The sequence below is a fragment of the Pelecanus crispus genome, chromosome 2, assembly GCF_030463565.1.
Source record: "Pelecanus crispus isolate bPelCri1 chromosome 2, bPelCri1.pri, whole genome shotgun sequence".
Taxonomy (NCBI): Eukaryota; Metazoa; Chordata; class Aves; order Pelecaniformes; family Pelecanidae; genus Pelecanus; species Pelecanus crispus.
The window spans coordinates 60344884-60416972 of NC_134644.1; the positions used below are offsets into that span (position 1 = coordinate 60344884).

At 43.5% G+C, this 72089-nt stretch overlaps 1 protein-coding gene across 2 annotated transcripts; it reads right to left on the minus strand.

The window, feature by feature from the left end:
• Window positions 1–1387: 1387 nt before the first annotated feature.
• On the minus strand, window positions 1388–45123 carry EGFR (epidermal growth factor receptor). Of its 2 annotated transcripts, XM_075706257.1 has the most exons (27): window positions 44977–45057; window positions 42942–43128; window positions 42096–42230; window positions 40274–40342; window positions 37210–37328; window positions 35649–35790; window positions 34646–34762; window positions 33952–34078; window positions 33779–33852; window positions 32486–32576; window positions 31525–31724; window positions 30354–30486; window positions 28822–28921; window positions 26809–26966; window positions 21310–21345; window positions 19897–20038; window positions 18071–18193; window positions 16735–16833; window positions 12210–12395; window positions 8702–8857; window positions 7767–7842; window positions 6416–6562; window positions 3769–3866; window positions 3145–3312; window positions 3001–3048; window positions 2794–2899; window positions 1388–1764 (listed from the first exon to the last, which is right to left on the minus strand). In XM_075706257.1, the coding sequence occupies exons 1-27, from the start codon at window positions 45055–45057 to the stop codon at window positions 1388–1390; spliced, it is 3495 nt and encodes a 1164-aa protein (XP_075562372.1). The 2 variants fall into 2 exon arrangements, with proteins under 2 accessions (XP_075562372.1, XP_075562373.1); XM_075706258.1 differs by lacking the exon at window positions 42096–42230 and having other exon boundaries at window positions 44977–45123.
• Between the last annotated feature and the right edge of the window lie 26966 nt (window positions 45124–72089).

The window sequence follows — 72089 nt, forward strand, 5'->3', positions numbered from 1 at the left end:
TAAAATCTTAGCCTTGCCTAGTCTGCCTATTCCACGCTGGTAACAGAAGATGATGCTGGGTATTTTAAAGAAGCACTAGGCAGCCCTGTGTTTCAGAAGAGGGAGATAATATTTTCCTTCACTCCAGATTATTCTTCCTTAATTAATTCTCACTGCCCCTCCTGCCTTGCCAGGATATGTAACCCCAAAGGGACAGGCAACCAACCCCAGCCTCTGCCCCTGCGTGGTACAGCAATTGGCAGTATTCTGCCTTGAAGTGAGTGAAGCGTAACACTGATATACCCCTTTTCTTTGCCAAATGTATAAGGGAAAATGATTTCTGCTCTGAGCCCCTTTAAGAAGGGAAATAAAACTGCTTGGCTAGAGCTACCTGTGTTTCTTGCCCTAGTCAAGTTTAATTTAGTATAGTTCTTCCAGGCTGTCTCATGAATGCTCCAATTTGCCACCATTTGCATTTCCTTGACATTTAATTAAAGTCTGTTAAACATTATTTGTCACTTCATTTTTCAGTTACGGCAACATCTTTAACAGTTTTGTTGAAGAAGAAAGGCATTTTGACAACTCGACAGCTGCATAAGGGATCAGAAAAAAAAAGTCTTGCATTTGACCATCAGCAAGCAGACTAGCGAGCACTTTATAACCATGTACAGATGACTTTGAGGTGAGTTCCTCCTGTCAGTTTTTAGCAGTAGTGGTCAGTAGGTGATGCGTCATGCCATTTTGCTCCTTGTGATAGTTTTCCCTGGAGTGATCCACTCCATACTGCCCTGGGCAGAATCTCCCATATGTCCCCCAGATGCATTTCTCCTCTTCGTGCCGAGAAGCAGTATATGGAGCCGATTTGTAAAATCCGGTGGTTTGGAATAACTGTTTCTGTTCCAGGAGTTTTGGAAAAGTATTTAGTAACATTTTTTTTTTCCCCTGCTGGTGATCTGAGCACCATAGCAGACCAGCAGTACGAGCATCTGATCTTGTAAAAGATCCAAAAATTCTGTTAGAAACATTTATAAAAATACAGACTGTAGAAAGGAATTTGACTGTACAATGTGTACAGTTCTCAAGTTCATCCCAGAGTGGCTTCTTACCATGCTACCATTTGAAAATGAAAGGAACGCATCCGTATTTCTTCTGTCCAGGAAGATCCTGCTCCATCCCAACACGCATCTGAGTGCAGGCTATGGGCCCCAGTCATTACATGGAAATGGGCAAGAAAAGACCCAAACCATCAGATAGGCTTCGCAGTTTCAGCCCCCATGCTGAAAAGGAAAGGTGTGCTTGTTCATGCATTGCAGTCGCCGTTCACTACGAGCAAGAGTCTGTTCTTGCAGCAGCCAGGTGGTTCACCGAGAGTCTGGCTTGCCTCACTGCAAGAAGAAATTCCCTATGGTCATGCCGAGGCTTCAATGTATTCACTTTTTGGTGCTGCTACCCTCAAGTACTCTGGGTTCTCTGCTGCGGGAACTTTCAATAGACCATTAGGTTTGGTTTCCTTCGGTAAGAAGTCCTGCTGGTAGTCAGGATTGTCCAGATTTATTTGGTGGTTGCCCGCCTGGATCCAGTAAGGAGAGCTCTCGAAGACTGTCTTGGCCAGAGGAGACTGGTTTGTGTTGAGATACTCAGGGTTGTCCACAGCTGTGCTGTGTGAATTCTGGTAGCTGGAGTCCGTGGGGACCTTTGAGTTTGGTGTGAGTGAGAAATTATTGTAGATTGGATTCTGGACCACTGAGGCAGATGTTTTCTTGGGCACCAACTGGTTTACGTACTCTGGAATGTAAAGAAAATAAAAATGAGAAGGAATGAAAAGGAAGATATATAACTAATGCAGGCATCTGCATCACTCGAGGTGTAGTTTCAATCCAGCTGCCACTTGCTCTTTGTGCACAGCATCTCACTGAACTTCCTGGAGCGGAAGAGAGCCAAAGGCAAGGACTGCTGTGCCATGGCACCAAACACAGTGCCCTGAAGTTCACCTTCAGGAATTCGGTTTGCAAAGCAGCAGAAAGATGGCTTGGACCACAAGACAGTGAGACAGCTACTGCTGACTTTAGTGACGTGGGGGTGGCTATGTCCCAGATACTGTTCTGAAATTGCAGTCAGGGAGTTTTGCTGCCAGAAGCTGTTTTCCTAGAAAAATGTTTCGAGATGAGGAAGGTGCCTAGAAAATATAGGACTGGCAGAAACAGAGGCTCCACATCTCACTTAAATGCCATCCCTTGCGGGGTCTTTCACCCTTTTTAGTTACGGTGTATTCTTGGAAGGGTTGGTTGGGTTTTTTTAAGGACACAAAGCATCATGGCTGTATAACCCAGCAGCAGCTCCCTCAGTGCTCCCTGGCTCACTCTCCAACTGCCTACGCTGTAAGTCCATGTGAAACCGTGAGCTGCCTTCTGTGTATCAACATCTGAAAGCAGTGAAACTGCCAGAAAGCAGTTTATATTGCTGGAATGGTTTAAGGGGTGAAACCCGGTTTTTAGAGGATATTTTCCAAAGTGCAGGGGTGGTAGAAAGCTTTAAAAATATAATCACACATGCGAACACCCTGGCCAGATGGCACACATGACAAGCATGAGGAACCTGGCTGAAGGAATCAAAATGAGGAATGGCCAGAAGCAGCCAGAAAAAGTCTAGGAAAAGGATATGTGCACACATTTTCACTCCCATTTACCGACCAAAACAGGTAGGAAGCATTTGGATTGTGTCCTTTCTACAGAAAAGGAAGGACAATGATTATTTTCAAACCAAATGGCTTGTGAATGAGGGGCTGTGGGATGGAAACACGGAAGAGGTACTCACCTGGGGCTGGCAGGAAGCCATCATCTATGCTGTCCTCTAAGAAAGCGCCGGTTGGGTCTGAGCTATACCTCTGGACAAAGCTGTCTTCCCTCACAGGGTGCCCCTGCTAGGTTTGAAGTAGAGAAAATCAATATTAAAGGGACTGTTTTGTAGAAGTTTGATCCACATAGGAGAAGTGGCTCCTTTTTTAAAGGTCATCCCACTTACCCCATTTCTGTCAATGCAGGTTGTAGCAGAACTGTTGCTAGTAGCACTCTTTTAAAAAGAGAGAGAAAGAAAATACAGACGTTATGAGAAACAGTGCACTCTTAAAATTGCTTCCAATGTTTCCACAGAGGAAAAGTTTCATACCAATGAACTCAAGAGAGGAGTGCGGGATGTTGAGGGGCTGTTGAAGAAGCCCTGGTGTGGCACAAGATACTCATCCGCGTCCACTATATCTTCCATGTCCTCCTCCTCCATCAGGGTGCGATAAAACTTGGAGTCTGTAGGGCTGGGCAGGTGCATCCTATCATCTCCCTGTGAGACAAATCCGTGTGAGAGAGGACTCACAGACTCCCTTCAAACCCTCATTATCCCCTTCTCTGAGAGACAAAGTAATTTAGCGAGAGGTCCAAGACGTAAAAACTCCATCTGTGTGTTTAACCAAATTTACCTAGAGGTTAGGGGAATTTGGGCCTGCAATCTCTGTCTATGCTGCTGTAAAATATCTGCATTTTGAAGAAGATCAAACTATTCTCCTCTCAGGGCTGCAGTATGGACTGCTATTGGTCCTAGATTGGGACCAGTACTAAAAAAATAGTGACTGGTCTTGAAATTCTGTTTGCAGTTCTAGCTGAATGTGTTAAGACTTGGAAAGCAATGGTAAATCTGGCCTTAAATTATCCGTATCATATGTTTTCATATGCATTACTAATCATTTTGGGCCTCATATTAAATGCTCATCAGACATCTTCCTACCATTGGGTTTAGTACCTGTATAACGAGATAACGTGGGGGGTCACGGGCCATTTTTGAGAACTCCGCTATCAGTTCGCGAAACTTGGGACGGCTGTCTGCATCAATCATCCAGCCTGGAGGGATAACAAGGAAAGCAATGAACAAATAAAGTTGTTTTAGTGATCAAACACAGAGCTTTAAATAAAAAGTAACAGTGAAAAGAACACCACCATACATGCTGCTAAGCATTTACCCATAAAGGACCACCATAAAAAATTAATTCACCAGCCACTGCTGTGAATTTCAGCATTTAAAATGCACATCTTGGCAGTTTTGGGAAGAATGAAGGAGGTAATAAAACCCCATGTTGGAAAAGCTCCAGGCTGAACCTGTCTCCTCTCCTGCTGGCCTATCTCCGGTTGGGCAGGCAGGTCCCACCTGAGTGATAATAACACATCAGTCCTGAGGATACCAAATAGGTGGCCAGACTGGATCGGTCCAAATTAGGCTGCTCTGAAAAATCTCTTGAAGGAGGGGAAGCAAACTAACTTCAGCAGGCACCTGCAGATATACGGTGATTTGACCATCTAGTCCTCACTGCACTGCTTTGTGAAATCCTGGGAAGCCTCAAGCAGAAGCTACCCTCTGTACCAGATGTCTTCTAAAATTCAAAACATCCTCGCTGGGGACATTTTGAAAGATTAGCCATCTCTAAGCTGTATTTAATTAGTCAACAGACTTTAACAAAAACAAGTCCTACAGCTTAGTATGGATCAATGCTAGAAATATAGATACTGGTAATTTAACGTGAGATTACTTAGGGAACCCATGCTTTCTGTTATCAACTAACAGATGAGCTGACGCAGAGACTCTTGCATTTAAAATTAAAAATAATAAAGGTCAAGCTTAGTGTGTCTGGAGGAACTCATAAGAAAGAAATTAAGTGATAATATGCCATCTAAAATCTGCATTAGACAAAATCTCATCATTGCCAGTGACTTTTTACCATGCTAGAAATATGATCCCCTGCTAATTCAAGAAGAAATCCTTTTTGCTTTTAGACAGAGTGGAGCATTTCGGAGTTTTCTGCTGTTGCAGAAGTAGCATCTACTATTTCTGAATTTACGTCTGAGTTGCATATGTTTAAACACTGCTTCTTAAATAAAAAAAATAAAAATTGTTGTGCAATAACTTTGAACATTTTAGTTTATACTCTCTGCTTATAAAAGAGATGACTGGGACTCCTGAATTCCTCTAGACAAAACGGCATGGCTTCAACAGAGTCTGTGCTGTAGCCTGCAAACATGGGGTGATCAGAGCAGTGAAAGATGTGCAACTGAGTCCTGTGACAGAAGCAAAGCTCAAACCCCAGATCCTCATGCTCTTGCATTTCAATTCAGTATAACAGTATGAAAGGGGATGGGGACACTCCACTAGTGGTGTTTTAAAAGCAACAGGTACCTGATCAGGTGCCTGGAAAAATGCCTGCTTTCTACATCTGGACTGAGCCAAAGGAAGGGCAATGGATGGAGCTGATAAGCTTTGTGAAGGCTCAGCCCCTGAGGACATGCTCCAGTGCAGAGCTTTTGAAGACCTGGGATATGACTGCTGCAAGAGGAAATGTTGGCAGGGCTGAGATGTCAGTAGGGTTCAGCATCACTGAGGAGGAGTTTCCAGGACACTGCTTTTGGATCTGGGCACCTCCCAGGCTAGGTGCACACATCTGGATTTGTTTCCTGCTTGCTCTGGTGAGCACAGGATCGGGCTCGCCCTATGCAGTGCCTGTCCTGACAAAGCAACACTGGGGCACTCCAGGACTCCTCAAAGGTGCTGCACTACAGGGTGTTCATGGAGTGTGGCTCCTATTTCAGGAACAAGTACATTTTGCTCCAGTGAGAAGGTCTTAAGTGCCACCTAGTGGGCTTCTTATCAGCACCCGCACAGACACTGGTAGCGAGCAGGGATGTGGCAGTCATCGTCTAGAGATGCACAGGAAGCCAGGTAATAATCTGATGTTTTAGCAGCTGATACAGATGGAAAAGGGGTTTGGGGGTTCAGAAGCCTTTTGATGTGCCCTAACAATGACCAAAAAGTGCTTCAGAGACCCCAAGCTCCTGTGCTACTTCACAGCAACAGCCGTGTGCCAAAATGGAGACATCCAAAAATAAGGAAGAAATCGGATGAGGAACTCCGGATCCTCATGTGCATCTGCCATTACGGTGGTGCCTGTGCTCACAGCACTGCTTTAGTAAAAGGAGCACATAATCTGTGTGTGTGTTTGCAGGGTGAGGCATATTACTGAACTAAGGGGGAGCTTGGAGGAGAAGGCAGTGTTAATTTTATTTTCGAGATATACAAAACCAGAGTATCAGGTAAAGTGAGTGGTGTTATGCTGATTTATACTGCCTGACAATATCAGTTTAAAATAATTGACAGTGTCAGCCAGGGGTGTGAATGGTGAAAAAACTTTAGCTGGCTGAATTAGCAATTAATGAAACCATATCCCATGCTCCTAGCTAAAGCTCAAGGTGCAGGAACACACTCTGGTGTCACCACTCTTTTCACATAACCTTATTTCTGTGCAATCATCAAGAACGCAGCATATACAAATGCGACATAACAAAGGCAATTGTGCTACTTATTTGACTTAGGTGAGCACCCACAACCCCAAATGTGAACTCACATTTGACCATGATCATGTACACATCGATGGTACAGATTGGGGGCTGGGGCAAACGCTCGCCCTTCTCCAAGACAGAGGAGATTTCACTGGCAGGGATCCCGTCGTATGGCTTGGACCCAAATGTCATCAGCTCCCAAACTGTCACACCTGCAGGGTGGGAAGAGAAGACCGTGAGAGAAGCTTTGCCAGGAGCCTGGGTGCTTGACCCGGGCGCAGAGAGGTGGTGAGTGGAGAGGGCTTTCCCAGAGGCACTGCATTGCCAGAGCCCCACCCAGGAAAAGCATTTTCTGCCATGATTTTGAAGAGAGACAAATTAATAAAAGAGGTTGAAATCATCCTGATTTCCTTTCTGGGTTTTTTGGTTGGGTTTTTTCCTTTGTTGTTGTTGGTTTTTTTTTTTCTTCTCAGCTACTATCTCAGTGTTGAACATCCCACAAACTTCCCAGCTCCACAGAAAGGAAATGCAGGTTACCGCCTCCTGACTCCAACCCAGCAAGTGGTTTTAAAAATGGAAGTTGTATCTTTGTTTCAAAACAATCTCTTTGGAGACAAGTAAAAGCAGTTTTTGAAAGATGTGTAAACCAGCTGCCTCAGTGTTGTTTGCTGACATACCACGTACACTTGTGATGTAGCTGTTGTGATTGTCTGGTAGCTTAGGATACAAAACAAGATTTTGGATGCCAAGATACATAAGTGGATTAAGAGGTCTTTTCTCTAAAAGGACACAGGATCTGACCATCTGCATTAAATATCTTCCAGGAATATAAGAGACCATGGAGCGGAAATTTTGGAATAAGTTGGTTTGAAAAGTATCCTTTCTGCTCCTCTTTCTTTCAAGCTGGTTTATGAACTATACCAAATATAAAATGAATTCTCTAAGGAGGTAAACACCTTGCTTCCCTTTTAGCATTGTCCTCTCAATACCAGGACAGCACAAACATTTTAGGCCACAGCAAGGTTACACTGATTGACACTGACTGACAGCATGGCTGATGGTTTTAAGTCCTCCCTCTAGTTATATGGCTTTATTGCCAGTCCAGTTATATTTCATGTGAAGTTGCTGAAGAAAAGCATCAGCAGAATACAGCAAATGGAGCAGAGTTTCCTACATGCGGCCCCTTTCAGGGGAGGGCTTATCATCTGAAAGCATATTCTGCAAAACATTTTATACCTCACTAGCACACAATTTCATGGGAATTTTACTTTATTGAATAAGTGATTTGGGCCCATTGTTTATGTTTAATCTCTCAGTCTTCTCATAATAGGAAGAAAAAAGGTCTGTGTAGAGTCACTAGCAAATACTGCAATTTTCCAACCCATTTGCAATAATTATAACTGGTTTTAGACTCACCGTAACTCCAGACATCACTTTGATGAGTGTAAATCCGGTGTAAAATTGACTCCAAGGCCATCCATTTAATAGGAACCTAGGAAAATTCACAAATAAGCCTTAAGAGGCTGACCCAAAATTTATCAGCGATATTTACCACCAGGTGGTGTTTAAACCAATAGTTTGGTTGCAGAAGGGGAAAAAAAAAAATCCAAGAAAACCCACAACTATCTGGGTGGTAGCACAGGCAACTTTTGAGTCCCTTATTATTATTTTCATTTATTATGTTGAACCTGGTAACTTGTGAAATATTAGACATATTAGAAATATCTCTTACTAATTGGTTTTACAATATTTTTAACAGTCACATTACTATTTTTTTTAACATTCTCCTATCATAACAGGACACAAATCCAATCTCAGGCTGTATGAAAAAGACTGATCTGTGCTCATATGGTTTCCATTTATGGTCTCCACAATATTTGCAAGCAGCTTCTCTTTAATTTCTCAGCAGGACACATTCCCTCCATCAGCACGTAGTACAACATGAAGGCGTGTTGAACCAAGTCTGACAGGTCTTTCTTCTGCTATAAATATACAGCATTCCCTTTCTTTTCATAAACTGCAGTGTTCTTGGTGTTGGCTACACTGATGAATTCAGCCATGCCTTTTTTTTTTAATGTTTTTTTAATAATCTTGCTTTTTCCCAGACATTCTGGGTGGGAATTTCAAAAGCATTTGCTGCTCTGCTACCTCCGCTCCCACTGCAGTCCCACTGGCCTGATGCTGCTTCGGCTGATTTCAGAGGACTCCCACAGGCTTCAAAGGCAGCACGCTGAGACGGCAGCTGGGCACTTTGAAAAACCCACTCTCTTTTTTTCCCCTGTGTTTAAGGCTCATGTGCAAGCACAAACACCGATGAACGCGCAGTGGTTCATTTCTCTGATGCTCTTTACCTTGCCTCCCTCGGCGTGATACTCCTTCTCGTCGGCACCGAGCAGCTTTGCCAGCCCAAAGTCCGTGATTTTCACATGTTGAGGAGTCTTAACAAGGACGTTCCTGGCAGCAAGGTCACGGTGCACCAGGCGACGCTCCTCCAAATAGTTCATTCCCTGCAATACGACAGACCATGGGTAGGCATCACAGGCTTTGGGCTTGGACATGCAAACAAATTACCAAATGTTAGCTGCTCTGTGGTAACTGTACACACACCACCATAAGCACATGGTGACCTATCCCCCACCTTCAGAAAAAGGTTTGCTGTTTCGATTTACGTGATGCTTATTGCAGGGTGAGGATGTGTGCTTGCACAGTGACAAGGAGAAGTAACTATTACCCTCCAGGAAACTTTTTGTGGGTCCATGTGCCAGTGGAGTCATGGAGAAAAAAAAGACAGTAGCTGGTATAGCAGGGGATGTGGTTCCTTTGGGATTTAGTTCAAGAAATATAAAATTGGGATAAGACTTGCAAATAAGGGGGCAAACCTTTCTTTCAGCTGCATTTGTGCAACCCCAATGACTTCAGGAGAGCACAGTGCAGAATTTAACTATCACCTTCCATACACACACAGGCCAACCCTACAGAGAGTATGTAAACACTAATGGCCTGGGAGAAGAGTCCAAGCAAAAATAAATCAATCGCTTAAAGTTGCCGATTCTGCGTCTTGTTATAGTGTACTCTGCCTTCTCCCTGCTAACAATGAGGCATCCCACCACAAAGGTGAGAAAAGGAAATAAAATAAAAAAGTTCATTTTATGGCTCAGCTCAGAGTTGCATCTATTTCCAAGTCCTCTTTGAAAAGGCAAGTTCTTCCAGTTTCACTGCCTCCCATGATTAGACTGCGTTTGCCATAGCATACGTGCTTTTTTGGTACAACTGCCTCTTGTGGAAGAATACAACTAATTGTGCCGGTTTGACTTTTAAGGTACGAATCTAACAGCTGCATTTCTGACCACAGAGATTATTCCCCTTTCCCTCAACTCCAATCTCGTAGTGTATGGAATCAAAAAGTTCATGATTTCTAAGTTTCCTGCAAGATCCTTTCTAAAAACCACAATTATTCCCAGTCGATAGGTTTCTGCTGGCAGCAGCTTATGCGTTTGTATTTTTATGAAAAGAGAATTAATAAAAAAGTACTTCTAACCTACAAAGTTAACACCAAAATGATCATGTTGATGTGATGACAGAGCACTGGAGGGAATAATTCCCTTCCAGCCTCCACCCCCTTCCTAAGCCCACTGCTAACCTGGACCACCATCGAATCCTCCACCCAAGTCCCTCAGCAGAACTTCACCCATGCGGTGCTAATGTTGCCAAAACAAACCACCCAAACAAACTGGCACAATGCCACTACAAGCGTGCATTTAATTACACAAATAGATCTTTAGCGAGCAGAGCTCTTGAAACAAAAAATCTTGAACTGCCAACAGAAAGCAGACTATCTTAAAAAAAAAAAAAAATCACATAATCTAGCCCCAGTAGGACAAAAAATTTCCTGCTAAACATGTCTTGCTGCAGGGATTTAAGACTCAAAGCTGCTGAAAGGCAGAATATCAGTTTCACACTAAGCTGTTTAGGACACTGAGAGCTAAAAGATTTGTGCATGTGCATAATGGTACACTGAAGATGTTGAACTGCTCATCCAGAAAGTTCAGCAGATCTATAATTGTGTGCAGGCCTGGGATTTAAGCCATTTTGCATCATTAAGTGTGAGACCAGTGTGTTCAAAGAGTTACTTCACAGTGTTTCTGCATGTGGTGTGTCTATGCTCTGTCATAACATCTTGTCTGAAAGACAGGACTCCATACCTCAGAGAAAGATAATGTTTATAGATGCAAAGAAAACTTAATTCAAAGCTGTGAAAACAGAAACAAAAATAAGCTTCCCAGGGAACTTGCCTCCCGCTGGTTAGTTACCAGACATAAATACATTTGTTTCAATGTTTTCCCCCTCCAAAAGTACTTTTTTAAAGAGTCAGAGAATGTCCAAAAATCTGCCATGACTTTATCAGAGTAGTAACGCCAGACAGATTGGTGGGAAAAAGCCATATGCGTGATATACAAGCACTTTGAGGAGAACTTCAGTGAGGAGCAGCACAAAGCAGTATGTTGAAGGTCAGGCATCGCTGGAGAGGGTAGAGATTGCTATGGGCAAATGTTGAACCGACATGAAACAAATCAAACAGAAGCTAACAATTGTGAATGGCAACCTTTTGGGCAAGTGATGCCCCAAGGATCAATTCGGGGATTGAGTTTGCCACCTTAAGAATTAACAAGGAAGAGGAGGAGGAGGGAAGTGTTGCCTCCAGCTCATCTTCCAAAGGGACTGAAACCAGGACAGAGCAGTAATTGATTTTAAACAAGAGAGCAAAAGAGTCAGAAAAAGGCAGTTCACATCCCGGGTGGACGCATAAATTAAAATTCACTTGCTGTGGAACGCGCTGTAAAAAAGTACACACACTGAGATGAAAAATGTGCTCTGTATACTTTTGGTGGATACATTTCTGAGGTCCTCAGCATGTTTCCTGAAAGCAAACCACAGCCGGGCAAGCCTGTGATGTATATACAAGGTCTCAAGGGACGGATAAGGCTGTAAGTGTGTGGCTAGCTTGCAGACTGTCGTTCCTGAAATAAGCAGCATTAAAGCAGCTGGACTTTGCGGATACTGCCATCTCATGCAACAAATCTCCAACAAACTGCAGCTGGTTTTTTGCTGGTTTTGCTCCATTCTTCCATGCTCGCAAATGGCTAACCAACTTCCAGGCACAGCGTATTGATGCTAAGGGCTAGAGGTTGTACTTCAGTCTCCTTTGCTGCTCTTCTCTTTGGCAAACTGTGCCAGATGCGATAATGAGTGTCTTATTTGGCACTATGGCCACTGCAATTAGATTACAGGCACCAACTCAGTGCATATAAATTACAGAACAACCCTGGGGTGCCTGAATATCTTTCGGTCACAGCCAGCCTGCACTAGAACGGAGCTGGTATTTATTAATGAGCAGTTTTGATCCCCAGGCCTCAGAGGTTTCAGCCTGAAATTCTCCGAGGCACACAAGAAGGTATATTCAACAACATCACAAGCACAGCCCAGAGAAATCCACTGACGGAAGCAGCACTTTGGTATGGCAATTGCCAAATGCTACTCCCTTCCAGGCCACAGCTTCATAGCATCACATTTATTGTTTCATTACAGAGTGTTTGGTTTGGACATAAATGTCTTGGTGATAATATCATGCTGTCTAGGAGCATTTTGAGGAATAGTTAAGGTTTGCACAGCAGCTTGAAAATGGTAAATTGTTTAAGACAAAGTAATCACTTACTGTCATGTATAAGGTACATGCTAGGAAGCATGTGGTGAAATATTAAGACTTACAGAGGCAAGTGAGTAAATAAATACATTACACGCTGTCGGATCTCCTTGTTAGAGTCTGTTTTAGCTGATCTGGCAGCATGCTGGTTCACTTACCTTTGCAATCTGCACACACCAGTTGAGAAGGTACTGGGAGCCAATGTTGTCCTTGTGCTCTCGGATGTAATCAAGGAGGCAGCCATAAGGCATCAGCTGTGTGATGAGTTGAACGGTAGAAGTGAGGCAGATTCCCAACAAGCGGCACACATGAGGATTGTCAACACTAGCCATCACGTAAGCTTCCTGAGAAGAAAGGAAAAAAAAGCAATGTGAAACACTCCCTTCGGCATGACAGGAATGTTTGGAGGCAGTATAAAATAAATAAATTGGTCATTCAAGAGGTTGCTAAAATACTGTATGCAAACTCTGTGCCCCGTACCACATACAAAATACTTGTATTTCCCACTCTGTGGATCAAGTTTTTTCCACTCGGTGGAAGGTCCATATTTTGAACACTGAAGCATCACTGAGATGTCACAGAAGAGCCAGCCTCCTACTACTGGTACACCAAGTAAACATAGGACATAAAATCCTGCGGACAAAACTTATGGACCTAGAAGGAATTAATAAATTGAACATCAACTGCAAGCTGATGGGATTTCATGATTTTGAGCACCTAACTGCAAGGGCAACGCATCTTGTGAACATGTGTCATATGGCTTTTTTTCCTCTCCACAAATCTTTTCACAAAACTGACTGGACATCACTATTTTTGAGACCTCTGCGCCTTTGTCAGGGTTAGTACTAACCTAGAAAGTCAAAAGTTGTCATCTAGGATGGGACTGACAGTTTGACTTTTTCTTCAGTCCATGTCAAACCAAACAGGTTAATAATCAGTTCACCTCTGCAGAAGTCTGAATACATGCCTTACTTTAAGCAACACTGGTGAAAATATTGTCCCCAATTAGAAAAGCTGGTTTAGACCCATATAGCAATGCAAATGATACCAGGAAGGTACTTATAATGTGGGAGCCTAAGCATAATAAACCCTTTGGTCAACTGGAATTTTGGGTTTGAGTTTCATAAATATGTGAAAAACTCTTCTTTGAAGCCTAGGTTCACCCTATGTAGCTTTAGGTACCTACCTAAGGTATCCAAGGTACCCCCTCTTCCTTTGCTCTCTGTAGGAAGGGAGAGGCCCCTTCAGAGTCTGGTGCAGTACACTCCAGACACACTGAATTCACCCTTTAACATGGCCACAGGGTAAAAACCCCCGACTTCATGTTTTTTGCATGCAAAAACTACTTACAGGTTTAAATTTGAGTCCTATATTTATACTGACATCCACTGCAAGCTCAAAGAATGGATTCCAATAGGGGAAAAAAATTAGAGCTGAAGTTGTGGTTTTTTAAATTAACTTTTGTCTGATTTACAGTATTTCACTTCTAGACAGTTTTAAAGCCATTTGATTGAAAATCAACACAATGAGAAATAAATGGGGATTTTTCCATGCAGTGAGCTTTTAGGCCAGTATCTTAACTCAGCGTCTGGAGTGTCACGAACTAATCATCCCTTGGCAATTCAACATTAGGCTAGCAGCCCCCCAAAGCCTAAAATAATAGTCAGGCCACTATTGTGGCACGCAAAGGAGCAAATCTGCACTTTCTAAGAGCTTAAGAAATGAAATACCATAGCACTTTACTCATCATCTAACAAGCTTTCCACAGATGTCACATAGCTGTGTAGCTGGTAAGAACTATTATTAAACAAAGTTATTAAAGCAATGACGTTCAAGAAATAAGCAACCCCAATTCTTAAGCAATACTTTCTGGCCTTGGTATTGTTGTTTGACGTGCCAGCCTAAGCAAAACATGATGTAATGCAGTTTTCTTCTGGGGTGCTAATTCTGCATTTGGTATCCTTGTTTTGGGGCCTCTGGGATTAAAGTGGTCTGCAGGCAGCCAGGTTAAAGATCTCCAGCAGAACTGGGCAAGGGCTCCTTAACCTACTGCAGGATGTGAGCAGGGCATTGAAAAACAACCCTCTGTCAAAGGCTAATGCTGATTCTGTAGGCTAGCCTAAAGAAAGATAAAGCAAGGATACAATGTGCTATTCAATTATGTAGATATTTATGGCAGTGTTTTTTAGAGAACCTTGCGAATCCCCTATACAATGCTCAGATGTAAGTAGGGACCAAAACATGCTCACTGCAGGGGGGCTGGGCTAGATGATCTCTCAAGGTCCCTTCCAACCCAAAGCATTCTATGATTCTATGATTCTATGCTAAATCTCCCTAGGCTTCTGAACTGAGCCGTTGTACCGACGAAGGGAGTCTTTTCCTTGCCTTGCTTCCTGTTGGGATTCAGACCCATATTGCATTCATTTTGGGGGGAGGACGGGGATGGAATCTGCAGAGTCGGAGCTGTTCTCACTGCCCATCTGCTGTGCAGCCCGCGCAGCGCTGACCTGGGGGCTGAGAACTGGGATGCTGAAAGAGCAGGGTGGGCGTACGGGCCACACAGCTTTTGGAGAGCATCCAAGCGTTGACGCTGCCTATTACTTTTGATACTGCAAAGTAAAATAGGCCACCACCTCCTTTCAGGGAGCAGAAGGGAGCTATTGTGCGGTCATGGGTCCCCCTAAGTAGCCCAAGACATTAAAGTGGGGCTTTGTTTCAACTGTTTATCTTGGAAATCTCTGCGGTACGCTCTGACCTGCTCCAAGTATGCTTGGTATTCAACAACAATCTTCTGAATTAGCCCTACCTTAATAAAGCCAGCGAGAGCTCGCCTGGATTATATGAGCTAAAGCTGCTGTGCTTGTTCTATACCTAGCGTGTTTCTGTAAGACAAATAATCTTTAATTGGACATTATTATCTCTGAGGTTTCAGTGACCTTGAAAAGTTGGTTGTGTAGCAAAAATCTGTTTTGGGAGGAGCTTTTGGAGTCATCCCTCTGACTTCTTTCACTGGTTTTGTATTTTTTAAAATTTTCCTCTGAAATATAGAATGAATTCCACCAACCAAATCATCTGAAAAATTAACAGGACTGAAAAAAGCACGAGCTTTTTATTAAGCATCCTAATTCAATGGAAAAGAAAAGATAATGCAGGGATATAATACAGAAACTTCTTTGAAAAGAGAAAGTACTTTGATACCACTGAAGAGTGCACAGTCCCTGCATCTACTGCTCCATCGTGTGAATATCTTGATCTGCTGAAGGCAGGATGCAGTACTGTAGGCTTACTCATTAACCCTTCCTTCAGTATACAGGAATTTAATGCAGTTAAGTCCAAAGCATCCTTTGCAAAGACTGTTATGCTGCTTATCACTGTGAAGAGGGAAACGAGGGGCAGAGCTCAGGGCAGGCAGACGAGCAGCACCTTTGCCAGCTCCTCAATGCAGGGAATGCCAGTGATTCACAGGCAGGTGAGGGGCAGGGACCAGGGCCTCAGGGGCTGGGGACGTGGGGAAGGGCTAAGACTGGCCTGGAGTCTAACTAAATCAAAATCAGGATGGATATTGCTTCGTGCATGGATTCTGAGATGGACCACCTATTCTTTTGCATTGCTGCAATACACGTACCAAATCATATGGTACATAACACATGATCTGCTGAAGTGATGTATTGGAATAACATTGTTTATTCAGGGTGATTGGAAAAATCCAGTGTGCTTTATTATCATCAGTAGCACAGGTAGGTTTGTTCACAGCCATTCATCCCGACACTCCTCACTATGAGACTTGGCCTTTTGTTAAGGTCTTTGCCATCTTGAAAAATTTGAGATGAGCCTTCCTACCTGAGGTGTCATTTGCTGTCCAAAGCTGGATTATTATTTCCTGCTAAAGTGGTTCAGTTCCTACCAAAATAAAAAAAATCCAGAGTTTTTGCCGTGGCTGAAGGACTGCCCCTTCCACGCAAACAGGCTGTCCCAAGCTGTGGACCTGCACTTCACAGGTCCTTTTGGGATGTACCAGGGATGTGTGCCCTGTCCCTGCAAACAAGCACTTGATAGATGAGCCCCTGCCAAATCCAGGCTTCCAACCTATGCTTTCTAGAGGCACACTCATGCAGGTATAGCAAGAAGAATCTTAAAGACCTCATCTGTACCAGATACACTGTGTTGCTTGGGGAGTCCCTGGGCTGACCAGTCCTCCAGACTGACCCAGCAGGCTCCAGCTCAGGGCTCAGAGGGCTGAACAGAACACACAAACACACAGGGAACACATTTCTTGCCGCTGAGGACTGAACCACAGCACAGGAAAGCTGAACTGAATGTATACTGAACATCTGAGTGCTCCTCTCCACACTCAGCATTTTCTTTCTTTTCCTCTTATATAAATATATATCCTTGGACATCAGAGTAAAGAAAACAGAATTAGCTGTAAATATATGGTCCTGACCTCTCCTTAGGTGCTACCCCACAAGTATAACATCAGTATTTGGACTGCGAGCAAGGAGTTCACAGGAGACTCAAAAGCACTTCACAGACTGGGCTGCAAAGCCAAGTACTTCTAGATGAAGAACGCAGTTTGGGGTGCAAAATATTTCTTCTCACCCAAAAGCCTGAAACCCCTTTAGTTGTTACAAAGGAAAATCCACAGACCACTGACAACTTGACAAAACAAACATGAAAACTTACATCAAGTATTTCCTTGTTGGCTTTTGGTGATGTAGCCTCTCTCAACTCTTTAATAGCAACAGGAATTTTAACCTTCTCCCCTTCTGGGATCCAAAGTCCCTACCAAAAAGAAGTACAAAGAGTTATTCAGTCTCATACCTACCAGGTTAATTCTCACAATTGTATATACATTTTACATCTTCTGAGTAGACTTAAATATTCTGAGCAATGGAAAGACATGGCAGGCAACAAAAATATGCAAAAAAATGTGTCTTGTGGGTGTTAACAAAATCCTGTTAATGGAGTGAGTGGTATGTCTCTTTCAGTCACCTCTACTGTATTTTTTTGAAAAAACATGCTCATTACTCTGCCTGTATAAATAGCCCAAGAGATGCATAAGGAGCAACTTTTGCAGATGGAAATCTAATTAATTAGTGCATCACAGCAACTGCATGTGCAAAACCTTGCAACGTCCAATTTTTAAATCATGGGATGATGGCATTTTCTCATGAAAACAAGATGGCATCTGTACCCTACAAATAATCCAGTCCTCAACATATGCAGTGGCAGGTAGGTTTATGTCCGACTGATTCAGTGCCCTACATCTATAGTGTCAGGAGGCCATTTAGGTGGCACTGCGAGGATACTCTGCTGAAGTACCCAGCAATGTAGGTGCACATTTTCAGAGGTCAATGGGATTTGTGCCACTGAAGTTCCTAACCATAGCTGGAAGCCTGCTTCAGAGTATAGAGCTTTATAAAGAGATATATGAATCTACAGTTTATATTTCAGTACTACTGGCAAAGCTTGAAACACATATCCTGAATAAAAGGAGGAGCAAAGAAAAGTGGTCCTTGGTGAAGAAGAAACACAGAGGGTAAACAAACACCAAGAGAAAAAATAGCTTGTGGACCTACACAACTGAAGGTGTGTAGACACTTCCACACATCTGAGTCAGTTCTAATGAAATGAGTGGTTGACAATTTTAAAAACAAGACCGGAGACCACACAGAATAACGGCTTAGCACCGAGCTGACCAAAGTGCGTTTCTTTTTTTGCTAATATTCACAACAGTTTGTATTTGGCTGTAGTAGTTTTTAAGTCGAGATCTTTGTCCTCCAGGTTCAGCAGTATAGCTTTGGCAACACCTTATGTAAAACTTCCCATGTTACCCGATTCATAACTCAACTAATGATGATTGAGTTATCTCTCTACCATTCAATATATATACATGCTATAAAATCTAGTTTAAAAAAAAATCTATGCAATGATCGCAGCTCCTATTTCATGCTTTCTTTGGGTGGTTTCTGCATGAGTGAGCAAGATGAAAAGGGGAAGAGAAACGTGGTGATCTTACCTTATAAACAGTGCCAAAAGCTCCAGAGCCTAAAACTTTGACCTTCTTAAATTCTGTTTCCTTTAAAATTCTCAGATGAGCCTGGTTCGGTGCCTCCCCACTGGGTGTCAGTGGTTCAACAAGCTGGTGCAGAGAGAAGAAGACTTTAGAAGGATATACAGTCTAGGAGGACAGCAAGCAGCATGCTTTGGGGAAGCAAATATATCCTTCTTTTAAAATAATGAACATTTTATTCCACTTGAAGTTTCTGGGAGGACAGCTCCACTCTGACTTGCAGCAATAAATATCTAGAGTTGCTCCAAATTTCAGAGGTAATATCAATCACAGAATGGCGACTGCCATTTTGAAGGAGAATGAAGGAATACTACTGTTCAAATGAAAGCTTTGACTTCAAAGCCTTAAAACACATGGCATGAAGAATAATGTAATTATCACAGATCCTAAAGAAGATTTTTTTTTCTTTGAACTTGTGAATAAATTATAAAAATGTTTTAAATAATGGGCGAGAATCACCCGCAACTTTTCAGGTCTGCTCTTGTTTAACTGGATGAAGTTCCCATGGTACCCATGGCTCCCCCAGACTGCAGGGTTTACAAGCAGCAATTGAAACTCTGAGAGTGATTCTTTTCTCAATAAAAAAGGAGATGTTGAATTCACTATCAATGTTTTCAAAATTATTGATCTAAGCCTTATTGCGAACAGCAGTAATGCCCCCCAAACAGAAATATTTAACACTTTTTTGATGCATAAGTCAGCTTTTTCCCTTAGTGCTCTTTCCTTTTCCTTTCCTTTGAATAAAACCATATTTAGCTAGATACAATCTGATTTTAGCGGCCCAGCAACCTTTCTGTTGTGATGAAATATCCTCATTTTGAGGAGTCCAGAGGGGACAATATGAGCTGAGCACAAACTGAACTCTACTATCGCAACTGTGGAATACAGTGGTATGTAAAATATTGTTAGGTAGCCCATTAAAAAGCAGGACAGCTTTTTTTTTAAAGGATTTTAGCAGATGATTCTGCAAAGCCAGTGAGCACAAAAGGAAGCTGCAAATGGGCTTTCAGCAGAATGCTAAATACAATTTGCTAATTATTTACTAGGATTGGACTAGAAAGAGAAAGGGGCTAATCATAAAAGAGTGGCTTTAATCCAGGATAATGAATTTTGCTATTTTATATGTGAGGTACCCAGAGGGTGATGCTGTAACGCACACAAAACCATGCGGAAAACAAAAAGCAGTGTAGAAACCTTGTTCGTGCCCAACAGCGTGAACCATTCACTTTGATGGCTTTGTGGTTTTTTTGTGCTAAAAAGAAACCAAAGACAAGACACAAACACTTCCTCAATTCCTTTCCCTCCTCTCCTTTCTCCCTCCTTTTTTTCCACAGGATCAGACATATGCCTGGATCAAGGGGGTAAAATTTTCAAAAGCACCCAAGGTGCCACAGCAGCATCAAGGCTTGTCTGGAGGGAAAAAACATTCGATGCGGAGGGTCTACACAGCAAGGTGGTATGGATCAGCAAACACATTGCACCTCACCCTGATGGTGTAGTTTTTTCCGAGTAGACAATCTCAATGATTTTCCTTGGGATTTAGACATCTAAATCCCCTAAAGCTTTAGAAAATTATATCCAGAGGGATCAGACTTAAGATTAAGTGAGAAGGTGTTAGGTGCACAGCACCTCTTTTCCAACTAGCATGGCAGACGCCGTATATGCCAACCCAAGGGCTTGCTGAGTTACAAGACAGATGCATGGTGCTTTAATTCACTGGTATGAGGAGGACAGCACCCACTGCCCCAAATAAAGCAGATGGTGATGCTTACCTCCCTCTCCTGCAGCAGCCGGCGCAGGGTCCGCTTTCTGACGATGTGGCGCCTCCGCAAGTAAAGGCCGATGCCCAAGCCAACCACCACCAGGCACAGGAGACCTCCAACGACACCAGCTGCGATAGATGGGATTTTGGAGCTGCAAGACAGGAGGGGATGCAGAAAGAGAAAAAAAAATGCTTAGGTGTAAGATTTTAAAAAAACCCTACAGAAGTTGCATGAAGCCTTAGGTTTTGATCAAACACACACTCTGGACATCCACTTAAGCCTATTTGACATTTCAGATACCTTGGGCATCTGTATTTTCAAGTTCCTCATCCAGTAACCTGCTCAAAGTCTTCACTCTTCTCTCAAACTCGCAATTGGAGCTGATCCTCCTAGCATAAGTGAGGGGATTTCTCCTTTGACAAACCCACCAAGCACATGAGCATCAAATCTGTGATGCCTATATATGTCCACCATGGGCAGCCCGCATGTGATCAGACACACGAAGCATGTGAAGAAAAGGAGATATCAGGAAGGCATATGCAGTTGTGATACCAGCAGTGAAGCTGACATCTCACCATTGGGGGGGGGGCATGCTGTAAGGGTCACAATGAACTTCAGATCATTGGCCCTCCTCCCCAAGTACAAATGTCTGAGGCCAGGTAATGTGTGAACCATCCACACTGTACATATGGATTGCCACCTCTGTATTAGAGCCTCGGTCATTTCAAATTTAAGTTGAAAAGAAAAACCTGTTTTCCAAGGTTGTTTTTTGGTCTGTACTTAAGGGATCCATCACAGCTCTTTCTAAGTTGCCCCAGGAATGACTATTAAATAGTCACTTTTTAACAGTATTTCTAGGCTGAATTTGTCTTGCCATAGCATACTTTGTGGCCAAAAATTAAATCCCTCTCTCTTAGAGAAGCCTGATTGCTTGTTGCATGACCTTGAGCAAGTCATGAGGCTGAACAGTGCAACGTAAGATCTAGTGTGAAGAATAAATGTCCATCTGTGCACAGAGCAGTTGGAGATGTACAGACCACAGGGCTGGAAAAGACCTCCTGGGTTTCTGAGAATCCCCTGCAATGCAGGTAACCGTATCAATCCTAAACATATCTCTCTTTGCCACTAGCCCTTAATCCTTTCTTTTTCCAGGTCCTCCTTTTGTTCTCCAGTAACAGATCCCAGGTCTCACCTTGACAAACAAGCCAAGCAGAACAAGGTTTTGGAGTCTTGTGCCAGTAGGAATATTTCTCAGTTCTTTAAATCATTTTTACAGGTCGAAGTATGCTCTAATCTGTCACTTCCCTGTACAGAGCTGAAGACTTAACTTTAGTCCCAGCCTTGCAGTGTCCAGCGTGGAAATGTAAACACACATGCATTCTTTCCAGCTCTGTCGTTAATTGTACCAGATGAAATACTTACCCGTTTGGACAGCCTTCAAGACCTGGCCCTTTGCACCTGTAAAAACAAATGAACGTTACAAACATATTAGCTCTGGCATACATACTTCTATAATTCCAACTAAGAAGAGTGCTACTGATTGAAAAATTTGTGTTTCAGAGCAGTCCAAGTATTAACATAGGAATTTATCACAGTCATACACTCTGTTAAATACCAGTCAATGGCCTTGCTCCAAAATCTTTTATCTAGAGGCATAGTTATGCTGCATACTCAGTTTAAAGAATATTTTAAAACAACTTTCTATCATGTGGTAGAAAGGTGGGAGGACATAGATACACAAAATACAAATGGAACTGGATTCCCTGGCTCTGTGTGGACATCTGTGTTAGCACAGAAGCTCAGGGCTGACTGTGGAGGAGGACAGAAGTAGCCTCTCCCCTGCACAAGGGCAGAAAGCTACATAGAAATATGTCACTGCAGACCCTCCTGCATAATCCTTGTTTCTTATAAGTAGAAGATTCCAATTTCCAGACTTCCTGTTACAATGGAAAACTTGGGTAGCAGATACACACTCCCTTCAGAAAACAGGATTTGACAGTACTCCCTTCGGCTATAGTCTGTTGGTATGTGTCCATGATATTTTTCTTTCAGAATCTGAGGTCCTATGTTACTGGTAATGCAAACAGGTATGACAGTTATCCAAAGAGCCAGGAACTCTACTAGCAAGTCATTCACCCTCCATTTGAGTTTAAAATGCCTGAAATTCATTTTGGCAGCCCAATGCAAAAAACATCACAAATGAAAACACAGTGATTGCATTCACTTGATGGTCTAACAGGCGTGAGAGGCACCGTGCATTCCCTAAAGTGCTGCTGGGCTACAAGATGTGTGCTCTTCATGGGAATTGTGGTCTTTGTGGTGTCTACCGAGGAAGGAGAGCATTACAGAGAGGGTTACATCACCTCTGAAAAACAGAGCACAGCAAGAAGAAAAGTCCAGTTTGTGGTATCCACTCCCTCCGCTGACTTAAAAAAAATGGATCATCCCAAAACAACTCCAGGGGAGGTCAAGTAGGGGGTAAGTAGTGAGCCTGCGCCAGGAAAACTGCTCAGAATTCCCTCTCGCTGAGAGGAGGAACCAGAAAAATTTCAAAATGGCAGGTGGAGTTGCAGATCTTATCTCATAACTTGATCTAGGTCTGGGGGAGGAAGAGGTGAAGCAACTACTTGTTTTATTGGGGTTTTGTTTGTTTGTTTGTTTTCATCACTCTGATCTTCCCTCGTGTATTTGCCTTGTTTCTGGACCAACGCAGTGTTCCAGGACCCAGCATCTGGAAGGTCTTGTGAGTTCACTGGGCTCCCATGCAAGAATGTGCATCCTGGTGTCCTGGACATGCTGGAAGTGCTGTGCATGCTGGTTCCCGGATCCCGGGTGCCCAGCTTTGTTAGCATTCCCTGTCTGCCTATGGCTTGGTTTGTTTGCTCAGTTGTGGAAGTAAGCACAGAGAGGCTGCACATGCAGAGCAGAACCACCAGCTTGCTCATGGTCACAGGAGACGTATCTCACTTTGCACCGGGCTTTTCTCTTCAGGCACTCAACAGAAAACGGATCTAGGACCCAAGACTTCATCCTATCATGCCCTACCACCCAGATCTTAATTTCTATATGCTAATGCAACAAAGCATGCAGGTTCTCCCAATAAAGATGTGAAATTAAAAGACCTCATATTATTTCAGAATATGAATGTGTCCCTCAAATTATGTCTTCCTAAAAATACTGATTTGCCATGCTACTTTATGATGGCAAGTCCTCAATGTGCTTCCTAACAACAAAAAGAATTGGCTGAAGGGACAGTATCTACAGTCTGAGGAATGACCAACCCGTTATTTTCCTACACCAGAAAGCAGAAGCAGGAGAGGTGTAGATTTTCATCTGTCCCCTTCTTTTTTAAAATTATTTCCCACACAAATCCATCAATATCAAGTCTAGCGGGATAAAGTAAAAAGGCGTTTGGGAAGAAAATGACAGATCAGCTTGTGCTTTTCAAATCCCACGTGATTTTCTGATTCATTTCACAAGTCAAAGGAGAAACAAAGCCTATGACAAATATCCATCCAGGACTAAATATAACCATCTTTCTTAATGTGGAATTTTATGATGACACCCAACATAAGTAACCCAGGTTTTATGGAATCTAAACAATCACTTTTTCCATTCCTGAATCGTTTTTCTTCTGCTTACAGAAACCAAAATGAGAAATGTGACCTTGTGCTATGAACTGCCTCAAGATCTTATAGATATACCAGATGGAATCTAGCAGCAGTTGTAGTCTCTGAAATATTTCTCTACTTATTGGAAAATTAGTGCTGTGTACAGTCTCTGAAAACTATTGCATTCTGAACTCAGCATTTCATGTGTCTACGTAAATATTACTCGTCCCAGTGTAGACACAGCTATTTATTTCCCAAATCCATCAAGATTTTAACAACTTTCTCCTCGACCCATAGCTCTTAATTTGATGTAATACAGCCGGGTTGCTATGATTTATGGCCTTTCAGAGGGAACTCACACTATAACACCTTAAGTTACTTCACAGTCATAAAAGAAATGGAAAACCATTGGGCTTTTTAAAGCCTTACAAGAACTTTCCTCTGCCCTTTCATTCTCACTGTGCTGCTGCAACCTTCCCTCTCAGACCCCTTGGCCACTTTCTCACACCCTGCTAAAATCCCCTGGCATTTAACATGAAGACTGGCAAGACACATAGCGTTGGTAGTGACTGTGGAGGCAGGATTTGTCAACCAGTGCTATTAGCTACAGTTGTGGCTTCTCTCCTTGCTCTTCCACCCCACTGTGGCTGAATTTAATTCCCATGCTCTGGGAGAGTGGCAAGGGAAAACCAAATTCTTCAACGCTGAGCAGATTAATCAAGCTGGTGTCTTTATTAGTTGCTGGAGGTATAAACGGGGTAATTCCAGGGCTTTTGGGATGTCACTGTCTTTATCAGAGTGTATTTTCTCAGCTGTACTAGAGGCAAAAGGAAGCTAGTGTTCAAAATCCTGAAGCAGTTACAGGGAAAATGGGAGAGAAGGGGTCTTTTGGGCTGAGCAGGAGAAAGCTACCTCCCTTCTATTTTCTAATGAAGGCTGAACAAACGACTCATCAAAGAAAATTAGACTACATGGGATTCTTCATGGCAATACAAAGGAAGTGATGCACTACCAGTAAGGAAAAAACCAAAATTCGTGCAAAGCTCAGTTGGGAAGAGAAGTCCACTTCACTTGCAGCTTCTTCAAATCAGGAAAATAGACCCAGATCCTGGAAACCCTTACTTATGTGACTACTGAAGACAGTACACTTAATCATGCTGATAAGATTTTGTGGGCTCTAGCTGTGAAATTGGACTGGGACAGAAATAAAGTTGTTGTTTCTTGTCATGCAGAAATCGCTGAGACTGTGGTTTCTAAGGATGCAAAAACTTTGCGAGACAGATGTTTTCCACCCACTGCTGAACAGATCCCGTTGCCGCAGCACAACGAGGGAAAGGCATGACGAGAAGTAAGCGGCATTACTGATTGATTGCCTTCACAGGGAAAATGCTGCATCACGCTGCACGTTCCCACATCACACCTCTGACACTGGCTCCCCACCCATTAATGCCATTACCCTCAGATGTCCCAACTGTAAAGCAAAAATAGTAACACTACCTTATCTTAGCTCTCTTGAGCCCTTCAGCGGTACAGCCTATTTCTTCTGCTGCATTTGGGCAGCAACTTGAACAGGGCCATTGAGCATTTCCACAATATAACTGTTGCAAACTTAGCCCAGTTCTTTCAAGTAAGAGATGCAATTGATACTACTTTTTATGTTCTACCTACATAACACAGGGTCAAGCACACTGAGCCATATGAGCCCTAATTTTCAAAAACCTCTCTGTACCCTACCTCCATCACCTGCCAGTCTCCTGGGGTACACCCATCCACCGCTAAAGCCAGGCAGGAATGGACTTTTCTGATGAACTCTGCTCTGAGGACTTGGTTGTGCAAAAGAGCCACTGCATGGCTTGCAGCTACATCCAAATCTGGCAGATTATGTTCTCCAAGTTTGCATTCGAGTCTAGTGTTTGATCCTGCTACTGAGGCTGCACAGTTGAGAGCCTTGTTCAGATGTGGTTAGCAATAATCAGCCGCATTTTCATGTGGCCAGTTAGAAGAATATTGGATCCCTGTGGCCAGTTTGTATCAGTAGGGACTACTGAGGTTATTAATAAAGAGCAAAGTTATTAAGATCCCTTTTCAACTGAGATCATTTGTTCTCAGGCATGTGATAGGAAGCCCTGATAAGCCTTGCCTGTGACTGTTACAAAACACAGGGGGCATCGCTGTAAATCATGGCAAACCCATGTCTGTTGCAGCTACCACCTGAAAACCTGAGCACTAAATTTTCTGTGAGCACTAGGAAGGGCCATTACTTCCTGTTTTAACCCTTCATCTCCTTTTCTCCATGAAGGTGGGGGCCTGGGCACTCTGCTCTTTAGTGACCTGGCAGTTGAATTCACCAAATAGACAATGGAAAGATGGTTGGTCTGAATATAGTTGGAGGCCAGTGTTATAACTTCTCTCTTGCAACACATATTACAGGCATATTACAGAAGGATTTTGGATTGGACAGACCTGAAGGGTACAGGGCAGGGGCCTGTGAAAGAAAAGATACTAAATGTGGGTTGGTTTTTTTCTCTGAAAGCACCACAGTCCAACAACCAAGTCTCAAAACGTAAAACCTCTTACTGTACAACCTGTGTCCTTTGCAGGTTGGAAACCAGGAGAGGAGACAGCTGCAGCCTTGTTACTTATTGTCCTGTAGCTTAAATACGGTTGAATTCACAGCTCATTATAGGTGGTGGTTTAAGTGTGCCCCCAAATGAGGAAAAAAACGCTTCATACAGATTGGGTTTACTGTGATACCCATTAATAAAGCCACACTCAGGAGACAAGCAAGGCTTGAAACTCAGACCAAGTGCTAGCATATGGAGAGAAGGAAAGGAAGAAAATCACTGTGGTACCACACTGGGATTTCCGTCCTAAAAAATGAAAGGTGCAGAGAAAAATGGGCCCCAGGAGCCCAGCATCCACCAGATGTCACTGATGTTCCTCCCAAAAAACAGAGGACCCAACACCAAGCCAGGTGGGAAAAAAACAGAAAATGCATCACTGGTGGTTGAGTTCTGTAAAATTCCAGGAAGTTTCCTATTTAAATCAACAAACAAACCTGTTTCAAATCCCCTGAAACAATTTTCCTCTTTTTTTTTGTGTATAAAGAAGTGCCACTGAACTTCTCCTATTTATACAGTCCACCGTGCTCTGCTTACATCACCTGTGTACTCCTGACCTCTGTTGCTCCCTGCTATTTCTTCTTCTCGGTGGTTTGAAACGGGACTGTTAGGAAGGCAACGAGTTCGAGACGAGCAGTTCCCCTGTATTTTTCCCCCCTGTTTCCATTCAGCCCGAGGTGTTTACTCACCCTCGGGTACAGTTTGGATGGCAGAGCTGACAAACAGCATTCCCATCGGCATATTTCCAGACGAGGGTGTCGTTCTCGCCCAGAACCCCTGCCGGGCAGGATTTCACGCAGTGGGGGCCGTCTATAAAATGGGCACACTTCATGCAATTGTCGGGGCCCTGCAAAGAGAACAGCTTGTTTATAATGTCCTTACACAGCCTATTCAGGAGGAAATTCAGAAGATAAATCTAAATTCCTTCCACTGCTGGCAGCTTTCAGCATCATCTGGTTTTATTACCTTGCTACCTGATGTTCTTGCAAGTATTTGCTCTTTCTTGTAGGATGGGCTTGTACAAAAGGCAGTACCTGATGCTTAAAGCTAAAATTTTCTTGAGTTTCAGTGTCGCTGCCTGTTTAGAAAGTTTGCATTTTTCATTTAAAATGGGGAATAATTTAATGACACCTTGATAAGGGGCAAGCTGAAAAACAGAGGGCAGGCTGCAGTCTGGTGCAATCTACCATCACACAGTTTAAAATGATGGAGCTGGACCTGCTGACACCTCCCTGAAGTACTGGCCTCAAATAATTATTTTTCTTCTTCTCAGCACAGGTTTTTTCCTCTGTTACGGAGATGCAGGGGATTAGGAGGCAACCCAAGGAGTCCGTGTGTTTTTTTACTTTGAAAAGCACTTAGTTTGTGTTTAAAGGCATTGCCTTTGGCCATTTCTGGCAGAACTGTTTTTATTCAGACTATAACAGCATCAGGAATGCCCTAAATATTTTAAAGCAGGGAAACCAGCAATTCTGGGTCAAATTCTACTATGGAGAAACACCGGACCAGACCCACAGTGCTGGTTTCAGTGGGACTATAGTAAGACATACTATAGGAAGATTGTTTTAATTACTGTAATGTCTAAGGTCTGCTCTAATAGATTGATTACTAGATGCTGGGCAAATATGGAACAAGGGGATGGTCACCGCCTGAAGCAGATTATAATGTTAATAACATCCCTTAGGCCATGGTGGTCTAAGCCAGAAGGGAGGATGGAAATGCTTCACATTACTGAGCAGTGACTGCAGACTGATGATGGTCAAGGGTCAAACACTCGGTGGCTGCAGGGGATGGCAAGAGATGTTAAAGATTTGAGTTAAGGAATACAGAGGAGGATCTCTGATGGAAGCAGGAGATTCAATTTCAACTACTGCCCCCACCAAAAAAAAGAGAATTAGAGTTTTACAATTAAGATATGAGTTTGAGCTGATTAAAAGGAAATAACTTTGCACTGCTGCCAAACTGGATGTTTCCTAATGCAAAAGAGTATTCTCAAAATTAAAGAAGAACAAAATTGAGGAAGACTCTGGATGACTAGCAAGACTACACTGTATTGACTTTTGTAGAAGGAGCTTTTGTATGAATTTGGAATATGTAAACAAGTTTGAAAATCCAATCATTTTGCTTTGCTCACCTTTCTTTGAACATAACTTGCAATTACTTTAATATAGGTATTTACTGTAACCTAGTTAGAGGAGGGAACATGGTGTTAAGTAAAAACTGCTTGCTGAATATTTTCCAGTAAATATCTGTTTTGATCACAATTTTATCACGGCTTTTCAAAAAGGCAAAAAGCTACTATTTTTAACAGTTCTTTCCCTCTGAATAAGGAAAATTAATTTCTTCATGCCAGCTCGGCTGTTTGGTAACTACATGTTCCCGGAATGTTCACCAAATTACCATATTGTCACATATGTAAGTAGGCCTTACATTTTTTTCTGTAAAAACACACAAAAAAGAAAGGCCCTGCAATGCCTGTGACTGTGGATTACACATGCAATGGGTGACACGAAAGAGAAATTACACCCTGAGTTTCCCTCTCCTGTTTCTGCTCCCCTGCCCCAAGATCTTGTCCTCTAACCTCCCCACATCCACTCTATCCTGGAGAAGGATAAATGAGACCTCAGGATTATCTCAACATGGGAAAGAGGTATTAATACACAATCTGAGGTGTAGGTTTGCTAAGCTGAATCTGCTCTTACAGGTCCAGTGCAGGTTGCGTTGTATGCAGTGGAGTTTTGCACCAGGCACTCGGGGTGGCAGGGGAGGCACTTGGAGTCCCTTTCAAACTCTCTTGGCTCCCTGGAAAAAAAAAAAAAAAAGAGAAATAATTAAAAACCAGGCTGATTAGTGAGTGATAAATTGTGGTCACCTCTCCTTTTCCTGACTTTTCCAGTTTAAATAGATTGGGATGATGGTACTGAGACAGGAGGAGGTACAGCGGGACCCTCCTGGTTACACCGGTAGCACTTGCTCAGCACAACCAGGGAGGTAAGAGTAAGGGAAATTTGGTTGACAGTGAAACACATGGCACTCCAGATTGCACACTACGAATTAGTTTACTTTCCCTTTTACGCTAATGACACAGAATATTTGCAATGATTTCCAAAGGCTTTTAAATAGTAGTGATGCAAAGAGATCAGCAAAAACAGTTCAAGTGATTCCAAGGCTCCAAATAATAATTAGGAAAGTTAAACAGCAATGCACCAATAATTAAATTCATGCCCTTCCTACAACACACAATGAATCATTAAAATATGAAAGTTGGGAACAGATGGTTTCAATAGCAATAAAGCTGTTCCACTTCAAGTAATGGTGTTATTAATTAAACTAAATCTACTCATCATTTGACATAAAAAATGCCCAGATATGCCCTTCAGGTCATAATAGCTGCTGGAGGGAATTCACTTACAAAAAAGACAGCTGCTAAACTGCAACTTGCTAGACAAATACAAACACCAGGGGCATCAGCACCCTGTCAAGTACTTCCTTAACACTCATGATTTTTAGAAGTCAAACTTTGAAAGAGTTATTAAAAAATCTGTGTAATTTTTGGTGCTAGCCATGCCTTTCCTGCCTACATCACCTGTTGAACTGTCTGAAAACCCAGCCGAGCCACAGTCCTGACACACAGGCAGTGATGCGTTTTCCTCGGCCTGAGCAAAGCCGAAGCAATAATTTTGCCTGAAATTGCTGCTCCCAGTGCTTTTTGGATGAAAGCTCATTCTCCCTTGACCACAACTTTGCAAATTGCAAGGGCGAGCCACTCATTTGAGCAAATAGAAGAGTCCCTTTGCAGTAAGGAAGCCTACCGAACAGTGAAGCCCTGGCTCTGGGGGTGACTGAACTGCCAGTGACTGCAGCTTGCTCTGGCTCTCGACTGATGTGCTTGACATGACAGGCATAGCGTGGATTTTCACCGAGGTCTTTAAGCTCCTTTATTTCTTAGGGGAAGGAAGTGTAAGACTTAGCCTCCTTGCACCTCCATATAGTCTCCTCCTGGGCTTGAGGGGATGTTTTCATGGCAGTCACTGTGGCAGGAGCAAACTCCTAAGCAATGCTGAATGGGGAAGGAGAGCTACCTCAGCTCCCAGCTTTTCCCTCTTTTTAGGCACTGTGTTCACACAACATCTGTGCAAAGCTGGTGAAATCCTTTCTTCCTAGCTACAACACATTCTAAAATCCCAACCCCCCAAATCACTGCCAAACCTCAAGCACACCCCAGACACCTTACCCTTGCAGGATATTGCACTGTTTCACACACTCCTTCTGGCGATCAAAAAACCTGCAGGAGAAGCAGTGGAAGGGTCCGGGGCCCCAGCAGCCCACATCTGAGCACAGGGGGTCACAAACATGCCTGGCAGCAGCTGGGAGAGACAGAGACAAGAAAAAAGGCCATGGACGTCAAGGCAGGAACGAGGGCAAACACAGCACTGCAAGTGACTCCATCCTGACCAGCCAGTTTCTCCAACCTGTTCCAAAGCAGATGTGAATGGTCCTGGCAGTGTGGAAGAGGAATAAGCATGCTTCTCTTAATTCCCAAAGCCTGAAATGAAGAGTGACTTCTGGCCTTTCAAAATAAAAACAAGCTCCTCTGTGACAGCTTAACAGCCGTGTAATAAAGCTAAACCGGCACCAGGCTGAAAGAGTTGGAGTTGTTCAGCCTGGAGAAGAGAAGGCTCCAGGGAGACCTTATTGCGGCCTTTTAATACTTAAAGGGGGCTTATAACGACTTTTTACCAACGTCTGTAGTGACAGGAGAAGGGGCAACGGTTGTAAACTAAAAGAGGGTAGGTCTAGATTGGACATAAGGAAGAAATTTTTTACTATGAGGGTGGTGAGACTCTGGATGAGGTTGCCCAGAGATGCTGTGGATGCCCCATCCCTGGAAGTGTTCAAGGTCAGATTGGTTGGGGCTTTGAGCAACCTGATCTGGTGAAAGATGTCCCTACCCGTGGCTGGGGGGTTGGACTAGATGATCTTTGAAGGTCCCTTCCAACCCAAACCATTCTGTGATTCTATGATCAATTTCCAAAACACAACAAATTCATATTCTGCAAAGAGAAATTATTAGATTTTGGCTCAGGGACCACTGCAGTCAACAGCAGCATGGTTGAACAACAGCTTCAACCTTGTCAGAAAAGTGCAATGTTTGGAGTTAGCTTCAACCTACGTGGCTTCACTATGCCCACAGTGGTGAAGCAGTTCCTTCCTATCTGCTGGACATCATGAAGTCCACATCCTCGGTGGGAAAAAAATCCCACTTTTCCCTCACCACCTTCATTAAAGCAGTATCACTGATGAATTTTGCAGCCAGGGGAATAGAGAGAAAAAAGCCTTGCTCAAATAACTCTTACATTTTAGCATGAGTTTCTGCAGAGGGCAGGAAGGCAGCATTGACTTACCACACTCGTTTTTATTTCTGTTCTGTATAATCTTTGTTTTTTGGCTCTGAGTTGCAAACAGGCTGCGCCAGTCCATGGTGTCAGCGTAGCAGAGGTTCTTGTTCTTCATAATGGCAACATCTCCGTCACTTATTTCCTTGAGGGATCGCAGCCCCAGTGACTGTATTTTCAAGTTAACAACGGCAAGGGAATACTGGCCACTAAAATGGAGATGGACAAAAAGAAAAAAAAAAAAAACAGAAGGAAGAGGATCAGTAAGTAGGGTTTAACTTAGCACATTTTTCTCTTGGTTTTCGAACATGTGTTGCTGTGAACTCAGTTTTGTTCAAGGAAGACATTGCTCAGCCCTCTAAGCTTAATGCTTGGTACATGACATACCTATCATAAAACAATTGCAATACTCATATCTGGTTTTGCATGGGAATTTTAAGCTAAAACTGGCAGGACGTACACTCTGTCAAGTAAATGATGTGCAACAGTGGTTGTATGTACAGCAGCTATTATTTTGCGCTGGTCAACCAAGTCATCCTTCCGCTCAGGGTAAGCCCAGGTGGGCACTGGATGCACTGCCTGTGTCTGCACCGCCTGGCAGCCATGGTCTCCATCCCCAACTGCTCAGCTACCTCAAATCCCAAAGTGCTTCTGATCACATCGTAACTTGCCCTGGACTGCAAAGAGTGCTCTCTGTCCTGCTTGCACTTCCAGGCTGGCGGTGGGGAGCCTGGTCCCAGAGCAGGCTCAGGGCAGCCCTCCACATGTGGCACAGAGCTGAGGGTCTCATCCCCCCAGGGCAAATCATCTACTGCTACACCGATGGTGCTCAACTCCTTGCAGGCTTTTTCCCATTTTGCATCAGTTTGGGGACGCCTGCGTCTCACTGCTTGGTACCTTGATGCGCTCAGACAAACGCACCTCTAAACAGAGTTTCTTTTACAGTTGCTCTGGCACATGATTTACTTACTGTTGCTTGGTTCTGCCTCGTATAATCTCCAGATTTTCAAAAGCATAGAGATCAGTAGCATTATCGGGCCAAGCCTGAATCAACAAAAATCCTGAAATGAAGAAAAGAAGATTAAAAAATAATAATAATAATAATAATAATAATAATAATAATAATAATACAAGCGTGGTCAGTATTGGCAGCAGAACCTCCTCCTCAAGCTCCTCCTGCGCAGGGAGAAGGCGCTTGTGCTTTCCCTATGCTTATCAGAGAATCTCAAAGTGAAACATGACATTTTAGGGAGCAGGGAGATATTTTTAAACCCCAGTTTATAAACAGTTTACTTCTTAGCCCACCACAAGGGCTTAGGAGCGCAAAAGATGAGTGTGTTGGTGAGCCGCACATCCTGCCACACTGAGCCACCAGTGACGACAGCTCTTGCCAGCAGATACTCTGGCTGAGAGTCTGCGGGAGAAAGGCATCGCTCCATCTCATTTGTGAGCCACCCTCAGGGAACAGAAAAACTGAAAAGAAAGCAAAAATGGAGCAGAACAGACAGCTGCTCGGAATGGATTTGTTAAGGGAAGCAGATTTCCCTGCTCAGCCGAGGTGCTCGGGAGGAGGGGGAGAATTTGGGAAACTGCAGGCTGCTGTATGAAGCTCTGAGGTTAGTCATTGCTACCCTGAAGGGAACCAGACAGGTAAAAGACAGAAAGAAAAGGGGCACTGGAGTCACGTCTGCAGACCCAGCTCTGATGTTGCACTCATTTTATAATGGGCCAAACAAAATTGCTTTTAATTGATAGTTGGTGCAAGACTTGGCTCCGCTGGCCACTTTGTGCTTGTGGAGACACATTCACCCCAAGGAAGAGCTCTTCAGGCTGGAGAGGGTGTCTCCGCAAGGATGATGCAAGCCACTGAGCACGCTTCCCTAAGGAGCTGCTGAAAGGTTTTCCACAAATAGAAACACACTTGGCTTTTTTTAGCCAGAGTGGCACGCCTCTGCATCACCACATACTTCTTGGGTGGCTGAGGATCTCCTCTGCTTTTACTCTTCGCTAGGGCTGACAGTTCAGCAGAAGGGATTGTCTGGCCAAACAACACATCTTGGATGGGATGCCAGTATGGGTTATGTTATGGTGGTGCTGGCAAGGTGCTGCTGACCACCTTTGTGAAGAGTGACCCCTGGTAGCTCAGAGACAGAAACCGTTTGCTTGCACTTCTCTTCATGCGCTTAAAAAATTTCCCTCCTCTCCCTTTGTGTTTCGGGCAGTACCAATCAGAGACCATCACAGCTTAAAACCTATTGCTGACCTGATATTTCTTTGACTGTTTTGAAGACATCCAACTTCTTGGGGTCCAAGGGTAGGGTCTTCGTGAAGGCATCGCTGAAAAACACAGAATGAGAAATTGGGAAAAGAATGGCTCATCCTGAATTTCTCCTTAGTTCTTCTCCTCCAGTGCCAAACGACCAGTGGGCAACTCACCCTAGAAATGCAACTGGGAGAATGCTGACATCCCCGTTGATCTTCGTACAGTTTTTGAAGGAGTCAATGTTTGTGGCATTTATGGAGAGGATCCCTTTAAGTTCACCTATTCCGATGCCGTTGCACACTGTTAAAAGAGAGATACAAAAGTCAGGGGGAAGAAGAATGTAGGCCAATCACATGGAACGGAATAAACATGAAGATGCCATTAGTCCAGAAAGCACTCCCGTATGGTCAAACCTATCACTGTAACATGAGTTTCATAGATCATTTGACTACTTCTGCTTTTCAGAAAGCACCACAGGACAAACACTTACTGCTTGCCCAGCTATGCAGCTCTGGTCCGACCATCTCTGCACACAGGCTCTGGCATATGCCCATGTCTCTCTTTCTCCTATTTTTCATTTTATTCCCCTTGACAAGATACTGGGAAGGACAAATGAAGGAGAAGGCTGATGTGCAAGATACACATGCACATAATGCACAGATTATCTACTGTACTTGTGGTGTATCCCAGTTGGAGAGCATGCTCCACAGCCATGTTTCCTGATCAAACCACTTGTCAGATCTCCAAACTATCACTGGATATTTATTATTGAATTTGCGTGTAATTAAGGTCAGAACTCCATGTACTTTTTCTACGTAGTTACGTATCATCTCAAAGCCTTACTGGTTTATTCCATGCTTTTCATACCTTTGCTGCATAACCCATCACACTTTTTACACTTCCGAACACCGTTTTCTTCCACTTCATAAGTATCAGTATTGCACGAGCGAACGCAGGAGCCGTGGTCTGTCACCACATAGTTGTCTGGAAAAACAAGGATACAAAGGTCATTGAAATACAAGAGGGATGCATTGGGGGCTGCACAGGCACTTCAATACTAGGTAGAAAAAGGGGGTTTGAACTTTTGGCATACTTAGCAAAGTACAGGCATTAATTATTAATTCTCATAAACATCCTTTGAAGGTAGACAGTCATACAATGCTATCACCATTGTACAGAAAGTGGAATGGTCACAGAAGGATAAAACAACATTGCCAAGGTCAGGCTGTGCAGCAGTGCCATAATCGGGATCAATACATGGCACCTCTGATCCCTCACCTTCACTCACTCTTCCAGGCTAAGGGCCAGGCAGAGCAATGGTCAGTCTCAGAAAGGGATATCAGTTCTGTAATCTAAACCATCTCTTACATATTAAGTCTCAATGGGTTAAAAAAACCATGGACATGGAATAGCAGGAAAGAAAAAGCAAGCATCTGTAGAGGAAGCAATGATCACAGGCCTTGAGCGGGAGTCTTTGAACTAATTACTTTCTATCAGTCCTAATTAAGAATAAGTTAAGAGTTGATAATGCTTTGGTAATCCACAGGATTGATCCCATATGACTTGCTTGGCTGTTGTTTTGATGATTCTCATAAGATGTTTTTTGTCCCCATCAAGAGAAAAATCTTCAGAAGTCAAAATTTAATGGTTAAAAATCAGGGAAGGTGATGGATGCAGCCAGTCTGAAGCAGCTGTTGTCTTTACCAGCTATTCTTTCATTTTTGTCACCTGTTCCCGGTTCCCACAGAAGCTGAGGAGAACAAGAAAGTGCTCTTGCACTTGGCCATAACACAGAGGGATGACACAGGTCCCCTCCCACTTCCCTCCAACCCCCCACCTCCTCTGTGGCTGCGACCCGAAATTAACTTACGTGGACATTCCCTCACACAAGTGGCTCCGAAGCTGTATTTTCCATCGGGGTTGACATCCATCTGATAGGTGGTGGGGTTATACAGGACCAATGGGGGACATGTGTCCTTGCACGTAGCATCATCCCGAAACTTGCGGCATGCCTGTCGTTGAACAACAGTACCCATTAAACTACCTTCACCTTAAAAAGTGACAATGGTTTCACGTTAGGTCTTTAATAACACTCTGATGAGCTCATCTGTTCCCTGCTTAGCTCTAACGGAAACCCCAAGCACCTACAGGGATGGTCCTTCGTGTTCTGAATGTGAAAGATTGCTTCAGGTTGGGCAATCAAGTTTAATATTTGGAAAAAAAAGAGAGAACACGAGGTTTTCTTGTTCTGAACAAGAAACCTTGGCACTCTGGTGGAGAGCTGCTGGGATTCACGTGGGAACAGGAGCAAATCTGCATGCCTTAGAAGAATTTTCCTTAAAGGAGTAACAAGATCAAGACAAACCATACTTTTCTTGGATGCTTTTTAATAACCTAAATCAAATCAAGTCCTTTCCTGCTGATTCCTGACTTTTCTGGCTAAATATTAAACTGAAGCCATTATATTTGGCTGCAGGTAATGAACAGTTTAGCAGGCATTTATGAAGGACAAGTTGGTTCTTCCAACCTAATTCTGCATTAAATTAATAACCACTCTCTTTCCCCTTTTTTTCTTCCCTGGCTTTCCAAATGAGACAGAATAACTGTCTTCTCTGTGAGCCAGTGAGGGCATCATAGCCATGCAGTTTATAAGGGGACCAGGAATACAGATAACAACAAAACCCAGACCGGATGGTTTCTGTGGCAATTACTCAAGTGTGAATTAATTCAGAATGAAGTGTAGTGCAAACATGGGGAAGAGTTAAAAACACAGTGCGCACCAACCCCCTGAAACTCTTGTAGACAAGAAATGGGATTTTTTTATTCTAAAAAAGCTCCATTTGCTCCTTCTCCCTCCACTGGCCCCAGGTTCCCCCAAACACAGTGCTTTTGCTGCAGGAGAAAACCAGAAAGGGAAACTTTGATTTTGCATCTGAAGTTCAAAGAAATGCAAAAAGAGTGAAGATCCATCACATTTGATTACCCTTACAAGTTCTTGCTTTGGTAAACTAAGATTATTACTGACTACCGTTAAGGAGCACATGGCAAAGCTGTGCTGGCATGGCACTGCACCGTGACGGCAGCTGAGGATCTGGGGACCCGCCTACATGGGGAAGTTGCCCTACAGCAAACACTTAGCTGCTCTGCAACAACTTTGAGCTCACTGGGCTCTGAAAGGCACTAACGCTGGTTTGGCATGTGTTGGGAAGGTCCACCCACAGAGTCAGTAAAGACCAGCTAAGGGTGCTGTGAAGTTCATGTCCTCTTCCCTCCCACTGACCACCCGTGCAGGGAAGCCCCGGGGCACCCTCCAGGTCAGCATCTCTCAGAGGCCTTCTCAGATGAAAGAAGGCTAGAGGACACGCAGCTGAAAGCCTGCCTCGTCGTGCCCAGGGATTTAAGCAATTATGGCGGTGGTGTAGCATCATTACCAGGCAGTCGCTCTCCCGAGGCCCCGTGCACCCTGCAGCACACTGGTTGTGGCAGCAGTCACTGGGCACCTTTCCCCTGCACCGGCCAGAGCACTGCTGGGCACAGATGACCTTTGTTACTGGAAGACACAAGAAAAAAGGAAAAACATGAGGAATGAAGAATGCTTAAGCTGTACTTGCTGCAATGAGATCAAGAAATATGGAGAAGAGGTCTGGTGCAGGATCTGTGCTAGATTTTCCCCGTGAGATGTGTATTCTGTCCTCATATGAGGCCAAAGCTCGGGATGGGTGAGAGCTGGTGCAGGTAGGGGCAAGAAGGGGTTGTGCTCAGCCTGTAATTATCTTGGCTCTTGTGAGGTGCTAAGCACTCTGGTCCCACCCAGCAAACCATGTCCTGCCTAGAAAGAGCATCCAGGTCCCTGTCCCCCACCAAGAAAAACTCCGTGGAGTCATTGCATGTTACAGCTAGGCAATAGAGCAGGATCTGGCTCCATTTTGTTGAGAAAATCTGCTATTATTGGTGCTAGCTTTGGGAAAAACAACACGGCAGGAGAACTGCCAGGACTCTGTACTATCATGGGAAATGGTACATTGTTGGTGTGGTGTTAGGATCGCTTCAATGCCCTAAAAATATTTCTGAAATTTGCAGAGAGAGGGGAGACCCACTCAGCAAACCAATTTCATATGCATATTGTATTATTTTTCTTTAAGATTCATTCCTTGGCCAAATTTTATCTTCATTACTCAACTCCCACAGGATTTGCACCAGTGCAGCAACCCAGAGGAAGAACTGGCCCTGATTCAGCTTTTTGCAGGGAAGCAAAAACTGCCTGCAACATTTTGTTGAGAATCAGGAAATCGTCCCCATTTGAATAACAAAGCAAAGAAAACGATAATCAGAACATTAAAAAAAACCCAGAAATTAATGGCTAGCATGTATTTGTACCAGAGACCCAAAACGGGACTGTTTGTTCTCGACAAAAAAATTACTGATCCGCAGACCCTGGCATCAGACGTCAGAGAAAGCTGATGGCTAATCCACTGCATTACAGCACCCTGAGCATTTCGGCTGTGCACTACAGTAACTGCTATCAACTTTGCAGTTGGCACAAATGAGTTACAATATCATCAGGAATTCCTGTAAGTCTGAAACAGATGGTTGTTAATTAACAGAAAATTATTGGAAAATTAGCCTGCTACAGGGTATATAACAGTGATTTTTTTTGAAATCATATTTCCTATCATTTTCTATTACACACTTTTGTATCCAAACTGTATTATTTCATTTTTCTTGTAGGCCTGTAAGCAAGATATTGTATTTTCAAGGAAACAGATTAGTTCCACAATATGCATTAGCTTCTCTGATAGCAACTCCTCCATTCAACTAGAAACAGGGGAATAAAAGGCACATTGTTCTACACGAGCAGCATTTTGATATCTTTTTTTCATAAGCATCAGCAGGGGAGTTAAACAGCTCGTCACTTTGATAGCTATTGACTAGAACTTCCTGCTGGAAACATACATCACGGCAAACATTTATATTTCATACAGAATATCTCACGTTCGCTGAAGGAGAAAGATATGCATCACCCCAAACTTTCCCACATATGGAAATGTGGGATACATTTTCAGTTGGCCAGATTCTCAAATGCCTCGAGAGGAGAGCCAGAGCCTGCAAACGGTTTTGTTTTATGCACTCCTAGTCATCCTCCTGAAGCCAGCAAGAGTTTGTAAATGCTGGAAGCTTGCAGGGCTGAGACCTGAGGTGTCACAAGCCCCCAGGACAGCTGTGCTGTCTCAGCTGCTGGGATCGACCTGGAAAGGGCTTTGTGTGCACAGCCACTGTCCACCTCAACAGCAGTTCAAGGCATGTGCCAAACTGCAGAACTGACTGAAAAAAACCCTAAGGCTTATACTAAATGAAGGGAGAGAAGCTGTATGTTCCTTTTTGCTTAAGCTCTAGAAGCTGCACAGATTTGGCCTGATACTTGCAAGCAAGAAACAGGTTTAGGTGATCATTGGCAATGGAAAACTGAAGATAGGTTGTTGCTTTCACTTGCATTATGTATAGATCAGCAGTCTTTCCACTGAACTTTCACAAAACCATCAGGAAAGAAGAATCAGAAATAGTGCATTTCCCTACTTCTTCCAGAAAAAGGAAATAATGAAGTATCAAAACAAAGTGAGATGGGCTTCCTCCTCAGCCTTTACTTTAAGACAAATGAAGCCTTGCAAAATCTCAAGCACTTCTAAACGGATGTTTCTGTAACTCTCTTAATATTAGGCAAGCATCCTACCTGCAATATTTTACAGTAAAGCACAGGCAACCAAACTGAACAACCTCACAATACCAAATATCTCTATTTACAAATTAAAAATGGCTATGTATTTTCTGAGTGCCTTCCAAAGGTCCTCTGAGTACAGTATGTAGTGTGATTACCCACATGAAGGTGACTGACACCTTTTGTGTTTACAAAAGAAATCCACCGGGATTACAAAAAGAGGAATTAAAGCCAGCAAAAATCAGGTTATGTTGTTGCTTCTAATAGTAGAAATGAATCCAAAGTATCATCAACTAGCCTGCAGAATGGCTCTGCAGGCAACAGCAGGAAGGCAAACAATTCACCACGCAGCTACTGCATTCTCTCTTACATGGTAAAATAAAGAATAAATGTTCTCAAGTGCAGATGGGAGAAAGTTGTGGGTGACAGGCAAAAGCTTTCAACACGGGAGGCAGCTGCAGTCTCTTCCCTCTGGAGGAACAGCACATTTGCAGGGAAACCCAGACCCAAGTCAAACCACCTTGAGGTTTCCCCTCCAGAAATGGAGCTACCTGGGGTGAGTGGGCATGGCCGTCCTCCCCGCAACTGCGCTTCTGCAGAGCGGGAGGCAGGCCATGTCCCTCCGTGGTGTGCTTCAAGGAGCCCCAGTGCAGCGGCATGCAGAGAAGGATAACTGTGAAACATGTGTCACTAATTTGTGCTTGACAAGTTAGTTTTTCGGTAGATAGAAATTTAGTATGTCAGAGCACACAAGATATTTTTTAATTAATCTGCAGGCTTACATGTCTGGCAGTTCTGTTCGCCAGGGCCCCAGCAGTGGTCTTCTGTGCAGTTCGGATGGCATTTGGGACCTAAAACGCAAGAGCAGAGTATTATACTCTATAAACATGGACAACAACAACATCACGAGTCACAGAAAACAAAGACTTGAGCTTTTCTTCTCGATAAATCAGGGGAGGAAGCACCAATATACCAGTGCTCAAAAATTTTGAGAGCTGGACCTTAAATCCTTATCCTTTGTTCATCTCTGGTTTCCTACGTGCAGTTCTCCACACCTTTGAGCAAGCAAGCACAATACCCACCCAGTCTAGCTTACGAAAGAGGAATATTTTTCCCAGGAACAGGAATCTCAGGTACTGCCTGGCTGGCCCTTGTGCTGGACTTTGCATGCAACGGCAAGTCACCACCAGCTTGCAGCCGGGCATGTGCCAGCTGCTCACTACAGGCCACATGTAAATCAATGTTTCTGAACAATGTAGTTCTAAAAAGAAAAGAAACCCAACTGGATTCACAGGCAACTGCCAGCTACTCTGACCACAAAGTAATTTGACTTGTCTGCTTCACACCCTCCTCCCGCCCACTGCCAAAAATACTCCTCGGCGTAGGACTATGCAGCAGATGGACAATCGACAGAGAGGCAGCAGGATGGACGGACACTTTGCCTGACCTTGAAGGTTCAGTGCTGGGCTCTTCCCCATCCCTCTCTCCTTACTCTTTTCTTTCTTTTTCTTTCACTTAATGACAAGCAAAGTCCCAGAGAAACAACTTATTTTAGATTACAGGATCAGTATTAAACCCATAAATGTCTGTGTAAGCAGATTAATCTGGAATTCACTACATTTAAGAGGCATTTCCTACTAGAGTGATTCTTCCTGCTAACAACACGTGATTCTCTCTCCCCCCCACCGCCCATCAAATAGCTGAACAAATGCCAATACTTGTCCAAGAGTTGATTGATTTGGTGCAGGACCAAAGAACTATTTTTTTTTAAGTTGAAAAGTTAAAGGTTAACATTTCTGCAGTGTTTACAGCCAAACTCCTGTGTTGACTTCTATCATTCGCAGCCCCTTGGTTACAATAGGGCTCCACAGAAAAATATGTCAACACAGAAGTTGGCTATTAGCTCTGAGGCAATTACGCAACTGGATGAAGATAAAGAAAATATGTTTTTCCGCCAGTTTACAGTGCCAGAAATGAAATGCTCAGAATTGAAAATAAACTTTCCTTTCCGTGAAATGACTGGGGATTTTACAAGGGACTTGTAAGGCTGAAAGATTAGGTCAAGCCCACTCAAAGCATATGCTACACAACTTTTAAGTATACACTCTTCTCCTTGCTGATGCAAAGCATCAGATATATCTGTCTGTTTATCATTAATTTTGCAAGGATAATCTGTGCAGCCCAAAACACCGGAGTTTTATGACACTCAGCTTGAGCCTTAGTGCTAAAAAGGCTTCACGTCCCGCAGTAACTCCATGAAGGTACCCATATGGGTCTTCTAGACCAGAGCTTTATATTGTAAACAGAAGATTGTTGGAAAACAAATGGGTGCACATTATTCTGAGCTGTCTTTGAAGAAACACATATGTAGGGTACTGTCTGAAACCAAGAGATGCTTTCCCAAGAACTTTGCTGAGCTATGAGTTAAGGACCTAGCCACCATGAAAAATTACATCTCAGGCCAGTGGCGAAAAAATGAATGGGCTTCCCTTGAACAGGGCTCGATGGCCCTGCACGCAGGAATTGGTGGGCCTGAAAGGTGGGATGTTTGTTCTTCTCTCTGAAATGGGGGAGCACATAGCATTTTTGTAAGTTAATACTCACAAGATGACAGGTTGCTTGCAAATTCAAGCACTGTGAGAGGCTTCTTGTTTGTGTCAATGATGTCATTCCAGAGAACAGTGTCCATGTTGCACAGTTTGGGGTTGTTGCTGATTTTAACACCTCCATTGAGAATTTCTGCCACGGAAGGAAAAAACTGGTAAGTGAAGCAAACTGCCTAAGTCTTCTGTCTCTAATCTAAAGACAGGGAAATAAAACACATGTTTCTTTGCCTCAGTCACACTATGCTGACAGAAAAGGACAATCTGCACGGCACCAGCGCTCCTGATGGTAACACCAGGGTCACACTGACAGGTTCTGGAGGGTTGGCTGCTGTTGGATGCCACTAAGATGCCACTACATGTGGCTTTCTGCCTGGTGCCACCTCCAGAGGCCATTGCACTCAGTGGAGATGGCACTGCTGGTGTGCACAGCCAGGGACCATCAGCCAGAGACTGTGTAAGACCCTAACTCACATATCACCAGCTCCCACTGGAATTTAAGAGAAAATACTGATGTGCATGTGCTAGAATCAAAGAATGCAAAATAACGAGTGGATACCTCTTTGCCATTTTGAGGGACACAAATAAATCTCATGACCCTGTTTATGCTTTGGATTTTCTGGATCTTTCTGCAATGGGAAATTATGAACTTCCTTCATCTTTTGAAGAAGGCTGGCTAGCAGGAAAGCAATTAGAAAACTGGGAAACTAGATTCAGATCCTTGTTTTTAAAGCAGGATTTGATAGAGTATGACTTTGAGAGGAGATCTTCAATCGGATCTTGACACCAATAACCTAACAGTTGACGTTTGCTTTACAGGTGCCTTCACCTCTTGCCCTTGTCTCACCTGATAGCCGTTTCATTGGCAGCTCTCGGAGTCCCTGGGTTTTATTCATGTGGTAATTCGACAAAACTGCCAGGGCATAAGAGTTGTCATACAGCACGTTGCCTCGGATGATCTGGAGGTTTTCTAGGGGAATGACATCCACCATGTTAAGCGCAATGAGCACGTAGCCTGCAACCTCCTGTATCGTCTGTAGGAACAACAGAAGAAACAAGGTGCTTAATCCATAGCAGTCTTCTCAACAGAGTCGCTTTCCTCCTCCCACCCCTCCAATCCACCATCTTTCAATTTTAAGGAACGATAAACCACTTAATCTCATTAAAATATAAATAAATCCAAGAATAAGAAGTGACTATGTGAAAAACTTCGCTGTCTAAGCACGTATAAAATGACACTTAGAGCAGCTACCAGGGGGTCATTCCAAAGGTCCAGCTTACTCCTGTTCTGTCCCCAGGCAAGGGCAAGTGAGGCTGCCTAGGGGATGCAGGAGAACAGGGCAAGCACGTATGATATGACAACCAAGTGTGATGCTTCCCCTGAATATTTGCCCAGCCTCCAACCATTGGCAGCACAGAGATGCCATCTGATTGAGGCTTTTACACTCCCTCTTCTGTGCCCTTTCCCTTGCGGATCCTCCAATGCTCAGCAGAGGGGAAGATTAGGTAACCTTCTCCCTCTTAAGTAATAAATAGTTACAGGACAACAAGAGTGAGGCACTGTCCCTAGATATAGGTTAATTCCTGCCTTGTACTGTGAAATGTATGGATTTCTATCTTCTACAAAAACCACCACAAATGAAAAACCCTCAGGCTACCACTCAGGATATTTTCCTACTCTATGAAGGCCACCAGTGAGTTTTCAAGAGATCTGTTATGTTCCTGGGAACACTGAGCTCCATGGTCAAGTTTTGCTTGGGAAAGAAAAATGGCAATACCATCATATTTGTAACCCATATGACTGAACCATCTCTTTTCTGATGTTCTTGCTTGTTACTGTAATGAATTGTTTTTTTCCTTTTCTTTGTTCCCTGAGAAGAAAAGCTCACACAAAGAGATTACTCCTCTCAAACCAGAGGACTGACCTGTTTATTTGAAGCTTCCATATGAGAGCTCTTGATACCAGGCATACACATATCATGTCAAAAAAACTTCTTCCTCTCCTGCCTCTTTGAAAACCTCCTAATCTGATAACCAGGCATGTGAAAAGCAATGCATTTAAAACATCTTCTTTTAAAAAAAAATATAACCTAAGGTGTGATGCTATTGCTGCTGGCAGCAGCCTGGCAGCGGGGCAGCAGAGCTGTACCCCTTGCCCAGTCTCTGCTCGTGGAGAATCTGGAGGTCCCCATGGCAGACAGTGCTCCTCCCGATGCTGTGGCTGTGTTTTAACATCCATCCCCTGTCTGTTCCCCTCTCAGCTTGCCATGGTCACTCATGCACTTGAGCACAAAACAAATGTTGAGCTGGGAGTAGCCTTTGTGTCAACCGCAGAGGATTGTCTTGAAGATCGCTTGGAGCATCCATGTGGGAAGTTATTGCACAGGACCTGCCTGCTGCTTGGGGTGTGGGGGCTGCAGGCTGGAGAGGCACTCATCACCATGGCAGGGGAAGGTGTCACAGCTTGGAGGGCAGCATAAGGGCCTTCACACTTCAAACTCTGCCATCAGTGGGTTGCCATTCACTTTGCGATTTGCTTTGCCCAACAGCACCACAAAGCCTTTTGACCTCTACGGGGTGAGGCAATGGGTAAGGATGTAATAAAATTTATAAATAAGAAGAAACCCATCTGCATGGCAGCCAGCACAGGTTGGCAGGTACTTGAAAAGCTATTTCTCAAAGTACATGATTTAGTATATAGTAGGGTTGAGCGTATTCTGCAGCCTACAGGTATGCTGAGACTGTGACCTGCAATTTCTCTGACATTAGCTAGCTATGGTTTTGGATCACCACAGAATTTTATAGATAGCTGATCCTTTGCACTTAAGAAATGCAGTAAGATTCCTTTAGCAGTGAAGGCCACATTGGCCAAGAGCACTAACCTTCAGGAAAGAGAGGTCACGATTGTGCTCCACATATGTAATCTCCAGGTTGCTCAGTACCACCTCACAGTTGTTGTACATCCTCTGCAGGCTGGTGAAATGGTCTTCCACATGTCCCAGTTGGGTCAGCTTGTTATTTGTCCCTTGACAAACTGTGGAGGAAAGAATAAAGCTCCATGAAGGAAAGCAAGAATAAGTACAGGGTAAAGACTTGTAGCCCACCTATCTTTACAATCACCACAGTAAGCACAGCATCAGCACAGATTCATAAGAAACAAGAATGTTATCTTGCTTAACCCTAATGGCAATAGTGTAGGGAGCAGGTGACATTTCCCAGGCACAGACATGTACCAGAATTAAGAGCTGGAATAACCCTCCATCACTCTCTGTTAAATAAAAAACTCCAAGATGAGGCTTTCGTACATAAGTAGCACTAAGTTTTCTGTACCACAAACATAACTCGGGTCCTGAGGAGAGGACATTGATACAGTGTCATCAAGCACTATTGAAAGTGGTATGCTGCCAGGTATCACCAAAGGTGATTTCCCTGAGGATCCATTTACAATACTTTGGGGGGCACTGGGTCTCCTTGTCAGTGGGAGGGAGCGGGGGTTTCCTGCAGGACCCCTCAACCTACAAGTCCGGGTTTTAAGAGCAAACTGAACCTCCAGGGCTCACACATCTCTCGCCACTCTGACACATGGGAGGATTGGAGATTCAGGAGATTTCCTCGCATGTTCAGCTTTGGCACACAAATCCACCTTAAGCCTGCTTTGCTGGTGGGGAAGGAAGCGGTGCCATACAGAGCACCACTGACATTACAAACATTTATAATGGCATGGTGGAAAAACTAGTCCCCCCCTCAAATTCTATTACTCAGCTTTACCAAACCTAGAGGAACTGTCAAATTATCACCACTATATTCAACTGCAATAAAAGAACAAAATGCAAACTGCTTTAAAGAAAAAAAACCACCACACACAAGCCTCAGAAACTCTGTACTTTTCCAGTTATTCCCTGGGGTATCTCTACATAGCTAAAATGAAAACTTCTCTGAGTTATGCCAATACAGAGGAAAGGAGAATGATACAAAAGGCAATGTGGCAAAAGACTTCAAAACACCTTCCAGGTGGAAAGCTTCAGCGCAACTTTGCTCTTCAGTGGGAGCACAAAGAGGCTTTTACCTCATAATCACTGTAATGCAACCTAAGACTAACCTCATAGCTTTCCATAAGACACCAAAAGAATTGCATTTTTTTAACTCAGAGAAAAAAAGAAATGAAATTATACTTTTGTAGAGCAACAATTCCTAGACACACCAGTCACAAACCGGAACACCATTGTGTGGGTGCTATAAAGCAAAAAACAAAGACTCTTGACAAACCTGGAAACAAGTTTCAGAGCTAGTAACATAAGACAACACCTGTTGAAGATTTACCAAACAATTGATGTTTTATTAGTAGGGAAAATAACTTCATAAGCAGTGATAAAACCACACTTATCAATTGTCAAAACCATTCACTGAGCATGTGTTACTTCTCAGTACAATCATCACCATTAAGGAGCTACAGTGATAACAGATTAAATACTCTTTGTCCATGTTTAAAGCAAGGCTATTCACTCACATTCCTCAGTTTTTTCTCATTATACATCTAGATAAACATTATGGTGTTTGGGATCAGACTGGCAACTGCTAGTAAATGGGGACAGTTTAACAAGGGCTGTGATTACCCCATCTAAGCTGCTGTTACTACAGGAACATCAAGTGTACAAAATGACCCTTTTTTACATTTGCCTTGAATTTCTCTAATGGATGAGAAATTCCTAAGCAGAATTTTCTCTTCCAGTTTCAAACTTAACTGTTCCAATGTGCTCGTGATTAAAATCAGCATGTGCATTCTTCCAACAAAGGAAAAAGCCAATAACAAAAGATTCTCAGATGGTTCAAAACCTCAGCTTGGATGCTCAGCTTAGGCATCTCAGATCTGATCCATAAAATGGTGTGATTTTGAAATGTACTGGAATACAATGCAGAAGCAGGTGCAGTTTAGACCGCTTAGAGAAATGAAGACACGTAAGTCAGCCTGTTCTGGTCTTCAGGGTCCACAAATGGCCTCATGGTCTCACTGTACCCCCGTTGTTAAGAGCAAGATCTGCCCCGGTACTTGAGACAGGCCCTGTGCAAAAGCTGCAGTGCTTATGCTACATCTGAATCAAAGGAAGGGTGGAAGGAGGAGCCTTCTGTGGCGGCATCCTCCTAGCCACCCATACCCACCATCGACCCAACATGGTTTGGCACTGGTGGGATTGCACAGTCCAGCTCACTGAAACAAGCCCTAGGAGAAACTGCACACACTTGAAATTGTTTCCCATGGGTTTGGACAAGTGCTGGAGCTCTAGACTTGGCTCAGCCATCCCGAGAAACACAGACTTTTACACTGCTTTCTAGGTCAAGGCCAATGCAGCAGGTGGAAAGTGTGGTTACTCTTGCACTTCTCCCTCTCCCTCTCCCTCTCCCTCTCCCATGGGGCTGCTCAGTGAACCATGCCAAAGAGTTGATCCAAGCTACAAATACTGCAGAACAATAAATAAATAAATGGACAGAGGATATTTTTAGCTCAGGAAAGCTCACTGATTTGGTTCACCATGGCGCCCCATGAACCGCTGCATTGGTGGAAGCAGGTCCGAGGACAGTGAGAAAGCATGATCGAATAGTCAAGAGAAGGAGCTTGCCAGCTGGTGAAGCTGCAGAGGGAAAACCAGACATAAGGAGCTCCAAAGAGGCTTCAGGTTGGTTTTCCAGGACCTACTTTCTTCCCCTGTTCTGTGAGTAGAGAGTGCTTTGATGACTCTCTACCAAAGCTGTCTTAAGCCACATGCAAAACCACTTGACCCCTCCCAGCAGGCTTATCACATCCTCTACGCAGTACACAAAAGATGTGATATTAGTTAAGATCCGGAAAGCAAAAGAAAAAGGGTTGCTTCTGTTAGATATCAACAATATATGGCTAGCATCGGACTACCCTGTAGGAGCTTTCCCCCTCATGCACAATTTTTTGTTTGCTCGAAGAGATACAAGGCCAAATCCTTGTTTGCTGCAAAAGGATCTAAGTACATCCAAAAAGTGAACTTCATCACAGCAGTATTTACCAAATGAGAACCTCAGTCATAAGCAGTGTATGCTGAGCAAATAAAACCCAAATCAAACAAAACAAGCTAAACCCTTGCAGCAGTATTACTGAACTCAGGCAAAGGTGCTGAATAATTTTCCAACTAGAACATTTGGAAATAAAAGAAAATGGCCTGCTTGCATCTGATGAATGCCATTTCTGCAATTTCTTTGCTTACAAAAACCGTGTTCTGAAAACATACATGCTATAATTATCCGTATATAATACTACAGTGTGAATGCCATTCTGGCCAGAGGGAAAAGCACAGACAATGCGGGGCTCGCCTCGCTCCGCAGAGTTTTAAGTGGGACGTGCATGCATGAGTGGGTGGATTATATTATGATTTAACCTCTATTGAGCTTGACCTATTTGCCCTCCAAAGGACAGATTTTGATGCCACATACATTCATTATATACTTTTGTTTCAATGTGTAGCTAAGCCAGCACTATCCAGGTTTAGGATTCAGTGGCGGCTATGGATACTTACATGGTACTGCTGGGGGCTGTGGTAGTATGTACCACATAATATATGTCCCATGTGGACACTTACACATGGCTGCAGCACATTTTCGTTATAAAGGAGAGTAAACAAAAAACAGAGAAGTTTCCTGATGAAAATTCAGGGTGAGAATGTCCCTGACCAGTAGAAAAGCTGAGATCCAGAACTGAACTTCAGGGCATGGGCTGATCCCTGAAAGACGAAAGCTTTGCTCTTATCTGTGATATTAATACAATACAAATAGAACTAGTCTGGAAAGTTTTGACACAGAGAGGATGTCCCAGGAGGCCGCCGTCTGCAGCAGTGCTGAGAGCGGGGCTGCCTGCTGGGAGCATGAGGCTCTCCTGCCCCAGCCCAGGTGACCCGGCGGACCCCCAGAGCCCCAGCCATCACCCCTGTGATGTGGAGGCAACCCAAAAAGTCTGCAGGGCAGCAGCATAGGATTACCACCACAAAGCATTTTATTTCTATATGCCTTTGCTCTTAGCACTAATGCTGCGCTTCCTTAATGCCAAAGTAATACTGATCTTGCATCAATTACGTATTACCTCAACAGACAACCTAAAAAAAGGCAGATATTGCTGAAATGAGCCAAAATGTCAGGTGCTATGTAAGACAGCAGTGATCAAAGAGCTGAAGAAAGAGGCACAGAACTGATAGATGCAAACTTGCTGAATTTTAGTGCTTCTGAAAAGTGCAGGGTTGGCTGCCCTGGATACTAAAATCCTCTCTGTGTCCACAGACAAGTTTGCTCCCCTTCTCTGCCTCAAACTTGACTTTAAAGGAGTAGTTCTCGGTGATGGAAACAGGTCACCCTCTGCAACCCTCTCCTTGGCCTTTTTTCTCTTGTGCAGCCCAAAGAGGTAGAGTGAAACCAAAGCATTTCCTAAATGGCATTTTCCACGAGTGATGGTAGGGAGAGAGAATGCATCCGTCCAGCCGTAATGCTAAGCGACTATATTCTCCCAAATCCATACAAGCTCAGATTAAACAAAGTGGTCTCTGCAGCAATTGCCCTGATACAAATGAAATCTCTTTTCATCTTCTCCCCAGAAAATCTGATTACTGAAGTCTGAATCTTGTCATGCATATTTGTCCCAGACTTGAGAAAAACCCTGGAGAATGCTTTGAAACCAAATTACCACCAATCCCCAAATCATCAGCTGTTTCTGTCCATGCTTAGCCTGTGTTAGTCTCCCTGCAGCTCTGACAGACACATCAAAATAATAACTCACAAAGGCAATTTCAGAGACACGCAAGTCCATTTCCATGCTTCATATATCACTTACAACTCTATATGACCTAGCATAATAAATTTATATACTTTTTCTGCATGTGTTCCAGGCATTATTGACAACAATGTAAAACTTGCAGACAAGATATTTGTTTAATCTGCCAGCACATTTATAAATATTCCTCTCTCCTCACACATTGGCAGTAATTTCACTTCTGATTTTTTTTTTGTTATTTCATGGAAGATCAGTACCTTCCTGGGCACTTGGTCCAGATACAAAGCTGGCTCTGAAGGCCAGGGGAGATAATGGCACTTGGTGTCCCACCATCCGTGCTGCCTACAACCAATTCACCTTAACCAGAGAGAAGGGAAAAAAACCTTTCAAGTGAACCGAAGTAACTGTGTAAGAAATACTGCCTGACGTGTCTGTACGGGCAATCACACCATCCCAAAGCCCTGCCCCTTGCATGGGGGATCCTGGCCATGGCCTGCACCTCCATGCTCCTCCCTAGGAGAAAAACTGTTTCCCCTTACGAGGGCTTCCACTGACCTTCACCTAATGGGGCCTCAGAAATTAAATGAAATTCCTTGTGTCATTCAAGCACAAATCTGTACATCAGCTATAAGGGCAGGTCCTGTATAGCAGGTAACTGACTTTAAAGCATTCCCTTACAGCTATCGAACAGATCCACATAACCTCTCCATACTACTGTGGAAACCAGAAAAGTGCAGCTAGTACTGTCAAATGATCAAAATAATGGCATTTAAGCTTACAGAGAAGTACAAGAGCAGACAGGACATTTGTCTTCCTGACTAACAAATATTTCTGATAGAAAGAGAAAGAATCATGCAAGACTTTCTGTAAAGAAAGCAGGGTATGAAGTTGTCAGAGGTTGGAAAAAGAAAGCGACGATACATTTTATGTGATTAACCATTTAAATAGAAACACTCCTTATATTAACCAGTTCCTTAACACTAGAGAGAGATATAATGGAGGAATTTTGGTATTACTGGGTTGAGTGTGTTTTACATACTAAGTAAGAATTTTAAGATGGAGGAAAGTCCATGTGACACAAAAAGAAACCCAAATCTGTTGTGATGTGCTGTGGGAAGTTATGAAAAGGAAAGGAAAAGCTAGGAAACAGGTGAGTAGTACAAACAGTGCTCAGACGCAGGCAGATGTTTCCCCTTGAGAACAGTGGTTGCAAATGCATATGAAGCCTAAAAAGTCCCGTTCCAGCTTAACAGCAGCAGCATTCAGGCACTGGCAATACTGCTGCAGAAGATAATCATTTTTGCACATACTTTCATTTAAAACATCATGAAAAACAGCCTCATGTGGCTGTATTGAGTCCCTCCTCAAACAGCGCGGTTTAGAGTAATACAGTTACTGAGATTAATTCCAACTTTTAGACACACTAGGAAAAAAAACAATGACAGAGCTATTAAAAATACTTAGATGGAAACTGTAATTGCAAAAGTGACCCAAAACCAATGCCGTATTGGAGAGAAAGTATATGCCTTAAGGGAAAGCTTTCCCAGATGGTTTCTTATTTCTATTTACTTGACGAAAGCAACTTTTCCAGCTAAATCTAATTTTAAGTTTCCCTTGTTCCAGTTAGGAGTGGAGATCTGCCCTTCAATGGCAAAAATCATGTCCCGAATTGCAAGGGACATAGGCAGTGTGACAGGTGGATGGCCCAATTGCTGGTGAGCGCCTTCACCTGAAAGAATAAATAATCATATAAAAACCAACTTGCTCCTGAATGAAGACCTCTCCAAAGTCAGAACATTTCTGACAACAACAGATTCAGCCTTATTAATTCCCTAGAGTCCTTTTTTTCTCCTCCCCAATATAATTTAGTAATATTTCTATTTTTCTTCTCTGTTGCCGTTATTTAATTCAGCATGTATCTTTATTAATCCTCCAGATTAAGGCCAGACCGGGATGTGCTGAAATCAGTCTTTCCACTGGCTTCAATGCAAACTGGATGGGGGATTAAATTTTTCTCCTGCTGATGCTGGTGCAAATTTGGAGCAACTACAAGGACAGGGTGGGCTAGCCCAGAGTTTGAGCTTTCCCCTCTGAATGCCTTAGGATAGAACTGTGGGAGGGATACAGATGTTTTCTGTAAATACCGGCAGAATTTCAAAGAAATGGGAATTGTAACCTTACATTTTTCTACAGTTTGGGGAGAGGTTGATTTCTACAGGTGAATAATAGATGGGAATTTTTGGAGGGGGTGTTTCTAGCAGGATACGGAAAGATAACCCTGGTTTAGATCAGTTTTCTTCACACGGCTTTGTCAGTGGTCTGGAAGAAGACACCAAATCACTGCTGAGGATGCCTGCAGATGACACAAACATTGCCAGGGTTCTAAATAACAGAGAGGGACAGATGACCTGCACAGGCTGGTTTGTATAATTTAGGAAAACAAGCCCTCTGAACAACATTATTTGAACTATAGCCAAAGGCAAGGTCTTACATCAAAGACTACAGAACACATAATAGACAGAAAACGGGGTGCTGGGATGCAATCGGCCTGAATAGGACTTGGGCATAATAAGGGGTGACCAGCGCATTGCTTGACGCAACAGAAAACCACAGCCACTGGGTGCATCGGCAGGAAAATGCTGAGCTAGGGGAGGCAGGAGCCGGCATTAATGACCAGTGGTGACCCGGCACGCCCAAGAGTGGCAGCCTCTGCACTAGAGGGCTCTCCTCTCCTGGCAAAGTGGGTCCTGCTGGGCGCAGCTCCCACTCCCAATGGGACTGGGATGCTCCACTCGGGCTTCAACCCTTTCTCCAAGCCCATGTCCCCACCACGTGGACAACAGCTAGTGCAGTATGACTTGCCTTGAGTTTTGCAGGCTATTTATTGAGAGTGATGGCTGGAAAGTGAAGCTCCCCAAGATGTCGTCACCAGCAGCTAGGCTGCTGCTGTTGGGTTGTTCCACCCACTGGCACCCTTTGGGGAGGCTGCTGTAAAGGAAACCAACATCTTGTGTGGGGCTTCCTCTGTTGAGCTGTTGCTCAAGGTTAATGGCCAGGTCTATCATAAGTGCAATCAAAACTCAAATAATGAGTTGTTCCTACGATTTATTAGTGAGGAAAACCCAAGCATAAGGAAACTTCGTATCTATTAACTGCTATGCAAACATACGCACACACATATACACAAACGATAACAAACAGTTTATAAATTTTATACACGCCACTTAATAAATTTTGTACAGAAAACCACACAGGCACCTTCCCCCCGCCTTTTTAACCATCTTTATAGAAAGTCAGGCCACACTGACTGTGTGTTTTGAAGTCGACATCGACTTTGAGGTCCCCCCCAGCCCTGAAGTTTCTCCACGTGACCCCGATGGAGCAGGGTGACAAGCTTGGCCCTACAAATCTATCAAGTCCAGGATGGGCAAAGTGACAAGTTCATGCCATAGCTTGCCATTTTTAGGCCCACAGTTCCTACGTACAGCAGAAAGACTGAAGGTGGATGCTCTAAGGTGCAAAACAAGTCAAAACACCAGCCACGGCTTACACATCTAAGCAGCATACAGCACAGGGAAACACAACCGAGTGCTACAGACAGGAGCAAGACTTTGGAAACCGCTGTGGAGAAAATCGGGGGGGGGGGGGGGGGGGGGGGAAGGGCAGAGTTGGTGGTATATTGGTAACACTGGATGGAAGCATTGCCAGCCCACTTATGCTGGGGTCCTCCAAGAGAAAGCATCGCCCATGCCTGTGTTTCAGGACAGTGATCTTCATGCTGTGTGAAACCCACATACTGACCAAAGTAAGTTTGTCTTGTACTGTGGAAGACAACCCCAAATAAGACCATGCAAGGGGCAAAAGACCCTGGTGTCAGTCCCAGCAGGCTCTGTGCCCTCCAATGGTTTCCCCCAAGGATGGGCCCACCAGGTAGCACCCAGCCTCTGGCTAACAGTCCATGGCTGCAGCCCTCCTGCCCTCCAGCTCCATGCACCAGCAGAGCTACTATGCCCATCACAAAAAAGCTGTATGCATCTACCGGGCAGAGCTCTGGAGTGGGAGAAGGGCCATCACTCAGCCCCATCCACACGAGGTTCAGGCCCTGGGAAATGGCTCAGAGAAAGCCAACGGTTCTTGTCATCCATGGTGAATTTTGTATTACCATGTTGCTGCAAGTGGTGTAAAAGCCTGTGTAGAGCACAGCAGCAAGTGGCTGAGAGACCTCCGACAGTGGGCATGGCTCACTGAGCTTTTAATCTGGTGAGATGTGTAGCAGGGCTGTGGCATCTCAAGATCTACACTGGGATATTTGGGAAAACAAGTGGATGATAACAGATATGTGAGCCTGTCCTAAAGAAATTACATTCTTCATTGTTGTTTGTTCTGGCAATATCTACAGATTTTATACCACAATAAAAAGAAACTGAAGATGTGTACCCATGAAAATGTGGGACCAGTTTCTAGTTACATCAGCACTGAAGTGTTTAAAATTGTTTCAAAATGAGTTAATTTGAGAAACAAGAGTTAAAAGCACTAAACTATGCTGTGAACATTTTACCATGTGGGATTTCTTAAGACAATGCAATTGCATATTTTCATTTGTGCCTTCCAATGAAAAGAAATCACATGTTTTTCTTTATTTATATTAAATCAAGTCTGATGTCGAAATAAGCCATGGTGCTCATACATGTACTTCTGAATCCCTTGAGGTGTAAATTCTACGTGAGCACTCACACACTGACTCAAAAAGGGCAAGAGAAACCACTTACATCTGATTCCAAGTAGAAGACTAAAAGCTTGCTATTACAAATGTAAGACATTCTTTTTTTTTACCAATAAATATATATACACATACACATATATATGTAGCTCTCCCAGATGACTAGACTGACATCTCTAGAGACTGCAATATATCTGGAGAACTGCTGAAAACACAACAGCAACCGTGCAAGCTTTTGTTCACTGCCTCGAACTACACATGCCCACCTCCACGATAACCCCATCTATTTCTGTGTGCGGTTCTGCCCGCTGAAGTCACAGCAAGTGCTGCCAGCAACCACAGTGGATGCTGCATCAAGCCTCTGGGCCCGTATAGCTGCATCACTGCACGATGCTTCCTCCGAAGCTGGTCTATAGCAAGGAACTACAGCAAGTTCCAGCCTCCTATGGATTCAAGTTGGAAAGCTACAGAAAGAAGGAGCTATGCCCCAGAATTGCCCAGGAGACATCCTGTCCCTTAGAAAGGAGATCAGCCTTCTTGAGGGAGGCTAAAACAGACAAAAACTGCAGACAGGACTAAGATAAACAATATTTACAGCTTCAAACAGTAAAGGTACTGTTAAGTTATCTCTACTAACGTCGCAAATGCCCCATCGACTAACTACAAAGAACAAGTAAAAGCTGATAAAAAGCTTTAAAAGCTTGTCTCCAGCTACTACAGATTCATGGGGATGAATGCTATGGTTAACACTTACCTTAGGGCTTCCAGACGAAATTTGGGTATTTGCACATGTTGACAAGAAAGCAAGTTAATACACGCTGCTGGGTTTGAAAAGCCTCCAATAATATTTAGTTTAAAAGGAATAGCTGAAGAGCATATGAAATGTAAATGAGCTCTGGATCACCTTCTGATCTTCATTTAAGCCTTGACTAAAACTCAATGGAAAGACTGCTATTGAAACCAATGGGATCTGAAGCAAGCTCTTATTTCACTTAATTTAACTGTGTGACTTTCAATAAATGAGGTAAATAGACTTTCTACCGCCCTTTTTTCTGGAAGGAGGAGAACTACAATTACATTTTGAAAGCACAGCTAAAAAGCCACAAAGTGATTTAACAGCACCTGGGTAAGTTTTGAAGATGGAGACCAATTTATCTTCAAAAGTCTGGGAAGAAAAAACATGGAATTTAGTCGTCAGTACTATAAATGTTGCATGTTACAGCAGGTGTACTGCTTTTAGAGTCAGTCTTATTTAGCAATAGGGAATCTCAGCCACATTTAATGCCAGAGTTTAGTTCTGTGAAGAAATGTAAACAAAGTTTGAACATTTTAAAAAGTATTTGAAATGCACAATTACGGTATGTTACATGCTGTTCGAACTCTGAAAAATTTCCCTCTCCGTCTCTTGATTTGCACAGTTAACCTCTGCCATGCAACCTGAGCTGGAAGGCAGGCAGCCTTCCTCACGCTCTTTCACCCTCTTCAGGAAAGCAACTGCTCTGTAGCTTAGTACCAAGCTCAGAAATTCTTCAGTCTGAACTCCAGAAATACAATGTTACACTGGATAAACCTCTGCTAATGCTCTCAGACTTGTATCATCATAATGCCCATTTGCACAGGTCCCAGAAAATAAGATAATGGGGTTTATCTTTTGTTTTGACTGGTTACAGAATAGGGCCCAGGCACAGGTTTTATTTCTCTCTGACCTTGCCAAAACAGTTCTTCCACTTCCTCCTGCTTGTTTTTCACCAGTTCTTTAAAAGAAACTTTCCTGCTTCCATGTAAAGTATTTGAGGCCCATACGCGCAATGGGCTCCATAAAAGCCTGTAAAGCAACTGTTACTGTGGCAGACTTTTGAGGATCCCTTATTTATCACTTGTCTTTGAGTACACTAATAAAGAAACTATTAACAAACGGGTAAATTAAATTATTTTCTTTCCTGAAAAGAACGAAAATACAGACTTGCCAAAAGCCCATACATCATCCTGTACCAGTCTTTTTAGGTCAAGTTATTATTTCATATATACTCAGAATTTGTGGCTGTTTAGTTGAGAGAGGTTTAAAATCATTATGAAGATGACTGCAGCTGCTAAATTTGATTCTGCAACTCCTTTGTCCCCAAAGCTTAAGGGATGGTACTGGTTTTGTCTTCCTCGTGGATCTGTTCTAAGCAACGAGACAGGCAAAATGCCGCTCAGCTTTCTCAAACACAAAAAAACCCTACATGCAAATATGAAAATCCAGAAGATGACATGCAGATAAGGATTAAAAAAAATTCACCCTTACATAAACACCACAAACCTGCTTTAACACATTCCACTCCCTGCAGAAAAAGCTGCCAGAAAGAAACTGCTCTATCAGTTCAGTGAAAGGGGAATAAACGTCCCCTTGTATACAAAAAGCTGGTAAATTAGCTACAACCTAAGCTCCAGGACAGAATGTAAAAATGTTATCTGTAGCAGTCTGTTGGACTGTGCTTATCTTTGCCAAAGATGTCTTGAGGGGGAAAGAAAAAAACCCAAAACTTTTTACTAGTGCAGCAAAATGCATGTAGAGACATGAAAGCCTGACTGTAAAAGTGATCTCATTCACTCCTGTTCCCATCTGCTTCTCTGTCCCTGCAACTTTTCTTCTACAAAAGATTGCACTCAAGTATTTTGACGGATGAAAGTTTTTTTGTAATCCTCTGGGTTTGGGGTTTTTTTCTTCTTTTGTTCACTCTCGGACTAGAAATAGTCTACTTTTGTCTTTTAGCGTATTACAGCATTTCGGAAACTCACTGCTGTACACAAGTTTGGGTCCTTGCGCAGCGAAACGATTGCCTACCCGTGGGCAAGGGGAAGGTAAGAACGGGTGTGCAAGTCCTGCTGCACACCCATCCTTCCCCTGTATGCACTGACGGTGTGGCAGGGAACAGTACGGCTCTTAGTCCTGTCCTCCACAAAGCAAAAGGCATTTTTTTGTTTTCTAGAAGAAAACAGAGGGGAACGGAGCCTGGAACGCCTCAGGGTAAGCTCCAGCACCGGGATTACTGCTGCGGGGTACCTCAGCAGTGTTGCAGGAGGATGGCCCCTGCTCATCTGCCAAATGCATACACCGTGTACATGCTTATCATTCAACTGCTAGGATGCCTCTCACCTTCCAAACTACAACTGCACCCGCCTAAGAAACCCACTGCACTTCCTGTCCCTGGCATTTCCTTGCCTTCAATTTTTTATTGCAAGAAGTTTCTGTAGGAGGAAAATTAAAATCATGTTCTGGCATATTTCTTGTACACCACACAGAGGTGCCACTTTTTTCTCTACCCCATTTCTTACGTGGAAATTCAAAGAAAGAAAGAAAGATTTGGGGAGTAGCAAGCTGCGGAGATATTAAAGACAAGCAATGTTAAGATTTGAGATCCACCACTCTTAAGGATTTGCATGCTTCAATATTTAAGCTTTCAAGGACTTCTAATGAGTACTAAAAATATCAGAGAAAAAAATGATGCAAGGCAGACACTTACGAATCTCAGTTGGGGAAAAAAAAAAAATCACAGCTTTCCACAACATGACATTAACTTCGGAAGGATCTGGCTTTGGCCACTGCATCCCAGAAAGTTTCCAAAATTGCAAAACAGTCACCTTCTGAAAAAATACGCACGTCACACCACCAACTCTCCCACTCCATTGCAAAGCTGCTCCCTGCGTTAAGTATCTTCTGATAAGCCTTACTAAAACCAGAGCCACCTTATCTGGGAAAAATGACACCTAGCAAGTTTTTAAAGCCGTCTGTTTGGTCTGTTTGGCTGCCTTTGATGCATTTGCCAGTCTTCCATTGCTATCTATTGCTTCATGGAGGAGCTGCAGCAGCTCTTGTAAGCCCAGTAAATCACCTAGCTGCAAGCAATGAAATGCTACCAGCTCCGCAAAACAGAGAAGCTTTGTGTTTTAGCAGCTTTGTGTTGCCTTCATCTTCACCCCCCAAAACTTGGAAACAAATACACATCTTGAACAAATCAAGCTATTTTCTTCTGTGGGCTAGTGTTTTGCAGTGTTGAATGTGAGACTGTGGTGCTACATTGGATTGTATGGCCAGTCTCAGAAAAATAAAGCAGAACAATCCTCTTCCCAAAACTAGAAATAAAGGTGTGCGTTACAAAACCTCAACGGCAAAGCATTTAGGCGGACATTTTCCAGCAGGAGTTCAGCACACAAATTATACGGCACACCAGTGGCAGGTGGCCATCAGCACTCACTTTTGAAAATCCCCTCTTTAAGATGGATCAGTACTGCTCAAACAAGGCTGGAAGTTCTGCCACCAAGAAGTAAAGTTTCCAAACCTACTATGCCTCTGTGAAGGAACATTCTGAAGGAACAGGAGCACAAATTTTGCCCCAAACACCAAATTACTGTGTTGATATCAGTGCTGCATGAGGGCATTTCAAGAGCTTGTCTCACTCCAAAATTACTTCACTTAGTTGCAATGGGCTGCAGTACCTTGAAGCAGCCTCCTTGTTATTAAGCAGAACACAACACAGCCTTAAAAATAATAGCAGTAAAAGAAAAAGAAAGAAAGATGGGCTTAGAAGAGGCAGAAAACAGCTGCTGGTAGATGCATTACATCTCCACTCAGCTTACAAGCTCTCAAAAGGTTCTGGTACAGGAGTTGAGAAAACCCATGGGAAAATCAAGCTTGTGATCTGAGTATGTTATACAGCTACGGGATGTCTCTGCTGTCACCAGCTTTGCTTTTACGAGGCAGCCTCTGATAGAAGAGTTTTGTGTTTTAGCTCTGGGATCTCATAATGAAAATTGAGTGCTTTCAGAGCTTTGCCAAAATAAGTTTCCATTAGAAGTCTCAAAACAGTCTATGGAAAGTTTCTGCTATACTCTACTGAACTGTCCCAATAAATGGCAACACAGTTTATCCTTGTGGGAAAAAGCTCTGTCAGTGTGCGTATATTCCAGATCATGTGCTACTAACACAACCCAGAAAAGAAAATGTGGGTCCAATAGTAGCCTCAATGTAGTTTTTAGGGTGTTGCTTTTCTCACCGCACGTTGGAGCCAACAGTTCCAAGGAGGAGTCACACAACCCTTGCAATTGCACTTCGCATGATGTGACTGATGCACTGCAGGACATTGGGACACAGCAAAATACTGGCTTTCTGAAACCTCAGGATTAAGCTCGCTTTCTCGGAAGGCATTAATCCTACCCAGAAGTGTGGGGATGTTTATAAACAGCAAACACATTCTTACCTGCTCCTAATAACACACGTCTTCAAGCATGCAAAACTGTCTGCTCTTTTTCCATTTAATTGCATTTATTTCAAAATTTGGCTTTCCATCAGCAAGGTAGAATACGTTTTACGCTTCAAGAATAATAAACTCATAAAGTGGAAAATCTGCATTGGCCTAGATCATTGACCATGTAAAGATGATGTTGTTGAAGCTCTGATGGCAATACTGCTGCTTTTGAAACTTCTACCTTAAAGCCTTACTCCATTCTTCTTTGGTTTTAAGCTCTTTTTCAGATCCAAAGTCGACTATAAGTAATCAAACCCTATACTACAGAAATGGAAGGCCATCTCTTGATGGAAAGCTTTTCACTGTGGTCATTATGTGAAAACTTACAGAGAGGCAACAGGATTTCAGAAGCAATGAATAAATACGTACATCTCTCAGATAGAGCACTGGAAACTTATTTTTGGCCTGTATTTTAGTGGAGGGATGTTATTATGTCTCTGTGGTTATTACTGTGAAAGTGTGTTATCTCATTCATTCCAAGGCATCATTTAAAGTAGCTTTCTCACCAGTGATTTTCAACCTGTGCTCTGCATCTCCCTGGGAGTCCCTGGACTATTTTCATGCCCATGAAAGGTAAACAATGAAAAGCAGGCTTACACTCGCTAGACAGAGGTCTGTACCCTATCTCCCTTAGAAATACTGTAGGTGCCTGCATATTGAGCAATGCTGGAAACCACTGGTATGCATAATCCCATTCCAAATGCACTGTGAACTCTTTCAAAGCAACTCCTTCCATTGCCTTCCCCTCCATGGCATTACACACACACACACATATATGTATTTTTATATATGTATATAATATATTAAGTGGCCTCTGGAAGCCACTATAAGTCTACCTGAAGTACTTAGAAGTGAGACTAAACTTGCAATTCTTGAGCTTGGAAAATAAGTATAAATTCTCATTTCATAGACAAAGAGAATGTACATGCCTAATTATGATTAATAATAGAAAAGTGAACGTGGGGAATAAACAACTTAGTTGCTAGAATGTCAGCTCTGCTCCATTTAACCATCACAAGCCCCTGGTGTCCCTGCTTGCTGACCCCATCAATACTCCCCATGAAGGCACATGGCTGCAGAGCTACCTTTGCTGCACCATGACAGTCCCACTCCCACCATGGTACCTCCACTCCTGTGGAGTTCAGTTGGCCTGAGAGAAAGCATGTTTTTTTGTCAAAAATACAATGTTGGGCACTTTATCTTTGCCAGACAATGTTAAATGCTCTTTATCACATTTTAATACATCTCTTGTTCAGGAAACACATGAGCAGACTGCAGAGGCAAGGTGACTCTTCAGTTTGCAATAGTGGAAATCAACAATAGGTGAACGAGCCACTTACACCCTCTTGAACTGATATATATATATATATATATATATATATATATATACACACTCCCCCCTCCCCCTTCTTAAGGACCACAGTTCTTAAAGGGGAAAAAAGTTTCTGTCTCACCCTAATAACCCAGTGCCAAAAAGGAAATAGTGCAGTAACTATATCCTCCCATTCCTAACATGAAGCTTCATGTCCTGACCCACATAAAGAAGCTGACATCTTCTGAATGCACCAAACCTTACTTGACCCCAGCCCTAACAACTCACAGCAAACAACAGCCTTGTTTTGGGAGGCAGGCAGCACACCCCAAAGGGCCATGTCCTTTCCCTGGAGGGTCACACCCCAGCCCGGGCTCAGGTAGGTCGTACAGGTCTCAGCACAGTGCTGTTCACCCAAAGCCATGCTCCAGCAGCATGGGCAGATGTTCCACAGGGCTGCCCCGGGGCAGACAGGCGGTACGAGAATTGCACACTGATTTCTGAGCTCTCCCCGAGCATGCACAGTGCCTACCAGTCTCCCGTAAAGTCTTGGGTGCTAACGCGCAGACCCCTTAACAAGCAAACACTCCCAATCATGCACGCGTTTACATGAGTCTCCCCACAGAGCCGCTGTCATTTCTTTCTCTCTTATTTTCAACAAATGCATGTCATCAGCTGTAATTTATACAGAGCAATTAAAGTTCCAGATCAGATGCATAAACACCCCTCTAATTGTATAATGAAAATCCTGATGTTGAAGACACAGTGGGTTAGGAAGTGCTCTGGAACAGTTTCAGAAAGAACAGAGACTCAGTATATTTTATAGCTATATATGATACTAACACATACATGGCTGCAAGTGAAAACCAATGCTGTCTTGATTTCCACAGGAGTTTATCATCACATAACCCAGATGCTGTAACTATTTCCTTGCTATGACATGAAAAGCTTCTTTCCTTCTTCACCAATTGCTTGGAAGAAAAGGAGGGGGGAAATTACAGGGATTTTTTTTTTATGTTCCCCTACGACAAATGCCCAAGTTAGTGCAATAATTATTTCTTAGCACCAGTATGTAACAGTGTGTCCCTAAATGACAGTAGTCAGCATATTTATTGGTGACTTAAAAATGTACTTTATCCTCTATGGCACAATATCATGACCGAAAACAAAGCTTGAATTCTTCAGCCAGTGTTTTTCCTCTAGGGTCATGCTCCTGTCTTGAGTAAGAAAAAATACAAGGTTTTTGTTTGTTTGTTCGTGGTTTTTTGGGGGAAAGCATAGGATTTTCTTTAGTTCTGTTATGAGATGAGATATTTACTACTGATCACACGCTACAAATATATGACAGAGCAATAAAGACAATTTAATAGCCTGGGAATCTCTTGCTCAAGAGGGCTAAGAGGTCAAAAGTTACAGTGTAAGCTTATGATATGGCTTTGACATATAACATACACTTTCTGAGTGCCTTCTAATTGCAGGAAACTTTTCAATTTTGCAGTCTCACAAGTATTCTCAAAGACTCTGAGGTATTTCTTAAACTGATTTACTCACATGGGATTTAAAAAATCGACGCTTCCTCTGACCACTTTACATTAGAGCACAGAGCGCCTTAATGAATGTGTATTTTAAGCATTCATGGACAGCTATCGAGGTATTTCCCCTCCTGAAAGGGCCAAAGGGACTGTAACAGTGATATTATATGCAAAGCACTACAGACGGAGGAAGAGATCACCCATTGTTACGCCAGCCATAGGACAAACAAAGATCAAGTCCAACTGTACTGCAAATATACACAAGCCCCACCAGTTCCCTGCCAGTAGGGCTCAATCCCTGCCTCTGCAAGGGCAGAAAACCCACATCATGCCCCAAGCTTACCGCTCCTGACTGGGTGCTGCCAAATCACCCGCACTGGAGAAAAGGAAGCAACAGACACAGCTGATTTCAAAAGACTCGTCGACATGAGCTGCCGCTAGACCCTTTGCAGTCAACGGGGAGAGATAAGCAAACCCAGTGAACTATTCACCCCCTCTGCATAGGATACCGTGTCTCTTTTTTGCAGAAAGCTAAAGATTTCAACAGAGACACATCACAGAATCATAGAATAGAATCATAGAATTGTTTAGGTTGGAAAAGACCTTTAAGATCATCCAGTCCAACCATTAACCTACACTACCAAGACCATTCTAAACCAATCAAGGGTAGACTAGACTAAACCATGTCCCAAAGTGCCACATCTACCCATTTTTTGAACACTTCCAGGGATGGTGACTCCACCACCTCTCTGGGCAGCCTGTTCCAATGCTTGACCACCCTTTCCGTAAAGAAATTTTTCCTAATTTCCAATCTAATCCTCCCCTGGTGCAGCTTGAGCCCATTTCCTCTCATCCTATCGCTAACTACATGGGAGAAGAGACCAACACCCACCTCACTACAACCTCCTTTCAGGTAGTTGTAGAGAGCGATAAGGTCTCCCCTCAGCCTCCTCTTCTCCAGGCTAAACAACCCCAGTTCCCTCAGCCGCTCCTCATAAGGCCTGTGCTCCAGACCCTTCACCAGCTTCATTGCCCTTCTCTGGACATGCTCCAGCAACTCAATGTCTTTCTTGTATTGAGGGGCCCAAAACTGGACACAGTATTCAAGGTGCGGCCTCACCAGCGCCGAGTACAGGGGCACAATCACCTCCCTGCTCCTGCTGGCCACACTATTCCTGATACAGGCCAGGATGCTGTTGGCCTTCTTGGCCACCTGGGCACACTGCCAGCTCATGTTCAGCCAGCTGTCTACCAACACCCCCAGGTCCTTTTCAGCCAGGCAGCTTTCCAGCCACTCTTCCCCAAGCCTGTAGCGTTGCATGGGGTTGTTGTGACCCGCAGGACCCGGCACTTGGCCTTGTTAAACCTCATACAGTTGGCCTCGGCCCATCGGTCCAGCCTGTCCAGGTCCCTCTGCAGGGCCATCCTACCCTTGAGCAGATCGACACTCCCACCCAGTTTGGTGTCATCTGCAAACTTACTGAGGGTGTACTCAATCCCCTCATCCAGATCATCGATAAAGATATTAAACAAGGCTGGCCCCAAAACAGAGCCCTGGGAATCATATAATGGATCATATTTCACTGCAAACATCTGGGTTATAATGAGATCTAACTTGCCTACGATTTATTAATTTAGAAACAATGAGTAGATTAAGAGGAATGAATGACATCAGTGATAGCTATGAGCAAATTACTTATCCACTGGAACCTATAGGGTCATATAATGTTCCTATGGGTTCCCTGTGTAATGCTCAGCTGTGCCGTACCACCCCCACTCTGGAGACACACGGAGCTCCAGCAAGGCAGCGGGGCCCTCTGTGCCTCTTGGGAGGTTGCTCCAGACCTTCATCCCTCTGTCATTTATGAAATTTGCTTCTAAACGTTCAGCCTAAACTCAGGCTTTACCTTTCAGACTACTTGTATAAATTGCGCTAGCACTGTTCTTTACGTTAAAGTAGCTTGTTCCCCAGTCTGGTATTATCTTTTCCAATGCATATACCATATCCCAGATTAATTTGATTTATTCAACTAGCCAGACTCACTTAGCCCTGTCTTATTAAACACTGTATTTTCCCTTATTTTCCTTTTATTATATCTCTTCCAGTTAATATTCATCTTCCATTAAGCTGGGGACCAGAACTATACACAGTATTCCTGGAGAGGACTTAGCAGTGCATTGTAGATGGTATTCTTTATCCCTACTGGGACATTCTGCACAGTGTATCCTTATTTTCTGTATATACACAAGGGCTCCACTGTTCTTTCGGCTTAAAGCAGAGTCAGTATGTACTTTTGGGTTCTGTGCAACTTTATCTAACTTTTATTCCATTTCTTAGCATCCTCCAATTCTACTTAGATGCCATCCAGACCTTCCTCTTCCTTCTCAGTATCTCTCAGCTCTCCGTCGTGAAACATCACTAGGACAAACTTAGGTCCTATGCCAAGATCCTTAATGAAACTATTAAATTAGACATGTCCCAAGAACAATCCTTAAGGATACCCAGTACACACCTGTCTCCAGAGCTTTTCTGATACAATCTCTTGTGTCCTCTTTAATCAGCTCTTCATTCAAATTTAAATGCTTCGACTAAAATTCACCTCCTTCAAGACACATACTAACTGCCACTGTTTCATTATTTTACTTGGGTTACTGAAGTCCATGTAAGTAATTATCTCCCTAAAATAAAACAAAAGCAAAAATCCAACTATCTCAACAAGACAGACAACCTGGTATGACTGATCTTTGCTAATGCAACTAAAGCTTTTGACTATTTTCCATTTACTTTATTAATTTACCTCTCCTTCAAAACACTTTCTGAAGCTTGAGCGTGGTCTCAAAGGCAGAATAAAGGTTCTATATCTGTGTGGCTTTCTTCATTCCTTGAAAATATGGGGACCTCATTTTATTGCACAGGCATGTAGAATCATGGTTGCCTGACGATAGATTAAATTGCTTGCTTTTCAAATAAAGTATTTATTACTCCTTCTAAACTATACATAATAGGAGCTTGAGCCTTCTGGGGTGCTGCGACTGGGGAGCTATGGGAAAACTGGGGATGATACATTTCTCTCAGTGAAGATTTAAGCTTGTGAAATTCCATCAAGAATTACTTTCCTACAGATACCCTCCTGGCCATGCACCTTTTACTGTACACTTGAACATCCTGTGTGTCTCCAGTATCATGTAACACATTTCATGGTGGCAAAATCCAACCTGACACAGTTTGGAGTTAAACTCTGATTCATTTCCTTCTTAATGCAACTTTCTGGCATTCACACCCTTTGCAGAGAAATAAGGAAGGTTGGTCTTTTAAATCCTAGTTAATTTTTAAGGGCAAATATGATTAAAAAAATGCCAGACAGTCATATCTGTGTCACTGAGGCTCTAGGAGCTGTACCTGATAAATTGCCTGTCTGCAATGCCTCAGAAAATACTCAGTGCTGCCTCCTGGACACCTTGTTTGTAAAGTTCTGTTTACTTACCTGTCACTGTTTGGCTAACTATTAACCACAATTAACCTGACAGGGTTTTCTTCCCCAACAAACCAAATATTTATCAGAAAACCAAAACTTGTTCAGTAAGCCAAATGCAAATGTTGTCTCAGGCAAGGTCAGAGAAGTCGGAGAAGCAATAAGGCTCTATTTCCACTTGCAGTAGTTTGTTCATTATTGCTGGTTGCGAACTTTTTTTAGAGAGAGATAAGTGGACAATCAGAACCGTAATTTTCTGTTCATTATTGGCTTTCTAAAAAGTATTATTTGCTCCGTGGTATGTAATCCACTTCCACGTGTCAGGGAGAAAAAAAGCTATTTTCAAGACTGGTTGATGAAAACATTTTAAAATTCACTGTGATGCTACTGACCAGTTTTGGTTTTTTTCTTTCCTACTGGCTGCTTCTTAGCAGCAAGCAACGAAGTATTTCTGGAGTGCAATGGATGTCGCATCCTACCAACAACTTCTGCATCCTTTACTAACCTCTCACTTGCTCTAACAACGGTGGTGATGGCTTCTGTCCCCTTTGAGGTGTCTCCAGGACAGACTGGCAGGGCTACATCTGTGACACAGCCTTATTGCTCTGAGACACCACTCTCGTGTGGTTAATAGTCTCGTCTCCCCGTGTCTAAAAATCGCCAGAAATTAAAGGAGGTTCTAATGGTGCCAAAAGTAGCCCAGGCTATGGCTGAAATAAAAAACGTAAGAGAGACTTTAAGATGATAGCGTACGTGCCGGCAGATCAGTCTTATTCCCATCTTTCTCAGGGGGCGGAGGTGTTTCAGCAGATATTGCAGACATCTAAGCTGAGAGCTCAACTTGTAATAAAACGTTTCACTTTTCCCAGACGGTGCTCTCCTGCTTGAGGATGTTTGTGAAACCATGCTGCCAAATCTGTGATTTCACAAACTTTTCCACGGTGATAACATAAACAGTGAGTAGTGATTTATCTGAAGCTGCGTTAAAAGGGGAATGTGAAAAAATGTTCATTTGAAGACATTCTTTCCCCTGAGGGAGGAGGAAAGCTCATATACATGTATAAAATGAACCACATGCCCCAGACTTGCCAGAATAGGAGCTTTTCTTTTTGTGCTTTCTGAAAATCCATGTCAAATTCAAAAATTGAAAAAAATTACAAAATAAAAAGTCCTTTTTGTTAACTGAATTAACCCTGCCTTACCTCTTAATAAAGCAAATTTGTGAGATTTGCATGACAGACCATTAATATTGTTCTCCACAACCCACTGAGCTTCCAGCCTTCCTTTTAAACTAGCAGATGATGGCTTTCTCAGAGACAATCAGTTTTTGCTCTTAGTTACATCCACATCAAAACAGACGCAATGCCACTGACTGGGGCAAAATTATTCCAGATTTACATCACTCTCATGGACAGAACTGACTAAGAGCAGTTTAAAGACAATCCAGGTAATTAAATCCAAATTCATCATACTTTTGAAAGTTATGAGCAAGAAGAAAAACTAGTCTTAGCATGTTAGTCTCATTGCCACGAAGCATTATAAAAACCCCTTAAATTCAACATGAATGTGTACATGCGTGGTAGCAGTGAAGCTATGACAGAAAGGAGAATAACTTTGCTAACTTGGGTAACTGGTTGATCTGGAGTTTTGATTAAATGGTCCTTCCAGTAAGAAGTTACCCTGTAAGAGGGCAGAAGCCTTGAATTCCCCCTCATATTTCCTTAATGGCTTTCACATTTTATTTTCTCCGCTGCAGTCAAAACATCTTCTTTGGCAGTCATATCTTCCTGCACTCCGCAGCCTGTGTGACCACTCTTATCCCCACCAAAGGCATCTGGGACTACATTCTTTCCTGGATGAAAGTGAGAGCATCTGTCTTCACCATTGAAATGAAATCCTTCTTATTTTTGCAGAGCTCTCAGGGCCCTGGTTTAAGTGCTGGGAGAAAGGGAGGATATCATATAGGGCTGCTTATGCAATTATTAGGACGCGCATCCGCAGTGCATGAGGGGGGCAGGGGAGGGAGAGCAGTGTGGCCAGCTACCTGTCCCAGCATCTGCGCCTTGCCCTGGTCCCTCTCCCTCCCTGCTCCAAAAATATGCACCCGGGTTTACAGCAGCCAGCACTGTTTAGAAGAACCACATGATCAGAAGTGCTTTCTAATCTTTGCTCCTCCTCAAAAGGGATGTTCAAATGAGTAAAAAAAGTGATGAAACTGCCCATAACATAAATTATACTGTAGTTTATCATGTACTCAGGCACCACTCACAGTTGGACAGCATCATGCAGGGAAATAAGCACACTAGAACGGATAAACTCTGTCCTAACGTGTGCTACTCTGGAGGCCAAATGAGCATCAGCATCTCAAAAGCAAGAGGGAGAAACGACGATCTTGCAAATCTTGGTTCATCATATGTTTTGACACGCACACCCACCCCCATTCCCTCTGCCTAAACTAGGACACAGTAATTGAAGAGCCAAAAGTCTGCAAAAACAAATATTCCTGTCATCAATAGCAGGGCTGTTCTCCTTGTGATCAGTCATTGTCAGTCTGTTGCTAACACATCCAAGGCTTTCTCTACATGTTTCTTCATCCTGGGCTGCTCTTGATTTCATCTTTTTACTTGGTGTTTTCCCATTGAGATTCAGCTTTTTCTTTTCTTTTAAACATCTACCCTCTGAAGTCTGCTTACTTTCAAAGAAGCAGACAGAAAGCAGTGAACAAAAAGGTTGCTCTCCCCCAACCTCTCTCAATATAGCAAAAAGAAAAAGGACAAAAAGAAGAAAGGTCTCATTTTGGAAAAGCAAAGCCCAGGAGTGAAGAAGGCATGAGCTTACTGTGTGGTGAGGAGCACGCCCGCGGACTGCAGCCGGGGTGGGTTGGCATGGGCTGGCGATGGTATCGCTCCTGCATCCTTGTGCCCATCCCAGAGCCAACATTGTTTCCTTTCCCACTGCTTGACATCGTCATCCAGAAACCCTCAAAAGCAAAATACTACTGCCTTGTTATCTGCATGCAAAACCATTTGCAAGCTGAAAATCAGGGCCATGACGTGCTCAGAGTAAATTTACCCAGAGTAAATTTAATAACTAACAGTGGAGTTATTGTTTGTTAATGTGTGGGGCCTTGTGCCTTATCACTTTATTAAAATGTCTACATGTATTTATCCACTTTCAGGAGGTGTTTAATCTCCTCTGTGACCACTAATAGCAAATCCCTGCCAATATTTGATATTACAAAGTGGTAGGCATTAGTGAAGTGTTAATTTCCAGGAGCCATTGAGTTAAAAACTCCTCTGTGAACAGACCAAAAAAAAAGCCCAGCTAGATTACTAAGTTCTCTGAGACGAATGAAAAATAAATAAATAAACCCCACCAGAAATAACAACAGAAAAAAAAATATGCAAAAATCAAGACAGCCACATTTTAGGATGTATTTTACTTTTAGCTGTCAATGGTTCTTTTAATGGCAGCTACAGGGAAAAGAGGTGCTGGGGTCATCTGTGGTGGCAAGGTGGTGAGAAGTAGCACCCCTAGCACCCCAGCCTCCCAACGCGTGGACACCAAGTGAGCTGCAGAGGGGAGAGGTGACACTTCTGCTCGGGGAGCACAACCAGGAGCTGGATCCCAAAGGATCCTAATTACCCCATGACATCTCCATCAGCTCCTGTGTGAAGCAGGGCGAGCTGCCCATGCCTCCGGCAGCGCTGCTGGGACTGCCCCCGGCTCAGCTCCTGGTGCTGGCTGAGCATCAGGCAGTAAGGGCGTTCCCCAGAGCAAAGCAGGATCACTATTTTCTAAACAACACACCAGTCACGCTGACTATTGTTAAAAAAAGAAAGAAAGAATTGTTGCAAGCACTTTTTGAACTATACTAAAACACTTGGGTTTTATCCTTCATTACAGCCCTGGCTTTCTTGTAATAGCTCACATTTATTTGGGGCCACTAAAGACCCTCTGCAGCAAGCCAAGTGAAGCCAGCTCACTCTGCTCCACTGGATTTCCATTTCCAGCCCCAAAAGGCCATGTTGGGAGGTTTCTCAGCCACTGCAGGGTGCTGAGAGCCATCCTGCGTGCTGTCTGGTGGTTCATGGTGTAGTCAGGCTCCTGACAGGCAGGGCTAGGCCTCAGCCGCCGTGACGAAAGGCCAGGTAGGCATCACGGAGCAAGATGAAACTTGCCTGAGCGTGATGGCTGGCTGAAGTCAAGGTTACCATGGGCTGTAGGAGCTCTTGCCCTGCCATCCCAAGCCGCAGACTGGCTGAGCAGAGAAGCTAGCATTCTGCTGCAATATTGCGTGTCCAGCAAATGCATTAAATAAAAAATAATAATAACGAAAAGTCAAATTCACATACTCAGTTACATACACAGGATTTGGGAAGAGAGAAGGAGAGGGGGCAGCAAACAGCTGCTCCCCAGCACACACTAACTTGGGCCCGGGTTTGCACGGCCACTGAGTCAGCTTCTGGGCTGTAAACAGAAAAATCCAAACCACAAGCAGCAAAACATTACACACAGGAGGAACGTCCAGGCACCCACTCGGGGGATGGACTTTTCACCAGATCCGTCACCCGCTCAAGTCTGCTTTTTACATTTTGGGGGATGAGAGGAAAGCAGGGTAACAAAAACAGCTGGGGCACAGGATGGCGTTGGCTTTCCCACCCGCAGGTACACTCCTGCTCTGCCGTTGCTGGCCGCTACCCAGGGCAGCGCTGGGAATTTGATAGGGCAAAACCCATCCTCAATAAATGCTTCGTGTCTCATTACGAATCAGTCTTATGCCCAGCGAGGGACAAGGGAGCTACATGTCAGCTATTACCCAAGATTTTATTGCTGCTGGTACCATTCACGTACAGCTCACAGGCAGCCGTTGCAAGGCCAAACGGGAATTACTCATAGGATTTGGCGTGACATATTGTTTTACTGTGAAGAAACACGGGTCACTTTGGTCTACTTGATGCCAGAGCCTGAGGAAGTCTGGAGTCAGTGCAAGTTATTGCTTCTTCAGGCCTCTCTGAAATACATGCTAGAGCCATTTAGGTGCCCCTGGGGACACCAATACCTCTGCCACCTCCATCTCCACCACGCTGACATCCCTCCTCTCCAGGGCAGTACCAGCCAAGAGGCAGATGCACCAAGCAGGGCAAGAAGAGAATAACAACACAGAAATCCTACAGAGTTGTTGCACAGAGTCACCACCCATCTCTGTTCTCCCTGGGAAACAAAGCAAATTATAGCATGTGGGGCTGATTTGCATAGCTGATCAAGGCTGCAAATTGTCAAAGGGGCTCCAATGTATGCATGCACAGCTGACATTACATCAGGTATAATGTGAATTTTCCTGCAGAATATGGTACAGTTCCCTTTCTAATTTCCAGTGCTGCAACAATGAAAGTTGAAATACTTTGCAAAATGCTCCATACAGAATAATTTCCTTAATACTCCCTCGGAATGACAGCATAGGTGGGGTGCCACAGGCCACCTGCTTGGGGCTGTTAAACCAAATTCTGCCCTCACTTAATGCTATCCTCTGACTTGCAGAGATAAAGATGCAGGGCAGAACGCAGTCCACAGCACACGGTAAGCAACAGGAACAATGACTGCAGTTACCTGTGCCCTGAAGCAAACACATCTCCCTGAATTGCCTGCCATGGGAAACTACCCCGTTCAAATTAGCAGAGATTCAGCCCAGCGTTTCACATCGTGTTCTTGTCTGCAGTGCTGGCAAGAACACCGGAGGGGTTTTCCCTACGGATGTTCAAGCATTCTTGGAGACAGGGTCTCTGGACACAGCCTAAAACATGCAAGGCAGTGCTTATCCAGATGCACATTTTATGGCCCGATTCCAGGACTGTCTTAAAAAATAAGGTAACTTAAGCTTTTTTGCAAT

Excerpts from the sequence above, each read along its gene's own strand:
- EGFR (XM_075706257.1), bottom strand. The coding sequence starts at position 45,057 with ATGTACAACAACTGTGAGGTGGTACTGAGCAACCTGGAGATTACATAT. Across the intron at positions 28,922-30,353 it reads CAGTGCAATATCCTGCAAGG|GGAGCCAAGAGAGTTTGAAA; the intron begins GTAAGGTGTCTG and ends TTTTTTTTCCAG. Across the intron at positions 18,194-19,896 it reads GGCTGCTGCAGGAGAGGGAG|CTTGTTGAACCACTGACACC; the intron begins GTAAGCATCACC and ends TCTCTGCACCAG.